Below are 72089 nucleotides of genomic sequence, written 5' to 3' on the forward strand. Positions count from 1 at the left end.
ATCGACAAAATTAGAACTGATATGCAACCCTTTGTTATAATTCAAACATCTATATTAGTGTATGCACCATATCTCTTTATAACGTAAAAATGTAACAGCTAATCTGTGGAACGATTTATTGTACGATAATTTCCATTAATCAGTGGCAAAACCCGCTACATAGTGCTGAACAATCTACCGACGAAATTTGGTTCTAACATTAATGTATTGCGACGCGATTCCTATTTCATTTTGCTTCATCAAATGAAATACAATATTTTGGACACACTAAATAGCGCCCATATATCCATTTCCTGTACCATATTCCGCTTTTCTTGAAAATTTACGCACATACTGCGTGTTGTCCATATATATTTTCCATCGAAAATTGTATATTGTATGGAAAACTACCATTTCAAAATAACACGGACTGCATGAGAGCTTGTACGTATATGCACACATTCATCGGTATGTTGAATATATACTTATACCGACGATATTGTGAAGCATGAAAGTGCATGTATGGTTGTATTGGTGCGTTCTCAGCGTACACGGTGTACAGAGTGTGAGATTGTTTGGTGTCGTTCAGTCGTTCAGTGAGTGTTGCCGTATACGCAGCTTAAAGTTGAATTTGGTTGCAAATTTCAAAGTTAAAAAAAAAAGTTAATAATAAAATTGATTACACAGATGTAATAATAAAATTATTATAAATTACAATTGTACCGATGTAACACGACAAGTATATAATTTAAACAGAGAGAAAAATACACAAAAAATTTTTTTTGGTATAAATAGTGATCGCGAATTATAATACCGAGAATTACTTAACAAGCAAATTAGTTGATTGTTGTATGATATATAAATACCATACGCAGAGAGACTAATTCAGAATTTGGTCTCAAATTTTTTTTTTATTATTTTTAAATCATAATTCGACAAATGGTAACGGTAGTTAAAAAGTAAAACAAAAAAAACCGAATCAGAGAAGAAATATTTTTGTTTTCTTTATCATTTTTTTATATTCTGCACGATCTCAGTTTAATCTAAAAAATATAGTGCGAACCATAGTTGTGATATTAATTTGAATTAATCAGAATCGAAGAATTATTATTTTTATTATTTCACAATTTTTTTATTTAGTTTTTTTTTTCTTACATAAAAAGAGAGACATTTGCAATTTGAATTAAAACATCGGGTAAATAACAGAATAATATCGATACATATTTACATACATCGAGTATATACATACGTACCAAGAAGAATATTTTATACAAGAGAGACAAGTGATTGTTGCACAGCAACTCGGTGTATTTCTACAAGTTTCTAGAAAACACCGACTGAAGAAGAAAAGTGAGTGGTGGAAAATTCGCATAAAATATTATTTTTTTTCGTGAAGAGCCGTTTCAACAAAATTTATTCATATGATATCTGCTTGGATAAATCCCTATAATGAAAAGGTAGGATTTTTTGTTACACCATTTTCATATTTTACTAAAAATAAATATTTTTTTTTCCCTTTCGTTCTCTTTACAAATAATAAAAAAAAAGTCTTGTTTCACAAGCAAATTCATATCCAACTGACCATAATATACGCTTCTAAAATGAATCTATTTAAAGTACTCGTGATTATATAAAATATAATTAAATTTATTCAAATGAACTTATAGCGTGATTTAACATAAAAAGGTATGCAGAAAATGATAAAAGAAAAAAAAGATTTTTTTTTACTCAGTATGGCATATTGCCAGTTAAAATTTAGCATAGAGACGCCAATAGTCTTTGAATTAATTGTCGTTTTTCTATACTTTGTTCGTTTAATTGAGTAAAATTCATCCAAGATTGTCATCTGAAATGGGAAAATGTTTCAATGCTGAACGAAATTTGTTTTTTTTTGTCCAAACTTTTCCGATTAAATTGTTTTTCCGTTCAAAATCCTCGGAAAATATTTACACTCGACTAGTATAATTCACCTTGTTTGCATAGGGCTTCTGTAGGACAGAAAAAAAAACTCCAAATGTTTGTATATTTTCCATATTATATATGACAACCTCTACGCCATCAACAGATTACTTACTTATTGAGTTAAGTATAGTTTCGTCAAAATGTTAGTCATTTACAATTTATAATGCATATCACGTTGGTTGTTAGTTTTTTTTTCCTCGTCGGTTTATTGGAAGCTTAATTTCAATATGGCTTAACACCGTGTTGATTTTCTGTGAATTTTTGCTTATCAAAAGTTCCAGTGTTTTCGTCAATTTTATTGGAATCTTGATTTTTATCTTTACACAAATTAGTAAATAATTCATAATTTGTTAAGAAAAAATTAAATTTAATTAATTGATTCACGAAGCCCCATCGACCTGAAAGTCTATGGTTTGATAACGCAAAAGAAGAAAGAAAGCTGAAAAAAAATGAGCCGAACATTTTGTATTTAATAGCATGTATAGCGTTTCATGTATGTATAGTACATAGTACGTACACCAAAGTGATGCCAAATTTCTGTGGTGTTTTATGCTACTGTTGAACAGTGTAACTAAATTAAATTTTAAACTTGTGTTGCGTCGGGTTTTTTTATATACAAAAATATCTCTTCTTCAGTCAATTTAATGTTTGGTGGCTACACTTTTTGCACGTATACACACAGTTTCTGTCTATATCATTTCGCTATCACACAATCACTTATGTACGGTTGTGTTACAATTTATTCTTTGTAATTTAATTTGTTAAAAGCAGAAGCTCTATAAATACATGCCAATGAAAGTGGTTACGTTCTTTTTCATTTTGTAACATCTGGAATTTTATTTAAAAATTGTTTTTTATAGTCTGTCTAGGCTACATCACTTTTTCCTAAATTCTACGTACGTTGAACCTACTTTTTTCTTGTAGAGATTTCTTATAAATAAATTGCAATACAATGATAAGTATGCCGCAACAACAGTTTAATGTAATGATGAACGTTGCAAACAAAAACATCGAATAAAAAAGACTCACTTCCATATTCGGTTTATAAAGTCCCTTTTTTTTGCTTCATCCATATAGCTCTGCCGATGTGGTTTTTGCAACGAAACCGATTCGAAAATTGCGCGTTCAAATATTTAAGTTTTCGTTTACGTCGTGACTCTGCATTAAATTCTAAAGCAACAACATTATGAAATGTAGAAATGAGACGTAGTACAGTGGATACAGAGCTTAAAATTAAAGTTTCAAATTTTAAATATTTGTCTGTGCTGTAATTTTTGTCTAACATTCGAAACGAAACATCCAACATTTTCCCTTTTTCTGTGCTCATAATTTCAGAGTTGAAGAGAATTTCGGTGAATTATTTATTATGGCACAGCACACAGATTATCAATCTTTTCGAGAAGCATAGGATGGATCGAACCGAGGCAGTTACATAATTTATGTCCGATAAATACGAATCCTGTGTGGGGATGGGTTTATATTCTGTTTCAGTTTGACATTCAGTTTCGAAACGTGCGGTCACTGATTACAGTGTGTAACCACATGAAAAATAAATTGGATGTTCGGGTTGTTCGGAAGGGTGTGGGTTCACACCCACTGGGTGTAAATAATTGAAGTTACATTCAACAAATGACGGGTCTTTCGTTATTTAGTGTCTTGAATGGACTTACAGTCCCTTTGACTCGTTGAAACCCCAGTGCCCCGACAAGTGTCCCACTTGTCTGAACGTCTGTAGATATCTCCCGATTGGGTGTATCAGTCGTTAGGTCACGATATTCAAACCTTCCAATTCTTAGTCAGGAACAAGTATCTCCTGTTAACGCAAACATTCTTTGAATCAAAGTACCAAGCACTAATGGTTCAATATTCTTCAAAAGATTATCAACCAAAAAAGGTGAAACCTTTCTCAAGAAACTCGAGTGCTGGAGGAAGGTGAAGGTTCACATTTAGCACCTATAGAAAATCAAATTTTCTTTTATACACTGAAAATGCCATGATTAATATTTGATATAAATTACATTCTCGGCGCCCTGTGTGACCGTCCACTCTTAACCCCTTGGGCTACGGGAGCACTGAGCGTATTAATAATCGATTTACTCTGTTTATTTTTTTTCTACACATAAAAGCTTTTACAATTTTATTAGGTATCGACTTTTCACCATTTCTCGGTAAAAGTGGACTTTTTTTTTTCTTCTTAGTATTATTGGTCGGTAGTATACGGTTGGTTCATTTCAACGATTTAATGTAACATATGTTGGATAATTTTAACGATTATTTCGTCTAGTTTGGTTTTACTATATAACAAAATAGTAAATAATAAAAAAAACCGACCCAACTCACCTACATATTATAGTGCAGAGAGTGTGTGATGTATGCATTGCATATGTAGATCGATAGAGTTTTTCTTTATAATGTTGGTATCTGCGTCGCGAGATGTATAATTAATTTTTATTTTTATTTTTATTCTCTCAATAATCCTTGCATTTTTGATATCAAAAACTAGTAATACCCAATAAATTAAAAATTTTATTCAAATATGTTATACCGACTGTTGTGTAATAATATGAAATGCCTGAGTTTTTTTTTCGTTATTTCTATTGCCTTTACAACATGTGGATTAATAATTGCATAGTATAAAGACTTTTCGATGAAGTAATTACAAGTTTAGCGATTGTAGATTTTGTAATATGAGATTTTTGTGTTATGCGGTTGTCAAGGTACATGAGTCGAACAAATTGAAATGTAAGAAAATAAAAAAAATTTATTCGCCTCGACACTGGGAATTATGTTTTCTATTTTTTTTGGTTTGTAGCGTAATCAATTCGATTTTGTATTTAAATTTCATTTGGTAGTATTGACCTATTGTAATGTTTATTTAAAAGAATATTTCGTAGAATTCCGAAACTCTCCAGATTGGAAAACTTTCTGGACTGTTTGATTATGAATTTCAATCGAATTATTAATAAATCAATAAGTAAATTCATGAACAAATAACTTTTGCAAATACTATCCACTTAATATATGTATTGGCCTATAATAGGACGGGGGACGCACTTCTTGGACTTAAATTGTATTAGATTTAATGAATTGAGCAGTGTCACCCCTCGCTAGAAGTACCGAAGTACTAGATTTAATTGAGTGTACGTACTGTTGTAAATAAATGACAAATCTAGTACTTCAAAATCTAAGAAATGTTATATGTGATAGTCGACCAACACTTAGTCCAAAATACCATTGATCTTCCAAATCAATTGGGTGACTTTAGTCCATAATATTTTAGCGCAAAATTTGAATTTGCTAATTCTAACGTGCTTCTGGTCAGTAAATGAAATTTTTTGAGTACATTTTTCGCATTTACCGAACAGAAGCACGTAAAGCACTGTACGCACGGGGTTTCAAATTTTTATTTTGACGTGTTGGAATACAGCCCAGCACTTTCCTTCGGGTCTGGCCATAACGTCACCACTCGTCAAAATAAAAATTGGGAACCTTGGACGTAATGTACTTTTACCGTTATTAATGTAATTTCGACTCGACCAATATCTACCAATACCGGTAATTCCGTTAATTATATTGCTAAATCCATCTAAAACAAAGCTCGAATTTTACCATCAATTAAAAATTAGCCCTCAAAGTTCATTTCGGTTTCGGAACCCAGTTTCGTAGGTAGACATTTTACAATATTTCGATAAATATCACTGTCCGGAGAAACATTAAAATAAATCAACAACAATAAATTGATGAGTGGAAAAATTTCAAAACTTAAATAACAATGAAGTAAAGTCAGTGCATATATATATGTACGGTCGAAGTGAATATACAACGATTTATTAAACTGCATCACTGTTAGTGACCGTTCAATGTTATGTGTTATTATACATATGCATTGTACACAATATTGAACAAAATCCACGTAATTGAAGCATCTGCATTTTATTTCAACATTGAACTGGACATCTTCATTTAATGAATACACACAACTTGTTCGCGTTATCGCTGTGTTAAACTGCAATCTTATCAAAACAAAAATTTTCCTTCCATTAATTAATTCATGACTTTTTTTTCTGGAGGGGCTTTATCAAAACTCGTGCCACCAGTGTTATAAATTTCGTGTTTGTTTCAAGTGCTCGTGATCAATCGAACAAATGCTATTTTATTTATAGAAGGTGGCTGACCGAAAGTATCCTTTTGCACGTTAGGTCAAGATGTTATCATCCCAAAAGAAAAGAAAAATGACTTTGCACAGCTGATAAATGGAGAAATAAAACGTTTCGAATATTATTATATGAAAAATGAATATGCCAATTGAACATAGGACAAAGCATAAAGCGAAACAGATCAGAATTTTAAATCAAATTGATATTGCAAACGAAATGATTTTTTTTTTCAAATTTTTTAAATTAAATTTTTCCATTAAATAAATTAGCTTCATAGAAGCTTGTTTGTTGTGGCGCACCATTGTAATCAAATACAATCAAGCACATTAAGCGGTTGGAGTGTCTAAGTTTTGCATGAATTTCATAACATCGCGTGTGCTCATCGTGTTTTGCCGCGTATTAAATTGCATAGTATGGCAATCTAATGACTTCCCCCTTGTAAATAATAAATTGACGCGATCATGATTTATGAGGTGTTTAATGGCTGAAGGGTTTTCGCCGATGTAATTAAAAAGAAGGAACTTCTTCAACTGGCGTGTCGATGATCGGATCAATTAAATTTGATTTCAAAAAGGTCAATGGAAATTTCGAACTAATCGACCGTTAAATTGCGTTCAATGTTGATCGATACTCTTTCGTTAAACATGTTCAACGTTCAAGAGTCGTTGTATACGCAACAGACGCAAATTCAATGACCTAAAACCGAAGGCACAAAACTCAAAAACCATGTCCACGTGCATAATCAATAATTCCATGCGCCTGAATTATTTATATTTTCCGACAAAACGAAAACGGAAAACACGTTGCAAACAAGTCTGAATATTTGAATTTTTTCGATTATTTCTTAACGAAACGGAAATTTTGCATAAAGTTTTCTTTTTATTGGGTTCCGATGGGGTGTGGCCTCGTGAAATACAATCTAAATTACAGATGAGCAAGTTTTTCTTAAACATCGTAAGCATTTCGAATGGTATATCATCTGAACAATGTGTATGCTAAAACGTTACTATACGACGTGAAACTCACGAAAGAAACGTTTGCAAACACCTTTGTTTTTCCAGTATTTTCGTCAATTTACCAATTTGAACAGCTGTTATGAAAATTGCAAAAGATGTCATTAAGCAATATGCTAGATACTTAACCATAACACATTCGTAATTGTATTCTTCCGCTTAACCAAATTATTTATCGTTAACAGAATCAATGGGCTGATGTGTCTACGTACAGCCAAAGCAAACATATGTAAAACCAAAAAAAAAAATTCGTATTTTTGTTCCGAAAGGAATATGTTCAATAACAAGTTGTTGAATCAACAATTGGCACATTCGGATGGTGCGTACAAAGTTTTCTTCTTCCAACACCCATTTGCCATATGGAAAATTATATTTTTCTTGAATGAAGGTCTCGCGCAAACGCGTTAAGTTGAAAACCTTATTTCGTTACATGTTAGCAACACCAGACTCTTCTGGTATAAATGTATGTTTTCTCTCCATTTTTGACCGAATAAAGAACCTTGTCTAGGATATTAACTGAATGATAGTTTAGCGTCGTCGTCGCTTAGTTCTTTTTTTTTGTTCCTCTTATACTTCGTCTTGTTTCTGTGCATCGATTTTCAGCATCGAGCTGAGGACAAAAGTTTAGTGCTCGCACGTAAATAACATTACAATTTCAACACGTCGACTGTGTATGTGTTAATGAGTAAATATTTTCTAGTTTTTTTCTTCTTCTTTTTATGTAATCGAAACGATTCCATATAAAGGTCATTTTTTACATTCCTCATGCATGAACAATTTTTATACTTTTTTATTGGTAAACAATCTATTTACAACGAACGAAACACAAACATTTTTCTATAGTGGCAAAATATCACACAATCGAAATATAAATATGCGACAAACCGAAGTTTGAAGTGAAAAAGAAACCTCACATACAGATCTACCATTAAAACGAATTTTTAATCCAAAATGACCGCATTGTTGATAACTTTTTCTTCTATTTAACAAAGAAAAATAAATTCAGAATTTTTGCCACTTAATATTGATAATATTTGACCATATGGGAGTCTTTTCACTTCATTTTTTTTATTATTTTTTTTATTTATACACTCAACTGGTATCGTACGTTAAAATTTATTTAAAATTTGTAATCTAAAATCTTATCTTTTTTTCGTTGTTCTACGCTACGCTTATATAAATATATTATTTACAAATTGACTTTAAGCGGTCGATGGCGAGAAGAAGAAAAAATGCTACTTCTCACATATAATGTATAATACTTAGCTGGTGATAACACTATTTTTCATTTCATATTATTATCAATGGAATGCTCCGTTGATAAGAACGATGATTTCTTTCTTCTTTTTTTGTGGTAGATTTACATGCTTACGTTTAGTATTTTGTTTGAAAATGCAGTTACATTCATATAGCAATTGGAAAAGAAAAATTACTTAATCCATTCTTCCTGTTATCAATATGAGAACGTTTCGTAAGAAGCTTTAGGGTTAATGATACAGTTCTGCTGCTACAACAATAAGATAATGAAATGTCAATATAGCCATCCTGTTGTGAAGTCACACTAATTAATTCATAAAAATTCAAGATTACATTTAATCTTAGCTGTTGGTTAGTGGTAAAACAAATACCGATGAGCGTCGACAATCAAGTAACACATGACAGGGCAATATATTTATCTAAACTCGCTGAAATTTGCAAAATTTCTGAAAATTTACTTAATTATCCGCGAATTTCAGCCAATTTTTAGTAAATTTAAAGTACTGACTATACAGGCATAGTACCATGGTCAGAGTTACGATTCGTCAATAAAAAGTTTCTCTTATCCGTTTAGTGGCCTATGTCACAAAAAAACGCTAGTTCGGCCCATAACCTGTTTATATAGCCATTGAGTTGTTTGATTATATAACCAATACGCTTTACAGCCAGTCGTATCGCCAACAAATCAGACATCGATAAGCAATTGATTTAACTGATTTGCTGGCTTATTTTCCAATTTATTTAAACAACGAGTTGATCATGACTTTTTGACCGAACAATTATTTTCAAATATACACGTCCACCTTCTTCGTGACACGCGTGTTCTTCTGGTAAAAAATTTTATCATGTATACACACACACCGAGCAATACTTTTAATTTCTTCATTTAAATTTAAAAAAAAAAACTTTATTAAAAAAGTGTTCGTTAGTTTATTATTAGAAAGAAAAATCTTTTTTTAATTCCTTTTGGCACAATCAACCATGGAAGTATAATTGTAAAATTTGTTTATTCGCCGAAAACATCACTGTTTATTCGAAATGAATGTGAAAATCATCTTTCTTCTAAATTTTTCTGTAGTCATGGTCATGGTTAAGTCATTAATTTAAGTTTAAAACAAAAATCTTGTGGGATATCGGATAAATTTTGTGGAAAATGTGCAATTTTATTAATTCGAATGAGAGTTTTCGGTGTTATTGAAATGAGTAAGTTTCGGCTTTGATTTATTGAGTGTTGATATCCGACACGATCATGTTGAGGGAAAATTGAAATAATTTCTCATGATTTATTGATTTACGGTCGTAACGAGCCATGCACTTGTTTAAATGGATAAGAAAATGAATGGAACATAAATTGCTCAATTTTACTGTGAGTGTATTACAAACAGTCATCAGTATTATTGAATATAAAAATCGTTTTGCTCTAAATAAAATGCGAAAAAGCTCTTGACCTATAACAAAAAAAACAAACAAATATTTTCACTATTGACCATTTTCATACTCGTACATTAAATTGTCACCGTTCAATGCAAAAATGTAAACCAACACAAAACAGATAAACCAAACACAAAAACTTTCATTGTGGTTTAATACGCGAATAAAATTTTTATTAAATTCTTTTTTCTTCGTTTTTTTTTTATTTTAAATTTCAAATTGAATATGATGAGCTGCTTGCGATCACAGCTCGATGCTGTGTGTACTCTCGGTATTCACATTAAATTGCAGACATCCTACAATTAATTGCGAAAAAAAAAACAATTTTGTGTTATTGTTCAAACGAGATCATGTGTAAGAGTTTGTTTGTTCATTGATGGCAATTTTATGAATCGAATGTGTTATAAATTTGAAAATAAACAAATCTCTCGAATGAATGGAAATGATTTTCATTTATAATATTTTTCAATTAAATGATGATGGAATTATTGAATGATGGTGTGAGCTGCGAGAGAAAAAAAATGAAGTTTTCTTTCATGCAAACAATTATATTATTCACAGTTCCTATGATGTTTGGTATTATCTAATCGATAATGAATGTGAATATACATGGGTTATGATCCCACCCATAGGGGAAATATTATCTTTAACCATATTCGGTTTAATGTTTGAAACATTATTGTTTCGACACAAAAGAACACTCATTAACGTTTAGTTTAGTTAAATTATGGAGCGCTTAATTAATAGTCTAATTATGTTGATGAAGGGACTCGATAAAACAAACAAACAAACACCGGTAAGCCGTATATACTACACTGTACAATTACATATCCCGTCAAGATCAGGTCATATTTTCAATAAATTGTTTGTAATGTAACAATAATTGACGTTCGTCAAATTAATTAACTAAATTGACTTCATCTTTGTTTGCAGAGCAAACATCAAAACGTGGTTTAAATTTCATATAGTATCTGGTAGCAGTGGAACTTTTGTCTTTTTAACGTCTTTTAGAATTCAAGCTCATCGTCAGTGTCTTACTATCGAATCTTATACTTCCTTTGATCTGTGTATTCTCAACAGACTGGAACGAAATCTTTTACTTCAATTTTTAAACAATTTTATTAACAACGATCAAAACTTACAATCGGCGGCTAAGTTTACTTCAATTGTTTAACCACACAGTACATTAATAACCGCCGCCTAACTCTTATTTCTAGCAACTCTATAGACAATATAGTATTAGATGACACTGTCTACTGTAAATGGTTTTGCTGACTGTCAGTAAAACGTTTATGGTTTCCCCATAAAATTCTAGTACATAGCTCTACTCTATTTTCTATGTTTTCAGTACCTCAAGTTTTGAGGTCACTAGAGATGGAAAGGTCATGAAAGCTAGCCTTTCAAATTTAATCGGCGCCCAAAAAATTCGAGTTGCAACAGAAATATTGGCGCGCGTTGCGTTTCAAATCAAACCGAGTTTAAAATATATATTTTCTGATAGTAAGAAAGGTCACCAAGAAACTAGAAACGGATCAGACGGGTTGAACCAAAGACAACAATCTCCAGACAAACATCTTTCTCTTTATAAATATCAAATTAAATAATTTTTATAATAAATCCACCTATCCAATCCAGTGGTATTATGCTAATATAACGATAAATTACCAATTAAAATGACGAAATTTAAGCAATGCTAAATCCGAATGGATGCAGTCATTCATCAGTTATGCATATAGCATACAAATAAGTCATTTAATATAATAAATAGAAAAAAAAAACGAATTTAGAAACTGAATTTGCAATTTACATTAAATTTAACCAGCGCACATTTAATTAGCACAATTATCATTTTTCGTTGTATAAAGATTTATTTATTTTTTCGTTTCATATGGCTATACTGGCCACATAACCATACCATATACCAAAATAATGTTTAGTACCATTAGGCGTTGGACTAGAAATGATTGAAAAGTGTGTGTGTGTTTCGAGGAGAAAAAGAATAAATTTTCTTTTTTTCTTGTTAACAACACTGCGCTGCACTTATTTGTTTATAAATATCATGCTCGATATCAATTAAATGTAAATAAATAAATTAAATGCATCAGATGCAGACAAGTGCGGTAAGATTTTCAATTTAATTGAAAAATGTAATACTTTTCTAAAAAAAAATGTCTGCGGCGATATGTGATACGGCTGATGTCTGACACGAATTATGGATGTTACATACCTATATATACAATATATCTTTTTTATGTATATTTTCTATGTACAATACACAGAAGTGAATTAAAAATTCAAGAAAAAGAAAGAAAGAAAGAAAGAAAAAAATAGAAAATATTTCAACCATGACTTTTACTTATATTTTGACTGATTTATTTATTTAAAGAAAATATAATTTTTCTTTTAACCAGTCGCTTCATATATTATACATAATCACTAAACGAAATCGAAAATGTACATAACGTCGAATGTGGGTCAGCGGTGGTATATCGTTAAGTTTTTAATTTTACTTAAAATTAAACCATTTTTTCGTTGTTAATAAAATGTCCTTACCGGAAACCTGAGTATCAGCTCGGCTATTTACAGTTTATACACTTCTGATATAACACAAATAAATACAAGCAATAAATTACCGAATTGATTACGAGTCACATATCAACATGTAGACATTAAATGACCTAGAATTTATTGGATATAAAAGAAGAAAAATATAATTACAACTCAGCGACAACGAAATGATTATTACCGAACCAAAAAAAATGTTTTTTTTTGTTCACTTATATGTTTGACGGATTAATTAGCACCAACATATAAAACAGAAAGTTTCAATGGACGCAACAAGAACGCGTCGAACATAATCAGAATGAAAGTAGCGCAATGTTCGTTCAATATCTACGCACACATCACTTGATAAATAATATCGAGCATCTAAGAAATTCAATCTGTTTGTTTAAGAAATTTTTATTTCATAAAAATTCTTTCGTTACATAAACCTAGATTTCATTCAGATCGCATGGCACATTATCATCTCTGCGGTTTTATGTTTCCTTTTGTCATTTAAGATGTAATAACAAAAGAATTGCTCTAAATTGCAAAATGTTTTTATAACAAATTGAGTACAAGGTTCTGTGAAGGACGTCCACATTTTTGAGATATTTTCGACGTCCTCATCATTCGCATTTTTTGAATGCTTGGAACTTCCGGAAGATTTACCGTACTTTGACAAGAAGTTGTTGACAGTGAATTCTTCAATTGGACCACCTTCCCTCGATGACGGGCTGTAGTTATTGTAGTTCCCTAAGCAGTCATCAATTCTAAAACATTAACAAAGAATCACAGGTATCGATCGACAAATTTGTTTTCGAAGAGATCAAAAGGCCTATCGACTACTGTCACAGTAGTACTGCGGGATTCCCTTGCCAACATAGTATATGTAGACAGTTAAGGCTCAGAATAGGTCAGTCTTGATTTATGACCTGAAACCTAATTGACATGATTCGTGACCTGAACTGACCTGAATCCTGATTTCTTAATTCAAGCCCAGCCTGTCAAGATCTAAAATTTTTGACAAATTTGTTTGAAAATTTTTGTTACAATTTCAGGTCAAGCTGAAACCTGATCCGACAGTTTTGAGAAATTCAGGTTTAGGTCCAGTCAAGTTGCTTCAAATCCAAAGCAAAAACCTGACCTGAAATTTCAGGTGATAAAGTTTTTGGACCGCGGTCGACCTTTTCCGAGCTTAATAGACAGCGGTGAAGAGAACGTATATTCCGTCTCATAAAAAGAAAATCGTTCGGATATCAGATTGACAAACCATTTGTGGGTCAACAGGTCATATGTAGACACAAAAATTACCTAACTTGGTAACAGAAAAATCGTTACACATTCACTGTTCGAATCCTCCCACTAATCAAGTGCGTGTGGTGCGCTGTTGTTCCAGTTGGTTCGTTTCGATCGAATAAAGTTTATTTTTTTTTATATAAAATGTCTCCAAGTTATAATTGAAAGGTTTTTTTATGTAGATCATTGACGACAATGTTACCAATTAAAACATTTTATTGTATTGTATAGCGAAGATGGCACATTTCATTTGGTGTTTTATTAAAAGTTATTAGAAGTCGATTTAGTTTCATTAAATTAATTACTAAGCGATATTACATCGAGTGTGGCACACTGTTGTTATTTATTGATCGTTTTTCTTCTACGGAGGAGGATGTTGACATCGAAAATGTATATCAATTACAGTTCTTTTTGTCTTTCTTTCGAAAAGTGCACACATTTCTTTCTTGTGAAATTATATTTCGCAAAGAAATTTGTTGTTTCGAGACGGGGAAATATTGTACAGACATTGCAAGAAAACCTCAAAATTCATACACCGAGTTAATATATTTCAACTGAGATGATTTGACTAAGCATAGAGACTCCATCATCTATATATTTGTATATTTCTGTGATCATTCTATTTTCTTTAAATAAACAAGAAAAAAAATCCAAACCACCGGTGAATGAAAGTAATAAACCGAATTTGCATATTTAATTAATGAAGATGAAACAAGCATTAATTAACTCTGACATTCAGTTCGCTAAGCATATGGATTTCGGTATACACAGTCGCGAATATGTTTTGTAAATATATCGCCAGCACCCATATCAATATCATACGAACAACAGAGTGCTATAATATCATTTTCGGATGAAAAGGTCAACTGGTTTCTATCATTTTAATGCTTCTGGGATATACCACTTACAACATTTTACTTCTATTTTGAAGACGACGAGAAAAAAAAATGGTTTCAAGAAAAAACTACATTCCAAACATTAAAACTATTGTGAGATATATTTTATATTGTTTTTGTGTGTTGTCATCGCTATGTGGTCGAACTTAAAAACCAAAAATATATATTTCAGGGTTCACATAAATTATGTGGCGATTAAACGAAAAAAAAAATTAAATTTTTTTCTTGGACTTTTTATCGCATTTTTGAATTTTTGATTTTTCTTATGCAAATCAGATTTTGTTTAGCAAAAATAAAATGCAAATTTAATTGAGAGAATAGGATGTGCAAATTTTACTACATTGAGAAAAATAGTTTAAAAACCAAAGCAAAAACGTTTTTAATTTCGATATATGGTTGCATTATATGCGGCAGTTTGGGCAGTCTGTCGAAATCGAAAGAAAAATGTAGGAAATAAAGTGTGGTATTACGGAAGTATACTTTTAGTAGTAGTGCATCTGCGAAAGGCAACCTGGTTTTGAAATTTCAACAGAGACTTGTTTTAAAAGAAATTGTTTAGTCATAACCTTCATCGCCAAATATTTGGTCGGAACCATGGAAAAGTTGTCCCATTATCAAATGAATGATAATGATGAATTTCGGTGATTGGTTAGAGTGTTCATTACTATAACTATAACCAGTCAATATTTATTGATCAGGCCCGGACTAGTCGAAGAAACGATCGGGATGTTATGCATCTTACCGCCGAGCGAAATTAATATTTCACATTTCGAAAAATCGGCCTGATTTTGGGCTATTTGATTACCCCTGTCGTTGAGTCAGCAATTAGCCGAATTTTATTTGTAAAATTTGATGTTCGCCCTAAACATTTTTATATTCCAACAATTAAACGAAAGCAAAGGTTATGGATCTGAATAGCAATATCCATTAAATCGACTAAAATGTGGAACCAGTTTCGTTACAAAATATTTCCAAAGTGAATTTTCATCTCGAGAAACGTTTCGTCTATTGTCATCTAATGTCTGATCCATTTTTATTATTGTAAATACTAAAATTGTTTAAGAACACTTATGAATGTTGCTTACATTTTCATAGCAGACATAAATCCTCAATATTTTGTCGTCGAATTCGAACATCAGCGAAAAGAAAAACGTCTTTTCGAAGAGTGAAAAAGCATTTTTTATTATTGCACGTAAGAATTATAGCCTCAATCATGGAAAAATATCATAAGTAGGTTACACCAACGCCATAAAAGTATAAGATAAATAGAAAAAGTCGTTTTCCGTCGAATTACAATGGTCTATCTCGTTTGGAATGTATTTAATGTTTCCAAGAAATTGGATGATTTGAATAAATAAATTCACGAAAAATTTTTATTTTCGTTTTCGCTGTGCAGATAACACATGTGACATGATGTCGCTATGTACAGAAAATAGCTTCAATTCATTGCAACCATTTCGGGTGTTTTGTGTTAAATTTATTGATATTAATAATGGTAATTTCATTAAAAATAAAAACCGAAACCCAATTTATTATGATTCTAAATACCTCCGGACCATCTGTGTTTGTTTTTCAATTATTTTGGTTAAAAATACATTTTTGTTAACTGCGTCAAACCTTTATTGTTGTCTAAAAATATCTACGTTCCAATAAAACTAGCGAACAATAGACCTTTTCGACTCATTAGAATTTTCTTTTTCTTTTTTTGCAAACGATTACCATATTAAAGTCAACCGCCAGCAATTTAGACAAATTTCATTTGCATCAATTAGTCGAAAATACTCACTCGGTTTTCGAAGTTTTCAAGTTTTATTTGGACAAAGAATTATGAATTTTTAAGCACAATAACGTGCTAGACCATATCAGGCCCGGACTGGCCTTGGAAAATACCAGGTGCGCCTATTAGTAGTTTAAAAAAATTTGCTATATTGTCGCTTTTCAATAGGACTTTTTGGCGCTTTTTCTTCACTTTAGGTGCCTTTTCCTACAATTCACTAGAGCGCCTTAAGGTAGCTAGTCCGGCAATGGACCAAATTAACATAACACTGCTCCTATCCTATGTTTGTGTTTGTGATAGAATAGCATGAGAGTTCATATTTCCATGAAAATTCTCGCAGAACGATAGTGTTTCCAATGGATCTCACTCTCAATTCAAAATTCTTGCTACACCTAAGTACTCTGCCGTTTTCCAAATTTTCAGTTTGCAATAATTTTCGTTGGATGACCTCTGGAACGACGCATTTCCGTATTTAGTGATAACTTTGATTTCTTAAATTAACTCGAGCGGGTTAGAATCTCAACTAGTTAGCCTACAAATATTTTTTTCACTGTTTTATTCACCTATACTTCTTTCGTTGTGTACCACAACGAACACAGTCACATTTTGGACTACTTTAGCATTTTAACTTATGCTGCAGACACAATTCCGTTTGACAATATAATTGCATTTTACATTAATTATTACCACAAACGCTTACTTAAGTCTATACCTAAATTAGATATGTAAGTCGTTGCAACGATTAAATTTAAAAATAAAAATGCTCCATGCTCGTGCACATACATTTAATTTCAAAACTGAAACATTTTCGAATGGAAAAATATTGTGGAAAAGTCGGCTAATTAAAATGAATATTATGTACAAATACACGCAGAGTTTAAATGTTTGAAAATGCGTGACGTGAGAAAAAAATAATAATAAATAAATTGCATGCATTTCTCATTCTATGTTCGAATTAACGTTGAACACAAATGCATCAGTCACACTAATTTTAAGAGAGAATAAGAAAAAACCACACCGACGACATTATGGTTTAGAATGGTTAGAAATAACTTATCCGAACCAAACAAAGGGCATGAGATGTCATTTTGCAAGCATATACCATCAGTATCGAATCTACTACTTCTTTTATACAAAATATTTTCGAAAGATTGAAAAACATTTTTTTTATTAGTTTGATAAAAGACTGCATAATCCGAGCTTATCTCTTATTTTTCATCGTAGCTGACGTCATGAGTTTGCATAATATTTCATTCTACTTGTCTTGTTGTAAATTCTGAACAAGCAAATCCAATCAATGATACTTACAGTTCGTAATAAACGGACAAGAGAGAACAATTTTAACTGCATGGCTACATGGACAAGCTTAACATTTTATTGAATAGCAAACTGTACTCAATGTAAAATGAAAACTTATGTCCCCTCTTGGGATCAGTGAAAGAACATCGTGGAAAATAAGCGATTGGGCAAACTCTTTAAAACCAATTATTTCACGATTTTACCATTCAGTTGTTGTAGACCCATGATGCCCATAGAAATGTAATAAAGTTATTATGCACACAGATCATATTGCGCGTTTCGCGCTAAACAATTTCTGCCATGTATCATTACAACTCTTCCATAATCACAAATGCGTAAGATTATTCAGTATGACTGGAGTAAAATTGAATGAATCGTAATTTTTATTTCATTCATAAAATTATTTAAATTATTGGTATATTGATGGGTGGGAGTGTTCGCAGACAATTTAATGAAATAATAAAAAAAAATTATCTGAGATGACGACGTTTGATTGTACTACATTTTTCATGAATGGGAAAAGTTGACCGACGGACGGAAGTAAATCAGTGAACCGTTGAAATGTGTATGACAAAATTCTTAAAATTAGAAAAAAGTTAAAATCGACAGAGTCATTCCCCTACGAAATTTGTGAACATTTTTTTTCTGTCTTTCCAATATTTTGTTTTGTAAATAAATTTTGCAAAATCATAAATGCATTCGGTGCTAACCATATTTATAAAACAAAAAAAACAAATTATTTTGCATAATACTTTTAAAATCGCGTTATACACAACAAACATACAAAAAATATCGTCCATTAATACAGTTTGTGAGGTAATACAAAATCAAAAATAATAAAAAGAAATAAAAACAGCCAGCACCATATACGTAATATCAATTTAAACCGAAAAAGGTTTTTTTTCGTTTTACATTTTGCTTAATATACTGTGGTTGGAACGAAATTAAAGTTATTCAATTTTAGGTAACCAAATTCAAAAACTGAACTTTTTTTTCGCAACACAATATCCAATGTGAAAAAGTTCGTTGAACGACAATCGCTTGTTTAAAAAAAAGAAAAATTCGTGACCTTAATTCAACTTCGGTGTGCATGTTATTAAATGCACTAGATTGAATTCGATTAAGTCGTTATGTGTATTTGATAAAAAAAACACTAAAATTACATTGTAATTATGTTGTTAAAAATGGTGTGTTGTTCAACGTCTATACCGATTTGTGTTACACTTAATTTTTGATAGATATTTACATTTAATTACCTGCTCATTATTACATTCACAACATACATTTAAAAATTATCAGCAGTGTCAACGTTAATTTGTTAAGTTACGAAGATAGTAGGAGCTAAGCTAATTACGCTAATTAACTGTCCACAAAAAGTAGATTATGGCAAAGAGTCGCGGTCGGAGTGATATTCTATATGACTCCCAGATCAAAATTATGGTTGATAGATACACTAGTCTCCAGACTTAACAAAAATGACTTCTTTTGGGACAATGCTCCACAATAAATAATATTTAATAATTAATATCTCTCATTCCCTGTTAAAATATCCACTTTTGTGAAAACCTACATTTTTCAAGATTTTTTGGTTTTGGCCACTGAGATGCCCCCGATTTTGTGCAATGAGTAGACACTTTTTATCTGGGAGCGACACAGAATTTTTCTATTGTTTCAAATTTGGGCCACCGCAATCAACCTTCTACCTACCTTCTCATGTGCTATGAAAATTTCGTTAATTTTTTAAATTAACATCGCTGTAAACCTAGACCTGTACGAGACGAAATTCTTTGAAATCTTATTTTTAACCGTATCATGATGACAATATGAAACCGCTACACTGACTTGTCATAAAAATTGTAATTTAAAATTTCTAGTCATGTGGGGTATTCATATTGCTAGAATGAGTGTAACCTCGCAATAGCTCGTAGTTTAGGCGTCCAACAAGGAGTACTTTTAAGTTGAAGGTACAATTTTCTGCTTCAAAAAACTGTACTCTTCGTAGGAGCTTTCTTCTAGAACCTTGATATCCGTAGTCAGTAATTCGTTTCACAGATTAAAAGCATAACAGTAGTCATTTGATCAACAAATTTTCAAGATGTTGATTTCAAATCTGTTACTTCACTTTTTTTTAACATTATGTTTTGCTATATAAGACTGCATTAATCAGTGATCGACATTAAATCTAGAATTCGTTATCGATAACAGATGATTAGCAGTCCATAACAGGTCGTTAGTGGTTATTTTATAGGCTCATTTTCAACTACATCAATTGAAGAGTCCATAAATTTCTCAAATTCTGTACCGGCTAGTACATAACTAGTTTCCGAATCGACTACTTAAAAATCGAACTATGCATCCAGTACATCATTTGGTGTACAACATTGTATTACCTTTCCAAGTTGAAGTAGCCAGTAGCTTCAGTGGCAAAAACTTTTCAAATTGTTAATCAATTAATATCTTTTCACACCGAAATGGTGTTAATCTAAAAAAAATAATGAAAGGACAACGACGCACACATTTTTATTTGCGCCTAATTATACGTAACTACGCTTGATAGGTAAAGCCTCTACTTAAATTTTAAATTAACTCATTGAAGGTTGTTTTTTGCCAAAAAATAAAAATGTTTAACACAATGAAACTGTCATAATTTGAGTTGCGCTTGTATATTACATTGAATAATAGTGTTATAGGTGCTTCATATCAAACATATATATATATATATATATATATATACATACGTACACAATAACAATAATGTAAACAAACATATCTCATTTACGGATTTGATCGTACGTAGGTACCACGCAATATAATGCAAAGAAACTTACAATAGAAATATATATATACTTTGGTGTTTATAGTCGTCGGTTTTGATGATCGCATTGAGATTCGCCGAAATTTGTTAAATTTTTGGCGCTCTCAAAATTGAAGGTGAAAGGCTTTTTGTTTTCTAAGCTCATTGTTGCTGGCTGTTATGATGTATGGATGTATATGTATGTTAATCTCATTATGGCATATTTCGCAGACAAAAATAATAAATTTTGTTTATTAATTTTATTATTCAATAAAATTAAATCATGATGATAGACAATTGAATAATGACTTTTTTTCTTTCGTCTTCTGCTTCTCGTCGGTTCTGTAATGCGATGTATAATTTTGGTAAAATGTAATTAAATTTAAGACGGAATTTCGCTGATGTAATTTAGAGGTTGTATTGTAATTGTAAATTGAAATGTTGTTCGGGCGATGCTAATAATGTTGAGTAACTGAAATGTAGTACGAATTGGAGCGAAGTTCTGTTGCGAATTTTCTGCGAATTTTGGGACACTTTGCTTCGCCTTAATTTATGATGAGATATGCAAATGATTCGAAGTAAGGATTTGAATTTGTTTATTCCATATAGCTCCAAGATTTCGTAATAAGCCTCGGAAAATGTTCATTTCTTTCTATTAAATCTACTACTTCATTGGTTTAATCGTCAAGTGATTAATATAAAATCTTTTACTTCTTTTGTTGAACTCTACTTTTTGCTATATGAGGCAGTCGTAGTCTTATCAGAGCTCATCGCTTACTTTTGTTATTGTTATCGATAGCAGATGGTTAACTGATACCATACTAAACTGATACCATAAAGTATAATCTTAAGTTGCATAAGATCTGATTCAAGTGGATTTTAGGCGTTTTTCCGAACAGCTGATCGATTAGGTGATGCATGGAATACATTTCTTTTAATGTGGAGACATTACTGTTAGATATTTGACCTTAAAAACGAAAATCTGCTGAGCATCTGTCTACATTTCGGACTATTTTTATAGCTTTCCAGCAAATTTCTTCTTTAATTCCAAATATATAAACCGAGTGATCCGGATAAAGGATCAACGTTGAGTCAACAAACACATAACATTTTAATGTCCAAATGCTCAACATCGCATGGTGATTAAAACCAATCCCCTTTTCGGTATAAATTTCGCACCAGCACATCAAATATTAACTTTACATTTCAATTTTATGTAAACTAAAAAGGACTAAACAAACACACTGCCCGACGACACAGTATATATTTGTTTCCAGTGGAGGTAAATGTGTGCTCGATTTAAATTACACATCCAACTCTATTTTTTTGTTGGATTGTTAGTTGGATTAGCATTTATCGGAACACTGTCTATACTGTGATAAATTCTAAAAATAAATTTGAAAATACAATTCGATGTGTGTGCGTATTTGAGCACACATAAAAGCGTCTGAAATGAACCGAGAATACCGAAACGCATAGTGATAATTCGTTTTGTTGGACTTTTTTTTCATTTTTGCGAACCTAAGCTGCGTGACAATGATAATTATGGAACAGATTTTTTGTGCTTTGCCATTAAGAACAAATTTATGGCATAGAATTATGTTCGAGAAGCATTTATTCTCCACTGAATTGAAATTGTAACACACTTTTTCCGACTGTGATGGTCAGTATATATATATATATATATATATATATATATATATATATATGTCCATTCGGTATAATACGGTGAAATACTTATCATGACAATTTCAAATATAGATTGATTTCGCTTTCACACGGAAAGTTGTATACTGTTTTGCTTCTAGTGAGCCATCAATAGTTAATAGTCAACACTATTTTATGGTATATGTATCGAGTTCGGTTCGTGTGTGTTCATAAATAATAATGAAAAACAAAAAAAAAATAATTAAACATCGATGTGAAGGAGGTTAGTAGCATAGTTTCAGTCTATCGGACGTGTAACTAAAGTAGACGAAAAAAAAGTGTTATTATGAAATAATAATTTATTGTGGTTGACCTATAAAACTATGAAGCGCATGCTGACCGAATTTCCGGAAGCGAAAAAATAATCTCGGTAAAATTTGATTTGATTTCATATATAATGCCATAAAATGAATTATTCGTATTAAACGAATTTTTTTTTTTGGTGATGGTATATACCCGGCAGTCAAGAGTTATTAATTTTATGTGAATGGTTATTACATAAAAATGGATTCAATTAATAATGAAACAATCTGAATTCGTTGGTAGACGAAAAAGACATTCCAATTTCAAATCTCATTTCATTTATTGATTTATGTATTTTAACCATAATGCACCTTGATATTATATTCCGAACGAAAACTGTTTCCGTAATAATAATCCTCACGTGGTGATGAATGTCTCTCTCTGTAGTGTACGTACACATCGACCATTTATATTATTTACCAGATCATTTTGAATTAAAATTTATTAGAATGAGAGATATATTTCAAATTTGACGCGGTCTATAGGTAAAGGTCACCGCTTCTAATGAAGATTATTGTTTTACGACTGGTTGTATAACGTGAAATTAATGTTCGTAAAATATTTTGCATCATTAATCATTGAATGCAAAAATGGTGTAAAATGGAAACCTCATTACGAGCTACATTATAACGTTCTCTTCAACAGTATTAATTAAACTGTATAGTGAAGTCAACTATCTGCCATTAGTGCTCTATATATTTGGGTTACAGATACTTGGAATATATAGAAGATATAACAAAATGCTCGTGAATATTGCAGTGACAATACGAAAAAAAACAACATGAATCGTTCGTTGACTGTATTCAGTATTTAATTTATACATGTACAGACTGAAGACCCATCCGAGAAAAGTTGAAGAAAAAACAGCAAAAAGAAAATTGTAATTGTTATTAACGAGGTCGTAAACAGGCTGTGATTATTTTTCGCGCAATCATACACACTGTATACGCAGTGTCACAGAGGCTATTTAAACAAAACAAAATAAAATTTATATTAAAAATAAAACTCCGTCGTTGTGTGTCGTATTTTTATAAATTTTAAATACAATGTAACTGGACGCACTGACGGCGAAGTCCTGCTGATAATTAATTGATTTTTTATGTATAATGTAAAAGCGTCTTAAGCAGCCAGCGTTAAACAAACAACGATATGACTGTTGACTGTAAGAAGCTAATAAAGTTAATTCTCTTTTTATTGAATTGAACCATTAACGCCATTAAATAAAATACGAAGGAATTTTGTTAGATTAGAAACATAAGCCAGTCACTGAGAGGAATTCAGTGAACAAAATTTTGTAACACTTTGTTTAGAGATATCCCCGGATGGAATAGTAACACAGTTAGAGTAAACGAAAGGAAACTAAAGAAAAACTAAGACCCAGTGGACGGGTAATAAATCGATAATGTTGCGAAGAACATTTGAAATGTTGAAAGATTTTGAAGAAATAATTCACTTGATACGTTCAACATACTTCTTAACCTTTGTCGGTTTTATCCAATCCATTTAAGACATAGATTCCTCGGGAGAGGTGTTGTTTAATCTTCTAAATGTAATGTAAAATGAGTGGATGACCAAATCATTATAATTTACGTCGTTGGGTCAGGTGAACATAAACAGTAGGTTATATTGGATGCTGCGAAAAGTAATTTATTGCATGAGGTATGAGGTAACAATTTTGTGATAAAAGCAAACTCACTGATGTGTTGTCGAGCTACAAGCTTTGGTAACTGTCTTTTCGATGAGTGTAGAATTTTTATGTCCGAGCCGAAGGCAAGGTATGCAACTACAGTTGCCGAAACAAGTGGCTCTAAAGCACACGAGTGATTTTCAGAGTATCACAAAGTTGTTTCTAAAGTATTGAAGTACGTAATGGATCATTTTCGCACTATGTTAATTGCTATGTAATGGTCAACTTTCGCATGGGGTAGTCAGTAAAAATAGTTCACTCACATATCGGCCGTTCAGATTTTGTTTTCAGTATCTGTGATACGTCTGACATTGGGATTTGGTTTGAAATTCCTGCTTACGATTAAATAAAACAATTTTTCAATGTAATCGACAATGTAATGGTTGGGAGCTTTACTTCCCTCCAAAGATATGGGGAAGATTTAGTTCTTTGATATCACAATATAGACGGGCTTATTGTCGAAGTATAGAATCAACAACACTCACTGAATGTCTTTTTTTGGTCACCCTCCTGTATTACTGCCGACCAAAGCAAGAAAAACTTATTCAGAAAGAGATCCAAATGAAGAACGAAAGAAAACAACAATGAAAGAGTTTTCTTACTTCTCCTCCTATTACTAAATATCTCTAGCTTTGGACGGCAGTTGCATCTTCACCGCCATTCATCAACTCTTTGTTAACGATTTCCAACAATTATAAATTTAAAATGTTGAAAATCATTTCCACCACCGTTCAAAAACATTATAAAAATTGAAATAAATCTCGCTGGACTGTAGTCATACCGTTTCATGAAAAAAAAACTCTTTGAACATTTTCTGTTTAGCAAAAAGCACGTGTTGATTTTCAATTTATTATTAAAGCATTTTATCATTGAGAGATACATTTTATATATTACGGTGCGGCTGGTGTATCGTAAGTAATACGGTGTTTAAATATCCAATATATGCATGCATGGTATCGAAACGCGATGCACAACTATTTAAATTCTCTTTCTTCGAGTAACCTAATAAACACCAGCCGGATCTTCTACAATTCAATCACGATTTGTTTTCATTTTTATGTTTTCGAGTTTGTTGGTTGGATTTTTTTTCTTTAAAATGAATATTACAAAACTTTCACTGATGTTTGAGAAAATCACACAAACACTGTCTGTGTGTGTGCGATATCAATATTTGCTTTGAGTACAAAATTACTTCTTAGATATTGCTTTTCTGTTTATTTATGGTATATTAATCAGATTCATTAAATATGGATTAAAAAAAACATATTTTTATGAACTCAGTTTCAACTAGTTTGTGATGGCTATCCGTACGTTTCACGCATAATATATCGTGACAATCTCTAGCTTGACAATCTTTTCCCGTTCACCTTACTAACAATATCGGTTCCAAAGATGATATTGAAAAAGTGTGACCGAAACAATTTGCATGGAAATGGATTTGTAAACTTTTGCTACACAACAACAAATTTGTTTCCATATCCCTTGGTATGCGTCGCCGTATTGCACGTAAAACTTTTAATTTGAACTCAAGCTATTTTCACGTTGTTGATTGCATACACTCAACAGTTTTAGAATTTTCAATGATGCTACTGTTACGCATGGTGATTTATTTTCGTATCCTACCACACTATTACGCCTTTACAGCGGCATATCTACTGTTAGAAGTGCAAGAACCAGGAAAAAAATAATATTTCGTCATGACTTTCATCATTTCATCATTCTGTTGGTAGAGTCGCGACACAGTAAAGTTAAAACTGAACATAATCAACGTTTACTTTAGTATGTCGTGGTAGATGGAAAGCGATGATACCAACAAGTGGTGTTGTTATACACATTGATGAATTTCAACCCGCAGATATTACGTACAATCTTCAATCAGTTGCTAACATTTCAATGCGATTATACCATCGTAAAGTTCATGCAAAGTTCAAAATGTGTCAAAATTACGTGTTTCAAAAGGAAAAGTTTTGATGAACGACTGAAGAACAATTCCACGACTTATCTATCCATGAAAATCTTTTTCGCAAAACTTTAAGCTAAGAAATGCATGAATTTCAATGTGGTACGTCTGCGGTTTATTTGTACGTATTTTACGAAGAATTCGAAAAATATTTTCCTTTAAATTTGAAATTTATTTTATTGAACGATGTTAGTCTGCGTAGAAAAGGATTCTCTGCATACATTTGATAATGTTTCCTGCTATTTAAATGAAATATTCGAAATGCTATGCGAAACGTTACAGATTTGACTTGATAAAAGTACTGTTGAAAAATTCAGAGAACCGGCAATTCAAATCCGATTCCCTATATCCATAGTTACCACTTGAGAATACCATTACGATAAGTGTGCGTTAATATGTGTTGTCTTCGCTCCATATAATATGAATAAAAAACATGAATTCGACTGAGATTGTTTTTATTTTCCAACTAAATCAGTCAGCCAGTCTTCTTCTATTAACTTGTTACCTATGATCTGTTATCGATGACAACTTTAGAAATCATCGACAAGGTCTGACTTATGCAATGTTCAAAAAATGAAGTAAAAGATTCGAAATCAAAACTATTGGAAAAAGTTGGATCAAATGAAGTAATAGATCCCACAGTAAAATTGCTGATATGCGTCTGTGAACTGTTAAACAGCTTTTCGTATATTCCACTCTACATCGACTCAGTATCTAAGTAATTTCTTTTGCATATCGAAGTCAAAGGTTACGCAAGGTTATAGAATATTAATTCACTACGTTTGTTGCATCGTAATAGTTGTCACTGTTTTACATGCAATTTTGTTGTTCACATTTTTTCCTCCATCCATCCAAACATATTTTATCACATTTCATCGTAAGTTCATTTTAATTTATACTTTATAATATGGTTGAAAAGTGCACAATAAAACGTGACAAAAATATAGAAAAAAATGTGGAAAAATAATTATTTACCAATTTACATGATGTACATCGACACTGGGAATTACCTCAATGTGTTAAGTAATTTTGTTTATCGTAAAAATGGTAAATAACAAAAACAAAAATTATTTCTACATCTCAGTATCACCTGTATAATTATTAAGTAGTTTATTTGCATTAATCGTTCGCGTTTAACTATATTTAATGCGAAATGAATAGCAATGTAAAGCTGGTGTCTGACTGTTTTTTGTTGTTTTTGTGTGCAATAAAACGACAATTCGTCGATTTATTACCACTATTTGGTAAACAAAATTAAACTAAAAAAAATAAAATTCTGAAACCAATTACCTAGAGCTTATGGGCATACTCAGGGCCTACTTTCGATAATTTAAATTATCGAAATTATCGAAAATTTATCAAAATTCTCTAAAATCAAATTTGAGAATTTCGATAATTTTTGAAGAATTTAGAGAATTCTTCGATAATTTCGATAATTTTCAATTATCGAAAATAGGCCCTGGGCATACTACTTTCCTCCTCTTTAAAATGTTTATTCGATTATTTAGCACGTAAAGTGTAAGTTTAAAATTTATGCAAATCCGTTCTTAGAATTACATTTTCACATTTACGGAGAAAAACATTTTTGTCATCGAAATAATATATTGAACGAAGCAGTAACCGTTTGATAGGAAGATGACTTGTCAACATAAATTACGTTTTTGTCTTCACAAAAAACAACAAGAATTAAATTCAATTTTAGTCACTAAATGACCATCAAAATATCACTTTACACACACATATGTTGTACAACGAGTCACTTGGGATATCCCAAAAATATCTATCGGTCTATGTATGGCTATGTTAGCCATCCAAAAAAGGACAGAAAAGTTTATCGAATCCTTTGTGGAATAGGTGGTACCTTCGATGAAAACCAAAAAGTTTGGTAAAACTAATGAGCAACTCTGAATAATGTGTGGATATTATTTCCGTTTATTTCTATAGTCTCAAGGAAATGTTGAAAATCTTTCCGACAAACTCATAAAAGTACCTAAATCTACATGGATCTACGAGACCACATTAAAAACATGTTAGACCTATATCCAATATATTCCCAGTGGAAATTATACTCAATTCTAAATAGTCTTTTCGTATAGACGAACCACATAAATATTGTTATTTTTTTCTTTTTCTTTTGTAATCACATCTAAACCGGGGTTATGAGCCAGCAAGCAGTAACATTATTACATGATATAACATAATTTCGTCTCAGTTTCATATTTATGCTGTGTGTGTATATACCACAAGTAAATATGAACTGAAAAATTGTAATGGAAATGTTGAAAATTTAATTTGGTTTCCCTTTTGTTCCAATCAATTCGCCTGATTTGTAACTTAAGCTCAGCCATACACTTTAATGCAAGCGACATATATTTTTCCGGTATCCGATTTCATATTGCCAACAGAAAAATTGAATTTTTATTTTGATTCGATTTTATTGAACTGAATTTATATTTTCCACACTGTGTGTCGAAGTATGTGCGACCGGTAAAAGTTATAATAGAAATTGAGAAATTGTGGTGTCACCGTGAGCTTTACGAGACTTAACTTTCTTTGATGTTAGAAAATTTCTGGGTAGAGGAAAAAATTCTTTACAACTTTTCCAATCAAATCAAATCTGTTATTCGAATTGTTAGCAGAGTATTACATTTATCCAAAGATCAAAGGTTACGACGTTTATGATTTCTTGATTTCCGTACCGTTCTCAACTTTTCTTTCTTACAATACGAACCAAAATTCAAGATTAATAAATCACATAACACTCCGAATCGATTGATTCTTTCTATAATTAAACTCCAAGCTGAATAGCTTGATTCAATTTCCATCATTTGTCTTTATAAATATTGGTATTTGTTTACAGAGAAAAGAAAATAGAAAATTGTAATTTACCATTTTCTTCCAGAAATTGAACACAACATTTTTCATCCGTTTTTCCCATGAAACAAAATCATAAAACAGCATTTTTCAGAAAAAAGTGACAGTTCAGGGCAGATTACGTCTATTTTCTTCCCTGTCAAACAAGAGGGGAGAAAATGTGCATTTTCTTCCCCGAACTGTCATCAGACAAAGCGTCAAGAAAATGACATTTTCTCATGGCCTTTTGAGTGGAGAAAATAGGGTTAACCACACCATATGATAAATAAATTGCCGTACGTCTCGGATGATTTTACTTTTGACCATTCCATTGCTGTTACAAAGTAATTGTGACTGAAAATAGAATTCAGGAAGCGGGGATAGTTTGTGAGAGACACTGGTAGACAGCATATATATAAAAAAATCAATATCAAATACGAAGCCCTGGGGGGCATACCTCGGCGCCGACAACCGACAACTAATTATCTGCGTCACAACAACAACAAGCCCAACAAAAATCTTGTTGTTTTTCTTATTATATGCTGAAACAAATCAAATTTGAATTTGTTCTCGTGCTCAATGACGCAAATATTTTTTTTTTATTCATTTCAAACGAAATATACTTAAATTAATACACCAGAACCTAAGGTACGGAGCTTGGTTAATAACATTTCAAATTCTGTAATAGAATTTTAATTTATATCAAATCACGTATAGAGCATACCTTCTGTGTAATTAATATAAATACGAATATAAAAAAAAACACCTAACATGAAAATGTACATTTGTGTAGATATGAAGGACGTCTGTTGGAAATATTTTGAAAGAAAAAAAATTATTTTGATTTCTCAGAATACGGGCGATACAATAGTAGCATTATACCGCTTGCGTATTACATTGGCCTAATAATAGATTTACCTCAATAAATACGGATTTCATTTTCATTTGTTGTTTACTATACTTTATCGTTTTCTTATATACCGAAACAATAATAACGAAAAAAAAACTATCGTCGATCCGTTGAACAATATTATAGTCAAAGGTTCAATGTGTTGTTTTCATACGATTTTTTTTTTCTTCTCTCTTCATTCGTACGTGTGTCTATTGAATGAATTCTGATATATACGTTGTTGCTTGCACGTAGTATACCATTTTATGTAGGTGATGTGTTTTTTTCTAAACATTTTTTAATAACTAATACGAAACCGGATATAATTAAAAAATCTCATAAACAAATTCCAAAATGTTAGTCTTCGCAACGAAAAGACATATTATGCATAAATATCTCAACATAAACACTCACAAAAAAAAAAATCGTTTATTTCGCAATGCCGCATTGACCTTATATATCGACATAGCCATTCCCTTGTAGGTTAATGGTGTGATGGATTAGCATTTTAACATAATCATAAAATTAGCGCCACCGTTTAGCTACTAACAAATGAACGCTAACATCGTTTAACATTTTGATTCCTTTATTGCTATAAATGAATGGTACACTTAGAGTCACGTTATATATTCTAACTAATTACGAGTTTTGCATCTGTATTTCTGAGTTCACGTTGCTTGCGTTTACCGGTTGACAATGCTAACGTGTGTTGTTATATTTTGAAAAACAATGTTGCTAAGTGCATGGTAAATAATGGATTTGCAAATGCAAACAATTTTTTAACTCTCTTTGCTTCACATTTTCTACAATTTGTTTTCACTCTTTTTATTTGTTTGCGTTTAATCATTTATTTAGAGAAGAAAAAAAAAATGAGTTTACCTTATGTAGACCAGATAATTTCCCATGTCTCATCAGTTTTATATCAATCGATTTGAAAGTTTTCGTTACATTGAGTCCACACAAAACTTTGGTCGAATTGTTGTAAAATTACTATCATTTCGAGAACACAAATCGATTCCAAAAGTAAAAATAACATCATACAATGCACTGCCACACGCGCCCGCATCGAAGAATTTCTTCGGTACCGATTCGTAGTTATTTGATAGAATCAGTGAAATTTCTTGTGAGCTCTACATCCACGAAATGTTCACTCGTATTGGATGGTAATATTCGAGGTTGTTTCATTTGGGTCGACCATTATATTTAATGGAGTTACCGTTATATTTTCCCGATATTGGTAGATATTGGTCAAAATTGAGAGAAATAACGGTGAAGTGTTCAAAAATATTTGTTAAGGTCAGGTTGAGGCTTTATACATCGAAATGTAAAGTGCCTTAACCTGGCCTTAAAGGAAAAATGCCATCGGAAAACCCAGAAATTTTGTTGTTCCAATATATTTTTCCTTAACATCCCTGTACACTACATCGATGTAAATGCAACTCTGGATAAAGCATTTTGTTTTTGTTGGTGAAAATCGATCCATATCTTGTCTTCGAGTTTTCTTTTCTACAGTTTCAAAGAGTCGTTTAACTATTCATGAATCCTCAGATCGTAGTCTGAATTAAACGAAGATAGTGAATTCGAGATTTACTTCAAACATGCCCTAACAATAAGTTTTCACGACATACCATCACACAACAACGTATTATACAACGTCGTTATAGTTAGACGCTCCCATTGTGAAACGATGTTGAAGTTAAGTTAAAAGGAAAATATAAGTTTTAGTATGACATGGATCTATAATGTAGTTGTTTATCCCGAGATACGTCTATTGAAAGGAATTTAACAATTTAAACGAAAGTGTAGAAGTTTTCTTGAAGAGAATTATAGTTCAAGCTGTTATAAGTTGAGAAACTATGCTACCGAAAGGAACAGCAAAAGTGCATATCTTTTTTACCACGAACAAAAAAAAACCGACACCAACAACGCCCATTATAATAATTTTTTTTTTGTAAATAAGAACATTTTAACGATGTAAAGAAGAAAAAAAAATTCAACAACAACAACAGCCAACAATCCACTCACAAAACGCATATTAAAACTTTGTTTATTCGTTTATAAAATTCAATGAATTAGACTTGTTCTGAATAATGTCAAGGACGATTATTAAACTACTTTCTATTTGGAAGTTATTCAATAAATTGTTTATAATGTTATGCGGACTCGTATGTGTGAGATAATCGATGATAAAACATTTTTTTAAATTCTTTTTTTGTTTTAAATTTTTATTTCTTTTTATTTCTTAAAAGGAAAAAGAGATTAAATTTATATGTATTTGGAGTCTCAGGTGTGCTGGCTGGCTGCACTGCAGCACGTCATCCACCCGTTCAATTTACATTTTTCATGGTTTCGTTCTATATATAACATATTTCTATATGTGTACAGCATATGTAACCGATAAATATAAGTATATTGTCTTATCACATGTGGTGTCAAGGTACCTCTCCACTACCTATATAGACATTAAAACAATATTTAACATAAAGAACAATAAATGTGATGCTGAGACATTCACGAGATTTATTTTCCTTTACCAATGCGTAGCTATAAATGGAATATAGAAGAGAGATTAAATTTTCGTTCAAATAATCGAAGAAGTGAAGACTTAAAAAAAAAAGCCAACCGAATAACCAGTTACCAGATTGTACGTATATACATACGAATTATAATTGTCTTTTTTTGTGTAAAAGAATATATCGAGAATAACATAAAAATACGAGACCATTAAATTCATCATGGTCTCAAGGTTTATAATTTTTACCTTTTTTCTTTGATATTTTATTTTTACCACAGTCTCAATTTATATTTTGTTTCTTTACTAAGCATAAACTTAATTTTTTTTTTCTTCTTCTTCTCCTTCTTGTGCTTGGATTATATAAAATAATAAGAAAAGAAAAAAAAACCGACCAAAGGTATCAAACAGGTTCGTTTTAGAGATGTTGGCTTTTTAAACTAGAATTAATGCGATATTGATAAATGAATGTAATGTGTGTGCTGGTCGAATAGAAATGGTTGATGGGTCGTTTTCATATTTCTTTTTAATGTTAAATCCATTTTGTATTCCTTCCTACAAATTAAAATGAACTCTCTCGAATATTATCGAACGTAAATTGATGTTCTATTGCTTGTAAATCTGGGATGAAATTAACGTTCATCATAACACCGAATATTCAACAATAAATGTCACACCCTTATCTGGATCATCCCTGACATCAAAAGCATGATGGGTGGAAGGTATATAGAAAATATATTTGGTTAACTACACACAAAAAAGCACCTTCATTTTGAAGGGCAATCCCTGGATAATACTGATTTCTTCTTGATTTTGTTTATCTTCGGTATCGTCAGCTATATTGACAACGATGACAATAATACAAGATTTGAGCGATATACATCGTCTTGTATATTTAAATGAACGGTTTAAACAAACGAAGTAATAGATTTTGCATCAAACACTAGGCGATACTTAAAACAAAATAAGTAACAGATCTAACTGTTAAGAAACACGTCACTAGATGATCAGATCACTTTCCTAATAAAATGGGAATAGAATTTTATGTGGTTGGGATTAAAGAAATTGCGATTTTGTCTAATAGGTCGACATAAAACTTGGACATTATAGGCACCTTTCCACAAATTTTTCGTGAAAAAATAAGATTTATAGCCTTACGTCGTATAGCTCTTAGAGGGTTGCAGCCTCGGTTGTAGCCTACAACTTGTAGGTACTTCAAAGTGACTCCGGAGAGAAAAAAGACTTACTTTAAGAAACTAACAAATTGTTCAGAGGTCATGAGCAATTGAATTAGTGAAGACTTTGCAACGGTTAAATCAAAATCACAATCGTTGGCATACTAAGTGCATCTCACAATGCCTAATAGACACAGAATACCTCTAACATGTACTCAAGCATCGGTGGAATCTCCCTTCTTTTTTTTTACAAATATCTCAAGTTGCACTTACGTACTCATGAAAGTAGTGTGACGTTTGTAAGCAAGTCGTTACAAATTGCCAGAATTGCCAAACGTTACTCAAACTAATCAGCGTTAAATGGTACAAATGAAAAGCGGTTTGCGTGCTGGCAATAAATGATATTTCAACTTTTAAATGTAAATAAATAGAAATTTGAATAAAAAATGGGGTTCTGTATTGACTAGCAAAATCCAATGCATTTATATCGTGTATTAATAACTTACATGTTTTGATTGATGCCATTTTTCTCTCTCTCTCTCTGTTAATAATTTAATTATTATTTCGTTTAATGTTAATTAAAATCCATTTCAACATAAAAATAGCCATCCATCATGGACTTATTAATATATTCAAAATTGGTGTTGCAATAAAGTTTGCGATTTTATTTTTCATTTTATTAAATTTTGTTTTCAATGTAACCGATTTTTTTTTTGTTCATTAGGCGGTTTTGTCTATCAACCATTGAAATGTTTAACCGAGTTTCAAGACGTAGCACTTTTCTATAAAATTTAGAAATTTATTGTTATAATTTTAACCGCAATGTTTATTACAATCGATTCTTTTCCATTATTTTTTTCTCTGGTTTTTTACTTCAACTCGTTTCATGCAAAACAAAATTTAAATCACAATGGCATGTGTGGGGTACTCGTGACTTTATTTCTATCGTTTTAACTATATTTCTATTTACGTCAGATATACGCCAATAATCGATTATTATTTTTAGTGTATCGATTACGGTTATATCGTATTTATATGCATTTATGCTTAGGTTCTCAATCTCCATTTCAACATTTTTTTTTTTTTGCAACAAAATACATCGGCGAATCACCTTTTGCAAATTATTTCACATGTCAGCACACCAACGTTAAAAATAAATCGTCGTCTTCGAGGAGGGAACACGTGAAACGTTCTACATGTGAGAAGCTTTATACGTATACCATTTGGCCCATTGTAAACGCAAATAACTTTGTTTTTGTGAAAATACATGTAAAAAAATTTCTATTTTTGAATGCATCACAATATTTTCCATTTTAATTGTAATCTCTATTCAAATCAAATTATAGAATTTTCTATTTCGAAAATAGAATTCCAGCTATGGCAAAAATATCCACATAGTGAATCCATCGAGATGTAATTTAATTGAATCAAATTTCATCTGTTATCGATAACGACGACAAAAACAATGATAAGCCATGGGTTAATATGGTCCTTTATATAGTAAAATGCATGTCAAGGAAATTGAAGTACAAGATTTGAAATTAACAGATTAAAAATACTTTAATCGATGGAAGTAATAGACCCGATAATAATACTGTTCATAAGCTTGCCGTCTGTAACAGGTTACTCTGCATATTTGAATCAGTCTTGCAGCGGGGTCGGATTTATTGTAATAGGATTTTCGGTGCTGTGGGAAAAGCCAAGTGATCCTAGAACACCATTTAACCTCTATTTACCCATACGCTAGTCCCGGCACTGTGGTCTCCAAATCTCCCTTGGTCGTCTTTATACATTTTGCATAATAATTCTTTTTGCATTAGAAACCTCTGTGGTTGGATGGTCAAAGGGATCTTTCGTCAATTGAATTCTTAGAGATAATTTTTTTCACCATTCATGACTAATTTGAATAGGAAAATTTCTATGGCTTGAGAACTGTCGTCAGAGTGGAGTGTACAATATACAATGTAGGTAAAATGTAAGGAGTTTTCTCTGCTTTTTCTTGGAAAGACATTCCGTTCTTCTTCTTTATTTTTAAACAAAACAAAATGGGTTGACGAATATAATGTATCTACTGTTGTCTGTGGTATTTATAGTATAACAATGAAATTCCACGTCGTCATTTTTTTGTTGTATAAATGAGTTCAATTTTTCGTGATAGTTCGTTGACCATGACGCATGATCGTACTCATCTATTCTGAATATTGACATAGTAAATTATTGGCAAATATTAACTTTTTGTTTGATTTTCATATCTCGGCTTTTATATTTTGGACATCGCTGATGTTTTTACTCTTTTTTTTGATTTTATTGCAAAATCAACAAATCATAATGATCAATTAGAGAACAGTAAATTAGAAAGGTTGGTGGTTTCTTTTCTTTTAAATGGAGATAAGGCAAATATGTACCAGTCAAATAGAACTCAATTTTTTGTCGTCGTTTTTGTATTTTAACGGAAATGATTGGGTAAATTTTCGCTCTTGCTATTTATTGATTTCTCTTCTATTTATCTTGCTATCAAATGAATTAAGAAAAAATCCCGAAACATCGGGAAATTTAATTGATAAGACGGTCTTCTTGCCGTGTACGGTTTTTCAAGTTGGGTTTTTCAAAATGATTCAGACATATTTTCCAAGAACAATTTTACGGTGGAAAATGATACCCAAAAAAGTTTCAAGGGGACGATAATGATGTAAAACGAAAAAGTGTCTGAAGTCATTTTTTTCCGAGAAATTTTCCTTTAGTAATTTTAACTCAATTTTAGTTTGAATATTTGAACAGATTGGAGATTAATGTGGAAAGTTTGAAAGCCCCAGATTTCTTTCTATCAAAAATTGATTAGGATTTGCCATTAACTATGACTTTATACAACTTTAAGTTCAACAATTTTAATGAATTGAACAGGAGGTCGTATTATCTCGTTAAGACTTTAGTCTATGCTAGTCGCTTGAAAACAGACAGATTTTAATCCGGATTTAAATGGATCATTGGGTAGATCCTTCCATAACTCTACTAAACTGATTTCCGTTGAACAATATCCATCAATCTCATCAATAAAAGACGCACACACTAATCTCTAATCGATCGATCGATAACAATTACACTCTCTGACGAAAGACTGGCGCGATTATTTTAAATTAGTGAATGAAACTCGCCAAACAGGAAATCACTTTCCTAATTTCACAATTTGATAACACCGTTCGGATGACGCATAATATTTTTAGTAAATCAGAAATGAACTCGAATTGTTACCGAACTCGATTTAAACTCAATCGATTTGTTCTTATCTGTCGATTGTTATGTACCCGGTTACACATTATATATATCCATCGCGTAGTAACGTGTCTGCGTTTACACAGAGCTCGTGTACAGTGTATATACATGTTTGAGCTTCTAAAATAGCGAACAGGAAATAACCTGAACTTTTATCGTATATAAACCATGCAGCCATCGTCATATAATAGGAATATCAGATAATACAAATTAACATTTTCCGTCTAAACGTTGATAACGCAATTAAAATTAAAATAAAAGAAAAATGGCACACACAGAAGACGAAAAAAAAAACTATGTAAAACCGCTTCCACTGAAACAATTGTGCTACAGCCGAATTCTTTTCGCTTTTCAAATTTTATAAAATTATCTTTACAATTAAAATTGTGTTGCGTTGGTGTTTGCAAACGTTTCTTTTGTATAAAATGGTAACTTTTTTTCACTTTCCACTATATGTACGTTAAACGTTCTTTCCAACTGTTGCATTAATCATAAATGTATCGAATTAAACATTCATAGAATATATAGACGCAAATGGGTACTCTATATACGTTTGTTTGCACCATTTACCTGTTTTTAATTGATTTTTATTCAATTTAATACGAACGAGTAAACTTATCTGCAATTTTGATGTTTCAAATGAATTACTAAATGAATGCGGGTGTGCACACTGTACGTACACGTACGTACACCAATCAAATCAGATTACCCATTTAGAGACCGTTCATTAAGTTCGCGCAATAAGGCAAAATCATCACCTGTCATGCAGAAGTAATGTGTCACCCGAGTGCCGGCCTCTTACACCCCCTGAATTTTAAATTCGATATAAAAGGTTAATTAGTGAGCGAAAAAAACATTCTGTTCGCGAGTTGTGAATCAATCAAACGCTTTTCACGTAACCGTTAATATCGTAAAAGTGTTCTATCAAGCTTGATACTGTCAAGAACACCGCTCTTTCTGCATAAATGAATCGATGTGTTGCTAGGTGAAGCAAAGTTGAAGAATTTTTTTTTGTACAAATTCTAAATGGTTGATGCATGATTACGATTACGCCGAAACTCCGAACTGTAATTTTACGAAAATGAAAAGGAATGACAAGCCTGGTGGGGTAAACCGACATTTTTCAGACCATTTTTTAATTAGAATATTTTCGCGTTTGTTTACTCTGAGTAGGAATTACACAGTTTACAGTCACATGGTTTCCTTCATTCTTCTTCCAAAAAAAATAAATTAATTAGATGCCATCAGCATCGCTTATAGCAGCGGCAATATATAAATACGATAAGAATTTGTCATTTGCATCACATGCAATTTACGCTGCATTGTGCAATCTATGCAGTCATCTGTACCTATAACTATTCTAACGAAATTATATCATTTGATGATGCTCATAGTTAAGTGACTGGTGATTCATACCATTTTTTTTTCTTTTTCTAATTACTGTAATAGAGCAACGAAAAAAAAACGAAAAGGCATCAAATCACATAACACAAACAACAACGTCGCAAATTATAATGATGTTGTTATAATGTTGTGTGTTATATTTTTCAAATAAACCGATTTTCCGAACCGCCATCTATATACACTTGCATCTATATAGTAGATATAGATGTGTGTAAAAATGTAATGTAATGACGTGTGTGCACGACTGTGTTTTTCATTTCAGTACCCATATCACTCTTCTAACACCTCTTTACATTTTCTATTTGATTATTAAATAATTGAGTTTGTTTATCTGTTCGGTTGGATGTCAGTCAGTGCTAATCAAACAGATCAACCAGTAGGTTGTCGTGTATAGTGGAATACAGTCGGTTCGATGCTGAGCGTTGCCGCTTTGGAATAATATTAATTTTTGAAAGAAGACAATTTTCTCTGTTTATATTTGATTTGATGTGCAAAAAAGTGCACAACTAGCGGAAGTTGTAAAAGTTTAGTGTTGTTTTTTGTTCTGTTTGAGAGAAAAATGTTCGTTGTAAACGTTGACAATAACGAGGTATGTGTCACATTCCGTGTAAATATAAAATGGATTAGTTATAATGTGATGGATCTTTATCACTGTGGTGCGATAATGAATTTATATAATCCCCGAGCTAATATGGTAAATTTAGTAGGAATAATATTGTTCTGCATCTTCAGTTTCTTATCAGGACTTCGGCACTGCAAGCCGCATTGAGGTTGTTTCTTTGTTAATGACAATTATCTGCAATTATCTCCGACATAAACTCTAATTTACGTGAATTACACCAACAAAAAAAAAAATATTTTTTACGAGAAATGTGAACCGTTTTGCTAGCCTAACACCTCTAATGTTCACAAACTTTGACCTTTTCCATGATAAATTTGATAAATATCTATCGATTGGCAAAACAACGAAACAATTCATATAAATTGAATGTCAATAAAGTAACATTCAGTCAACCATAAAGCTGTATGCCGATATTCCCCATAAACTATTGATGCTACGGAATAATTGTATGTGCAACCGTAACCTGTCACATATGGCTATACATCTATTATCGATAATGACGACAAAAGTAATGACATGCTCTGGCTAATATGGTCCTTCATATAGTAAAATCGATGTTAAAAAAATTGAAGTACAAGATTTGAAACCAACAGATTAAAAGTACTTTGATTGATGGAAGTAATAGACCCGATAATAATATTGGTCATTTGCTTATCGTCTGTAACAGGTTAATAAATTGTCGTTTATACGAATGATTTAGTGATTTTTATTAATGGTACAAACGTGTCTGACTCACCGCGTTGAAACTAATAAAAATAATTTCAAGTGAGAGCTACTGATGATCCAGAGAACATTTGTTTAAACTAGTGAAGTGAAAGATTGTGTAACAAACACTAGTTGATGATCTAAACAATTGAAGTAGTAGATTTAATAACTTTTATGATACACTTGCCTTGTGTTATTTGCTAGATGATCTTTGTAAATATTCGTTGACCCGTTTAGTCAACCATTTTTAGCCGTTCATTACAAAGGAATTTTTCACTTTGAAGAAAATTTAGGAAATTTAGTTCCATATAGTCACGTGAACAATAATTTGTTATTGATACTGGATGTGTACGATCTCAGTCAGACTAATCGACGCCTTTCTTATATTATTATTGTTTACTTGTAGCGACAATAAAAAACCAATAAAACCTTATTTACCACCGTCTACAAATACTGGAAATTGTTATTCTGTTTTTGATTATGTTTTTTTTAAACGCAAGAGATAAAGACAATTTTTAATTGGTTAATCCACTTCTTCTTTTAAATTACATTTCAAAATTATAGCTTTTCCATGAATTGATTTCACCATCTAACTCTTTTTACGAACGAACAAAAAAAACAATATTTACTTAACCCCAATACGCAAAGTCAATGCCAAGACCAAGACCGTATCAATCCAAGAAAATGAGCGAATTAAATAGAAATGTGAAATAAATAAAAGTGTAGCAGATAACACAATGTGCTCTTAACCGCCAACCGATAACTTCGCTTACGGAGAACATCTGCAATCGGCACATTATATTCGACGATAAATAAACAAAAAACAAACGAATAAAAAAACAGCTCGAACTGATAGCGAAAAAAAGCGTTATAACCAGTAATTACATATATGTGTTGTGTAGTCTGTGTACCACCTATAAGCAAATTATTTGAATTGCCATCAGTCTCTATATATAATGTTAAGCTACTAGTAACATTACAACATTTTACGAAATCATTTGCATTTTGTTAATTTTCTTTTTATCCTTTTCCGTTACAGAGTGGGACCCTAGATTCATCCCATTCGAGGCAATCCTCAGACATGGAAAATTTTCAAGTTGACGATGGTTTTCATTCCGATGGTGGATCGGTCACACCACCACCTAGTCCCGGTTCCAGCAGTTCCAGTAGTACGACTTGCAGTAGCTCCAGCAGCTCAATATCATCAACATCCGATCATGGTTCACTGGAAAGTGTCGACACCGGCACCCAAAGACTGGCCGTTTTGTCGTTCGAACAGTGTCGTAAGCTAAGTGAAGTTATGAGTGAAACAGTATCAATACACGGACGTGGTAATTTTCCCACTCTGGAAGTGAAGCTCAAAGATTTGGTGACGTTAGTTAGAAAGAAATTAGAATTAGATGTTGCATCGGGCGGCGCTGGAATGACTGTGAAAGATATTCGATTGAATGGCGGCTTAGCTAGTCACGTATTAGGCAGTGAGCCACAATCGTACAACGACTTAGATTTAATATTTGGTGTTGAGTTCAGCACAAGCCGACATTACGATCGAGTCAAATCAGCCGTGTTGAGCACATTATTTGATCTATTGCCAGAAGGCGTGTCTCGGCGACGTATCACTCAATGTTCCTTAAAAGAGGCTTACGTAGGCAAAATGGTTAAAGTAAACAATAACAATGATGGAGATCGATGGAGTCTGATTTCACTTGGTAACTCGCCCGGCCACAAAAATGTTGAACTCAAATTTGTTGACACAATGCGACGTCAATTCGAATTCAGTGTTGACTCATTTCAAATCGTCTTGGACACCCTGTTTTTATTCTACGACTGCGCCGCTCTACCGATCACCGAAAACTTTTATCCAACCGTCGTTGGAGAATCGGTCTATGGCGATTTCCAGGAAGCATTATATCACTTAGAAAAGAAATTGATCTCAACCAGGCAACCCGAAGAGATTCGTGGCGGTGGACTGTTAAAATATTGTAATTTATTGGTACGAAACTATCGACCGGTAGACCATGACCGAATCAAGTCATTGGAACGATATATGTGCTCAAGATTTTTCATCGATTTCCCGGATATATCAACGCAAACAGTCAAATTGGAAGCCTATTTAAGGAATCACTTTTGGGGCGCCGACGAAGAACACTTACAATATCAGTACCTGATGCATTTACATGATGTCGTTGAGACTTCAACAGTCTGTTTGATGGGACACGAACGTCGTTCATCATTATTGCTCATTCAAACGCTAGCCATGCAAGTTTACTATCGCGAACAACAAAAGCAACAACAGTTCCAGCAACATCAGCAACACCAACACCACCTTCAACAACAACATCAGTTACAACAGCAACAACAACAACAACAGCAGCAGCAACAACACCAACAGCAGCCACAGCAGTTACAACAAACTCAGCCAATCTCAATACAACAACAGCCTGGTCTACTTTATGCCAATGGTAAGCTTTTTCAAGAATTTTTTTAATCTTTTCTTAAGTTTGAGGTTCGTTTACAAATGATAAACCATTTAAGTGAGAAACTACCCGGAGAAACGTGTGGGAGAAGAGTTTTTAGTCGAAATTAATGTTTGGAAGATCTCAGCTTAGACTCGTTTTAGTTTAGATTTACGTTTCGCAAACGTTATTTTAATCTGACTTGTGTTCAAGTTCAACTTACCTAGCCAGGATTTTTAATCAGTTTTTCAGGTTCAGGTTGAAAAGAAACCTGAAACGGAGCTGAACAATTTTAGTTTTTCAGATTCAGTTCTGACCTGTTCTAAGCCTTACGCTTTATTCTTTGAAGCAAATTTTTATGACAAAACGACAAACATTAAGAAATTTCGTGTTACGAGGGATACGTGGAAGAGTGAAACGTATTTAATTTTTGACGTCATGTTTGAACGACCCAAACGAACAAGTACAATGGTTTCGACTCAATTTATTAAAAACTTTTTTTCCATCCATTTCTTCCAGGTATTTACTATGCACCTGTGATTCCAGCCACATACTGTACGTGTAATTCAACGTGGCTATCGACATGATCATCATTATCACCGTTACCAACCCTCCCTTCCTCTGACGAATCGTCGGAAATTTTATTTAATTTTTCTAGTTGATAGTTCAACCAACCAATAGAAAATGATTTTGTTTTTGAATCGAAACGAAAGGAAAAAAAATCTTAAAAAGTTATTTGTTGTTGTAAAAGTTTAAAAAAATCTTTTTTTTTTAAGACAAAAAAACATAATGTGAATTTATAATGTAGTACTTATGTTAGGGATGAAATATTCGAAAGTTAATTTAAATGAAAAGTTTAAATAAAAAAAATAAAAAATTATTAAAATATGAAAAATATAATGGAAGTGATACAAATTAAAAAAAAATGTCTAAGTAATTTTTGAGGAACAAAAATTGTTATAGAATTACAAAAATACAAAAAAAAAACATCAAAATGGAAAATTAATTTAAAAGAGCAAAAAAAAATGTGAAAAATAATTTATTCGTTATCGGATGCCTAACCAAATGTCGTTTCTAAACAAAAAACAAAAAAAAAAATATTTGGCAATAAAAAGAGTAAAATGAATGTTAAACTCTCCGTTTTTTCTTTTTCCTTTTTTTTAAATGTTTACAACCTTAACTTATATTTAAATGATTCTTGAAATTTCCGCAATTTGTATGTGTTTAAATAAAGTTTAAATATTCTAAGTTAATTAAATGAAAAGAAATTATTTTTAATAATTAAAGAAAAATATGAAGTGATTTAGTTTAACGAGATAAAAAAACAACAAGAAATTAAGTGAAAAAAAACATAATTTTAGATAATACGTAACTACTATTACTAAAAAAAACAAAACAACAAAAAAAAACATAAAAAAACAAAAGCATAGCACTCTCAAGCAGTGACACAAAATTTGTTTGTATCAAATAGAGGACGGGGAATTGTTAAAGTTGACGTGTTTGGCATGAAAAATAAAATCAGACAGTCAAAATTCTCTTGTGTATTTTCACTATGAAAAAGAAATGTCAACTTTAGTCATTCTACTCCACCAATTTATGTAAATTTTTTGTGCCACTGCTTGACACTGCTATGAAACAACTTGTGAAGCCATTTTGTTAAGAGAGAAAAAAGAAGAAGAGAGGCAATCTAATGATTTTCTGTTTTTTTTTTATAATTTTAAACATTAAAAAAAATTCTCCAACTTTGAGATTTAAATGAATGTATTTTTGGTGCAAAATAAAAATGAATTGAAAAACCGTGTATAATGAGAAATGATTAAATTGCATTTTTTCCGACCCCCTTTTCCCCCCTGTAAAAATTTAGATTTTCATACAATTTTAATGATGTCAACTCTCTTGTTGGAGTGTGCACACACCGTACAATATGATAATTAATTGTCTTAAAGTATTTTAAAGCTTAAGTCTAATTACGGAAAAAAATATTAAAACAAACAAAAAAAATCAACAAAAAAAACAACAACAACAAAATGTATAAGAAACTGAAACATTTTTTTTAAGTAAACAAAACATCAAAATTAAAAGAGAAATCAATTCATCTAATTGTGTAATATTTCAATGTTTTTCGATCCAATAAAATTATTATCTATAAAAAAACAAAACAAAAAAAATAATTATCGTATGAATATATACAAAAATGGTAAAAATTCAATCGAATCCAGCTTTATAATTTTGCTTTCTTTCTTTTCTAAGGACTTATTGTACAAAATACAAAAAATAAAAAAAACTATGTACTACAAAAATACAAAAAATAAAATTTCGTCTTTTATTTCGTATAAACACGCGGCAACCACAGACAACTTACGGCGGGGGGATACTGAAGAGTGCAGACTGGAATCCTGAAATTACATTTACATCGAAATGGCAAAAGAATTGTCATTCATAATGATACAATCTACTCCTTCATTCGCCTGGCATCCAAAACTAAATATTTTACTTCACTTGATTCAACACACACCGTCAACGAACATTTCCCCTAACTGGCTGAATGTCAACACAAACGATATACTTAGTACACCCATGGAAAGTCCCTACGTTGGGACGCGATATGCACAGACACTCTTTGCCCGTATAATGTAATGTCAATGATTCAAGGCGGGGTATTTTTGGATTTTTTGTTGGACATTTTTTCCAAAAATTGCCAAAAATTTCCGAAAACTACGAACGTCCAAAAACCGAATTTTTCACCATTTCGACCGGTTTTGCCAACTACTGAACTCAGCCTTTCGTTTTAGCTGACTCTCAATTACTTTGTTTGATTCTTGACACTATCAACTTTCAAATGAAGTCGAGCATGATTAATTTGAAAGATGAGAGCGTCAGTTATCAAACAAAATCATTGAGAGTTGGATAAAACACAATACTGAGCTCAGGAGTTGCCAAAACCGTTCGAAATGATGGAAAAATTCAGTTTTTGGACGTTCGCAGTTTTTAAAAAATTTTGGCAATTTTTTGGAAATTATGGAAAAAAATTCCAAAAATAGGCCCTGATTCAAGGAGCAGTATTTGCAGCAGAAAAGGCCGTCAAACGAAAAAGATATTTGTACAGACACATGATCTGAAATTATGATTTTATTGCTTCGGCCTTGGTGTAAAGAAGGTAAATATTTAATAGAAACACTTGGCTCGAGATGTTAAACAAAAAGACGGTAGATTCAAAAAGGAAGAAATACTTAAAAGAAAGAATTTCAATCGCTGAATGTTGAATGGCAATACGACTAGTATTTTAATGACATCTCCAAAAAATGAAGGTATGAAAGAGTTTTGGAGTTTTTGAGCTCTATGAAACTTATAATGTAAAATGACAGAATCCAATACTCTCTCTAGCAAACAAGCTTCGTTTTGACGCTGTCAAAGTATCGCCTTATTTCTTTTTTAAATAACGTGCTTTTATTGGAACTAAAATTTCACATAAATTTATAGATACGAAATTTCGTCCAGCGATATTTCTTTGTTGAATCATGGTAGAATCATGTACTGATGACTAATTTATAATTTTAGTGTTGCGGTAGAAATGCGAAATTACGAACTGGAAACTCAATAATTCAATCATTGATCTGTTAATTTTTCTATTAGGACCACGCTAATCGTTGATCAACGCTTATTTTTTCGCTGCTGTCGATAACAGATGATACCCGAAGGTAAGAAGTCGTCGCGATTATTCATATAAGCTATCATTCAAGCCTCCATCGGACTTGATAAAAACTGATTTGATATTGGTCCCAGCACATTTTCTTCAGGCAACCATTTATGACTTTTGGGATACCCTTGCTATGAAGACTCTTTAAAAACGGGTGATCACATCATATCATCAGCATAATTTAATTCTAGATTTTAGTACTACTTTTGATCATCTACGTAGTTTCAACTGATAGCTAGAGAAATTCATTACTAACATTGGCCAGAGCTTCCGTGATGGAGGAGAGGGTGCTTGTCGAAAACGATCTAGCATAGATTAATTGACAAATGAATCGAATCGAATAAATGTAAGACTCGTGGAAGTTAGTGGCTTACATTTAATTTTAAATTCTGTAAAAGGACATAAATAAATGTTCCTATGTACCTACTGGTAGATGCGGCCCTGAGTGGAACTGTTGGAGTTTATGAAAAACAAATGAGAGTTTCCTGCTAACTATTTTGAGGTGAATGTAATTAGCCGTATATGAAAGGATATTATTTTATGGATGAAATGACTTTACAGCTAGTATCACTTTTCGTGAAATCTATCAGATTTCATTATCGAATGCATTTACCGTCGATTTTGAAAAACCGGGAAACGGGAACGGGAAAAACGGTAAATGAGAAAAAAAAAAAACCGGGAAGTTTCCCGGGAAATAATTAGTACATTCTGTACTCGTTTAGACATTTGTTTTTTGATGAGTCGGAATTTTGTAACTCGCATCGATTGCAAATGCTTGCATCGTCACCGTCGAGATATCAATGTCTAAACTAAACAACTAAGTGGCTTATTGTGCTCATGAAGCCCTGCCGAAATGATTTTACCGTTTCGTTATTTGCATTTTTTAGGATATAAAAAGAATTCCATATTTACACAGCTTGATATCGATAGCTTGAGCTAGTTTCAAAATTTAATTTTTTTATCATCCTGAAAAAAGGAAAGAAATGGAAGGTAAACTTCCTACTGTACTGTTTCCTTGACTAACAAACTAGCAATTTTGCGTTGTTCAGATGACAATAATTATGCTTCATTTTCTTCTTGGGATGCCCCAACTGAATAGTTTTATTGTAGTTGGTAGAAAAATAGAGTTCCCGACAAATGCAACTAGAAGAACAATTCCATTCAAGGTGTTACTGCAAAGGAAAAATGAAAAAATCATTAAATTTTTCAAGGTCGGTTAACCGGTAAATGATAACGAAATCGGCCAATTTGCAGGTAATGTCTGAAATTTTTATAAAGCAAGGCAAAATTTAGTGGGAGCCCTGCTAAAAATTTACCTATTCATCTGTTATCGATAACGACGACAAAAATAATGAGAAGCTCTGGGTAATTTATGGTTCTTTATATAGTAAAATGCATGTTAAAAAAATTGAAGTACAAGATTTTGAAATGAACAGATTAAAAATACTTTGATCGATGGATGTAATAGATCTGATCATATGTCATATGTTTGCCATCTGTAACAGGTTAAGAGAAAAATTACGGCTCCAATTAAATAGTAATTATCACCTGCTAATTGTGACCACACGAGTTATTTAGTAGACGAAACAGTGAGCGAAAAAAGTGAAATTTTGTAGAAATCAAATGAAATTGCCAAGTAACTTTTGCAAGTTCAGTCATTGCGATTTTTACATTCATTAATTCAGACATTCAGATTCGAAATGATCAAAATGCAATCAGAAAATCATGCTTGAGATGCTTTTGTCTGTTTTAATTATGAGAAATAAAACTTACCCCCACTGACTATGCATGGCATTATTATATCCGACATTATAGACTGAGACTGAAAACTAATTAATATTTTTTGTTGCAAATCATTCAAAAATGTTTGTAATTCAAAAGGCATCTGAAAACTTTTGTGTACATTGAAAGAGCATGTTATGTTATACCCATTATATGTAATTAATTAGGTAACCTTCAGCCACAAAAATTGAGGTCAAAATTTCGGATGTATAAGGTTTTTTTTTCGTCGCAAAAATAATGTTTTTAAATGTTTTTAAGAAATATGATTTGTGATTAATACAACACACCGTTCTTATTAGACAAATGCGAACTGTATGTATATCTATACAAATTTAACATTTCTATCTGCAATGCATTCATTCAATCAGTCATTCATACAAATTACATTAAATGAGTTTCGATTTCATGAGGTGTGTGATTTGTGGTAAAATAAATTCCATCAAGGATTTTCTCTTGACAGACCGACTAAATCGTTCTAAGAATGATTGTTGTGTGTGCATGACTTTACAGAAATACGGAGAGATCGCGCAAACGGCATTTTGTAAACCCAATATATTTATCCTTTCCTTACACACGAAATTTTTAACCTTCGGCTTAGCTCGACTAACAAATCATTTCTTTCATTGGTTGACTCGATAAAACAAAAGAAATAGATAAAAACGAATTACAGCTCGGTTAATACTAACTCTGGTAAAGATTTAAATTGATTCATTTAACATTACTAAAGAGCCGAAGTGCTAGCATCTGGAACTACTCAACCTATTTTCAGAGTTTTTTTTTTCCTGAAAGCAATTTTGAGATCATCCAACCAATAGTTCGAAAGATAACCTTATCTTGAGTCAAACCAATTTTTTTCCTGTACCGAACTAAACCTTAATATTTGTTGATTCGTGAAGTGGGTCAATGTACATTCAGAATTGGGTTTATAAATAAACATTCTTACAGTGATTCCAAACGTCCTGTATAAGGACGCACCGATTTGATCTACATAGGATTTTAATCAAGTAATGTGGTTGGCCATTCAGTTGAAAGTCAATTTAACGTCAATTAAAAACAAAATTTGGTGCTTGGGGACGAAAAGAATTAAAAAGTTTGTGCCAATGGTTGAAAATTGGATGAAATGTGACTTGGCCTCAATGCATGGAAAGAACGATCCGAAGTGTGGTGTGAGTCTAGTTTAATTGGGTTCATTTGTTTTGTATAATTTGTTTGTTGATTCTGTTTGTTTGAATGAATTTTTTCTGTATTTTGCTGCGCTTGGGTGTTTTCACAGCAGTTTTCCACATTATTTCCCGATTTTCCATCAGAAGATGAACTTTCTTTTGTAAACTTTCGAAACTTGTTCAACTGAAAGTGTACTGCTGTCTCGTGTAACGGACCAGCGGAAACGACTGAAGATGGTTAGACCACGCTAACCTCTGACCGCCACTGGTTCCGGAGGTCGAAACAGAGATATTCGTCTAAGATATGCTTTACGCACACCCTGGGAAAGGGAAGAGCCAAGCTCTGTTCGTAAAAACTTTTTTTTTTTTTTTTTTTTTTTTTTTTTTCGCTTTTAGAATTTTTGATAGGCATTGCAGTTAGTAGTTGTCCTCGTCCCGAGCTTTATGTATGTGTTTACAGCCCGTTGCAATAACCGTAACGTAAAAAAAGCTTGGATTCTACTTGGATTCAATTTACTTTGTTTCGGTTTGTCAATGGCATGCCACGAAGAGAATTTTTCTAAATTATCAAAATGTATGTATGTTTGAACCACACTTCAAAAACTCATAGAATGTTTAAAAACATTTCAGAGAAACTTACTTTTAATCTGTCACAGACGGCAAGCATAATAACACTTTTACTACTCAAACTATTACTTCATTAGATGGAAGACTTTCGAAGATTGATTTCAGAAATCTTTTACTTCATTTGTTGTGAACATGTATAAGACCTCATATATTGTTTTCTGGACGATATTACCGTTCTAGAAAATCTAATGGATATTTTTGTTTTCTGTACGATAATATCGTCCAAAACGATAATATCGTCCAGGACGATACTATCGTTTAAAAAACGATAATATCGCCCAGGACGATATTATCGTTTAGTTTTGGGTCCCTAAATAATTCATCTTTTTACGTCCTGGACGATATTATCGTCTCAAATTTAAAAAAATAAATAAATTAAAAACGATATTATCGTCCCAAAAATTATCGACCAGGACGATAATATCGTCCAAAATAACGATAAATTTGTTCAGAAAAAGAAAATAACGATAATATCGTCCAGCGGATATTTTCATCCAGGACGATATTATCGTCAAAAAAACGATATTATCGTCAAAAAAACGATATTATCGTTTTTTGAACGATAATATCGTTTTTTAGACGATGGTATCATCAAAAAAACGATAGTATCGTCAAAAAAAAACGATAATATAGTCAAGAAAACGATAATATCGTCATGAAAATATTTTAAAATTTATAATTTTAGACGATATTATCGTCCTGGATGAAATTTTTTTGGACGATAATATCGTCTAAAAAACGATAATATCGTTCCTGACGATATTGACCGTGTAGTTATGTCGCCTCATCTTTTTTAGGTCACTGCACCCTCCAATGAAGTTGGAGTCCAATCTATCAGTCGGTAAGATCTCCCGAACCTATTTAATTTTACAGAGCTTTCAGGACATCGGGTTTTAAAAGTTCAATTTTGTGTGAATTCGGATCGTTTCGGAAACTCCCACCGGCTCATGTCTAATGTGTTGTATGCTCTATTCGTCTTAATATAGCAAAATTCATGGTTAAAGAAATGAAGTAGAAGTTATCGCACCAATCTATTGAAACTTGCTAGAACAAAAAAAGTAGTAGAACGAATGACAACACTAATGTCTTTAAAAGCGAATAACATCAAAGTACCCTTGTTAGCAAAGGAGCTTTCGGCAAGCTCGTCAACTCATTTGTTATAGATAGCAACGACAACAATAAACAATGAGTTCAGGCCAGCGTTCTCTTATTATGATCGTGACAGATCTACACTGATACAAATATCATACGGGTTAGACGTACACTTTTCGTGCGGCATTTATCGAATTAGTCTGACCATAGTATTTTTTGTGGACTGTACTTCAGATACTATACGTTAGGGTAGGTCGATTTTACAAACTTTAAAATTCACATCCAGTGGCTTGTGTAGAAGAAGCTAAGCTTGTGGCATTATTACTTTTTCGTTTCCGCACACTTTTGAGTATTTTGAGTATGTACGTCCCATACATGTGAAATATTTGTCATAAATATTATTCTACTTTCGGTAGTTGACTTTGTATTTCCTAGTTTTACAGATTAAAGGTTTCTTGTACTCTGTGATTTGAATACGAAATCTCCGACCTATGTGCCTACCAATATTGTTTTGAAGTGCTAAAACGGTTGTTACAGTAGTTTGAATTACTTGCTACTATATTCCCCAATATGTATAGGTATGCAATTTGTGTGCTCAAAATAATGTTGACCGTCATACAAAGCAAAATTGCATATTGGTATGTATGTATGTATTTATATGCGTCAGCTGCGTATGTTGTACTTATTGGATGTACATCAAATGAGTATCTGAGGCAAAGACAACAATTTTTTTTTCAGTGTAAATCAGATGTAAAAGTTTCTATAGAAAAACTGTCCAACCAAAATTGTAGATGACATCTCGAATTAGCTTCCTATCGGCGGGTTTATGCCCCTGAATACTATTGTGTATACATTGTAAAAACTGCGCCCACACATAACCAATGTCACGGGCACATCATTTTGATTTTAAACCTAACGAACCATTGATAATATTATTCGTCTGTCGTATTGTTTTTTTCAGTTAAATATTAAATTTATTTGTTTTTGTCTTTTTCATTTACAAAATATTGAAATGTAAATGCTCCTATTGCTAGGTAGGTATTATACGATGAATAAATTTTAAAAAAATTCATTAAATTCGAAGATAACCATCCGCGATGTGTATATAGCGATATGTTGTGTGTACATAGTTATGAAGCATAAAGTTCCTCAATTCGTTGAACTTAAAATGGTTTGAAAAGGTTACGAGGAAATGACGTACGTATTATTTGAACGTCAACCTGTGTGATACAACAATTACATCCGAGTGTCGAATTTAATTAGTTTTCAATAATCGAAGTCAATTCAATAATTTCACCGTGAAATGTTATTTTGTTATCAGCAGAGAGCTTTTGCGCTTACATCACTATAGGTAACACAATTCTTTTTATAAAAACAAAAATTCGATACAATAGTAGCTTTACCTTAACCAAGGTCTTATAATGATTAGGTGATTCCGCAATGTGCACTAGGGTATTGAACGAATATTTACACTGAAAGTGCACCTATCTAAAAACGGTAGAAATTATTGGCATATTTTGAGTTACAGCCACATTTGAGCGAGTTCATGAAAAATTGCATTTTGTTTTAAAGATTTGATTTTCGGGAAACTGCGAACTGTGAGCTTACACTCTATGAACAGATTCACTATTATGAACATCTCAGAAACGACAAGCTTGTCACCTCAGTAGAATTAAATCTGGTACTTCATTTGTGTAAGATAAGAAAACTTTTACTTCACTTGCTTTAACATCGTTTCGCGATGTCACAATACTAGTCACAATTCATCGTTTATTCTTGTCATCGTTGTCTGTTAGGAATCTGACAATGATCAAGAAGGCTTTTAGAATGAATTGAATCTAAGGAGACTGTTGTAAGACGATAGAAGAAGAAGAAAGGATTAATAAAAAGATGGTTGAACAAGAAGTTCAGGGGACAACATCCCCAAGTGAATTGTTTCCATTTTGTGTAGTGAATAGTTGTGACAAGTGGCGCAGTTGGTAAAAACAATCTCAATAGAGATTGTAGCTCCAGTTCTTGGTCTCATATAGTGGTTTAGTGATCAAAATAAACGAAACATTTGGTTGGCTCGACATACGTGTGGTCGGCTAGATGGACATTTGGTTGGCTTGACAATGGTTTGCAATACGAATAGTACGAAATGCGGGTTACAATCGCTGAGAAAGTCAAAATCGTTGTATGCTACGTTGAACGTTCAGACAAGCAAAAGCATAGTCGGTCCGAGTCAAGACGAATTGGGTTGTGAGTAATGGTGTCGTTGATGGGAAGGTCTGGGTAAGAAAGTTAGGGACTGGTATTTAGGTTAACTAGTTTTTTGTTCGAAATGGCGATTAGTGATAAATGCAGTGATGATTGTCACAAATACAATTTTTCATTACGATTTTTCACAAGTTTATATTAGCTTATGTAAACTTGTGCTTTATTGGCGTGAATAATTTTATTTTAAACATGATTCGGGAGTGGTGTAGCTATGGGCTATATTGGGGGTCGTTTGATTCTAGACGAAGTTGAGGAAGTTAGCGGAAGGCAAAATGTAAGAGCTGAAGCTTTTTGAGGACGAAGTTAGTTAAAGGAGCTGAAGTTAGTTAAATATAGGAAAAAAGGAAGGGTGAAAGTTGTTTTAGGCGTAATAAGAAGCTGAAGTTAGTTGAAGGCTAAATTGAACTGCTGAAGTTAGTATTCGTGGAAAACAAAACGTAGTACAGTTTGTCTTAGACAAGGTTATGGTCCAGTCGGTTGTGGACTTCAGTTGGAGGTGAACCAAGGTATACTTAAGTTGGTTGTGGAAACGGTATGATGCAATCGGTTGGCTAGAAAGACACATTCGAATGCAAGGTTCAACAACACGAGGAGACGCTACAACTACTTCATAAAGAAAAGGTTTGTCTGTTGACAAAGTAAAGTTAGTTTGTTGTGTAAAAAATCCAAAGCGTTCAGTTCCTGTGAATGAAGTATAATTATTGGTTGGTTAAGACATCAGTTAGTTGACAAATGTGGCCGTTGGATATAGAACCATCAGTATCCATTTTCGATGGAGATAAAGAGTAGAGGTAAGAAGATATTTACTGGGGATGTGTCCGGAGTCAGCTCACCCGAGTGTGGATTGGGCACAGGCAGTATTTATCTTTCAAGAAACCTTGAAATTTGTCAAATTGATTCGGTCTAAGAAAACTTTCAAATCGTTGTCCCGTTGGTTGTGCAGTAGTCACAAATCGTTGTTCCGTTGGTTGTACAGCAGTCGTAAATCGTTAATCAAGAAAACTTTCAAATCGTTGTCCCGTTGGTTGTGCAGTAGTCACAAATCGTTGTTCCGTTGGTTGTGCAGCAGTCATAAATCGTTAATCCGTTGGTTGTGCAGCAGTCACACATCGTTGGTCCGTTGGTTGTGCAGTAGTCACACATCGTTGGCCGTTGGTTGTGCAGTAGTCACACATTGTTGGCCCGTTGGTTGTGCAGTAGTCTCAAATCGTTGTTCCGTTGGTTGTGCAGCAGTCACACATCGTTGGCCGTTGGTTGTGCAGTAGTTACACATCGTTGACCCGTTGGTTGTGCAGTAGTCACACATCGTTGGCCGTTGGTTGTGCAGTAGTCACACATCGTTGGCCGTTGGTTGTGCAGTAGTTACACATCGTTGACCCGTTGGTTGTGCAGTAGTCACACATCGTTGGCCGTTGGTTGTGCAGTAGTCACACATCGTTGGCCGTTGGTTGTGCAGTAGTCACACATCGTTGGTCCGTTGGTTGTGCAGTAGACACAAATTAGATTCACCCACAATTCAGTGTTTCGCTGAAGCCAGACAGTTCATCAAAAGGTCTAACATTCGAAGAAGAAGAAAGTGCAGAAATGTCTGTGAAAATGGTTCATCAAGATTGGTTTGGTCAGTGGTAATCTGGCAGCATCCAATGATGACAAGAAAATAGTTCATCAAGATTGGTTTGGTCAGTGGCAATCTGACAGCATCCAATGATGATAAGAAAATGGTTCATCAAGATTGGTTTAGTCAGTGGCAATCTGGCAGCATCCAATGATGACAGGAAAATCTGGCGAAGACATCCAGTTAAAGAACGTACAACGTGACGTGTAGACTGTTAAAACAAAAGCAAATCATACTGGCTCAGTCGCACACGCTGGTGGCATTATTGGTTGACCTTAATAATGATGACATTATTTAAGGTCAAGGTGGGAGTATGTTAGGAATCTGACAATGATCAAGAAGGCTTTTGGAATGAATTGAATCTAAGGAGACTGTTGTAAGACGATAGAAGAAGAAGAAAGGATTAATAAAAAGATGGTTGAACAAGAAGTTCAGGGGACAACATCCCCAAGTGAATTGTTTCCATTTTGTGTAGTGAATAGTTGTGACATTTTCGATAACAGATGACCAAGACCATGACCAACCATCTCGTTAAGGATATGGCGTTGTAGATGTGTTTCTGTATAAATTTCACAGATTCGATCAGATTCGAAAAATACCAAGGAAGAAGCTACAATTGTCAATTGTCATCACGAAAAGTAAAACGAAATCCAAATGAAAAGTAATTCGTCAATGTCATGTCATTCCCGAGAGTATTCAAAGACACCGTAGTAATGTGTGCTCTACTAAACATACAACCTTGTAATGTAAAGTCCTGCCATCAATGATGGAAATATAGTTAATGTATACCAAGCGTACTATGAAAATATTTGCATTTTATCACCAGCCGACATGTCTGACGTCTGACACGTCCAAAGTAACAAGTGTGTCAAAGTGTGTACCAAACTAAAAAAAAATGAGAACGGGATTTACGGACGGTTTGTAAAGAAAAGTGAGTTGTTCATGATCCGCCGAACAAAGTGAGCAACAGCAAGTAAACAGTGAATGAGTATAAAGGAAAGGCAGGTACAACAGGTACTATTCGTACCACGGACTAAAAGTCTTTTTTAGCGTATTCGATTTTAGACCTCGCCTTCGGCTCTTCTCACACTCTAAAAAAAAGACTTTTAGTCCTAGGTACGAAATGTACTATTTAGTGCTGGGAGCCCCTAAACCCATTCTCTTGTTTTCCCTACATCCCTAGCCACACTCGACACAAAAGAACTCGAAAGCATGTAACAGTAGGCATTACTTACCAATGGGGCAAGTGATGGTAATGATACTTTTTGTGTGAAATTTACCAATCGAGGCGAAGCCGAGTTCGGCAAACACTCAAAAAGTACCATTTCCATCACTTGCCCCATTGGTAAGTAAGGCATTTGACTCAAAAACGTGAGGTAAAGTTTTGGCGCCGTGAAGTAAAGTTTACTCTACCTTATGATTGAGTAGGCCTAAAGAGTTACGTATTAAGTTTTTCATGGGTCGGGGCCGAAAACGGGGTTTTGCAGAAATTTTCTCGGGTTTTTTCACTTCGTTCGGGCTACAACTCACAAAATTGCCTAAAATATACCGTCCACAACACATAAAGAAAAGTACTATTTCAGCTGTGTTTCAATTGCTTGGTAGTCGTACAGTCGAGGAAATTTAGATTTCGGGTTTTTCAAAGGTATTAATCTTATTTAACCCACACTTTATCCCACAACAATGGAATCCACAAATTTAAATTTAGTTAACTCAGCGGTCGCAATGACGGCGCTGCAGTCACGATTTCAAAATGTGATATAGGGTGGATAAACTAAATTTTGGTTTTAGCTACATTTTCTCTTGGTTTTTAATTATTATATTAGGCTTCTAAATTAAGAGTACCTTTATGCAATATAAACCGTTTGAGTTTGAAAAAAGATGTTTTGTATCAGTGAACGATATAGGAAAGCGTTCAGTACGTCTCAACATACAAAAGAACGTAATAGTATGTTGTGTTACAAGTATTGTAATGTTGATTTTTTCAGCACTAGACCCAAGTTTTCCTTACGAGCGGAGCGAGTAAGGAAAATTGGGTCGTGTGCTGAAAAAATCTCATTACAATACGTGTAACACATCATGCTTTGTGCCAACCGAGAATTGAAATAGACAAATGCACAAAAATTCAGAATTTTCATTGTAAACAATCACTCTTCGAATTTGATCGATCACGTTGCTTTGAATTTTTTTTAAAACGAATGCTGTAATAACTCATACGAATTTCATTTCAACACTGGTTTGCGTGTTGTAATAAGCCATGAAAACGGGTGTTGTAATTTTGGACATTTCAATCTAGTTATCGATATTGAAATCCGTCGTATTTCAATTCTCGGTGGCACAAAATATAATTGTGCCACCGAGAATTGAAATACGACTCTTTTCAGCACTCATTTCAGTATTGTAAAGTGACTTATTTCAGCACCCGTTTGATGTGATATTACAACACTCAAAGCAGTGTTGAAATGAAATTCGTATGAGTTATTACAGCATTCGTTTTAAAAAAATGCAAAGCAACGTGATCGATCAAATTCGAAGAGTGATTGTTTACAATGAAAATTCTGAATTTTTGTGCATTTGTCTATTTCAATTCTCGGTTGGCACAAAACATGATGTGTTACACGTATTGTAATGAGATTTTTTCAGCACACGACCCAATTTTCCTTACTCGCTCCGCTCGTAAGGAAAACTTGGGTCTAGTGCTGAAAAAATCAACATTACAATACTTGTAACACAACATACTATTGTACATTTAGCCACCCTACGTCCGTCATCGCTTCTATTGTCTTCAAAAACATATTGTGTGCTTGTCATGATATGTATCAGACGTTTGTTTATTTATGTGTCTCATCTAAAATGCTGGCCAGCAAAATTCTGATCATTCAATTCAACGGCCAAATTGATCTAAATGTTAAAATAATTGTGAATAATAGTGAAGCTAATGTGGTTTTGTTTTCTCTTCATAAAGGAATTTGCATCAGTTCGATGCAAAGTGCGGAGCACCATTAGAAAAAAAACTTGTCGCTGAAGAATGATCAAAAAGTTGCTGGACGCAATAGCTTCAACTAATGCTTTGCAGGATATAGAATCAAAATTAGAGAAACACCAAGAGCCGTCCATTTGAAATCTTCATCATCATCATTTCAACTAAAGGTTTTTTTTAACGAAACGGAAGTTCGCTCGCAGATTCGGATCGGAACATCTCATTCGTTTTCGCTAACGCTCGTAGCCGTCATTAATCATGATTCCCATGAAGAATCGCCAAAAATAAAAAATTGGCAAGGGATGAAGAAACGCCGGCAAAAACAAAGAATGATAAATTTGTCTTTGTTGCGTTTCTTCACACTTTGGCGATTCGTGGTGATTAAACAAATCCTTTGAAATGTATCCTTTTACGAAATTTATCTAAAAGGCGTTATTTGTTCGAAGCTAGTGAATCTATCCTTTTATAAAAGTTACGAAATGCTGCCTGGTTCGATCCTAAGGAAACTCTTATTTTACGTCAGGTAACGGCATCTTGTTCGATCCTAGGGAATTCATACTTTAACGAAAGATCCCGAGGACACTATCATTTTACGAAAGATAATGTAGAGACATTTCAAAAACGTATTTTTACACTTTGGCGTTTCCTCACACTCTGGCGTTTTTCTCTTCTTCTCTTCACACTCTATCGATTTTTCTTGGCAATTCATCATTATGGTTGATTTGTTAAATCAACAAGAAAAATCGCCATAATGTGAAGAAAAACCAAGAAATATCGCCAAAGAGTAAAGAAACTCCAAGGATCATAGAGAATTGAAAATTTGTCTTTATGGCGTTTCTTCACACTTCTGAGACTTTTCTTGATGATTTAACAAATCAACTAAATATGATGAATTGTCAAGAAAAATCGCCAAAGTGTGAAGAAACTCCAAAATATGACAAATCGCCAAATAATACAATATTGTCGATTTGACTATAACTTTTATTTAGAAAAAGATTGTACGGGACAGTATGTACTGCATATCATATAATTCCTCTCTCTTGTGTTTATCTGTGTTCTACGAAGCCAAAATATAATTTCGGACTACAAGTAAACCGTCTCGACTGCCCAGTAGCTATTTTCCTAAGTTCATAATGAGTGCAAAAAGGCTATTTCAACATTAGTTAGGAAAGCATAATTTTTATGTGAATGTTTCTGAGGTTTTCCATCTTAATATTTTCATGAAGTTACAAATAATCCACAGAAAATTTTATTACCCTAGAACGAGGTCGGAAATACATCAAATAAATCAAATAGAAAACAGACTTGGAAATTGTTATTTTGTCTAAAAGTTGATATTAAAATTCTTTGGAAATCGTAAATCGCATAATTGCATGAGCAGGCATCTCAGGATTATAAATCAGGAACTTTGAAGTTCGTCATATATTCATATTCTTATCTTATTCCTGACCAGATTCTGTTTTCATGATTGAGCTCAATCATGAGCTTCACTTATACAAAGAGTTGAATTTATTTCCTATGCCGAATTGTAATTTGGCGAAAAAGAATGTTCCGAATCTGCGTTTCGTTTAAAAAAAAGCCTTTAGTTGAAATGATGATTGTGAAGATTTCAAATGGACGGCTCTTGGTGTTTCTCTAATTTTTATTCTATATCCTGCAAAGCATTAATTGTAGCTACTGCGTCCAGCAACTTTTTGATCATTCTTCAGCGACAAGTTTTTTTTTTCTAATGGTGCTCCGCACTTTACATCGAACTGATGCAAATTCCTTTATGAAGAGAAAACAAAACCACATCAGCTTCACTATTATTCACAATTACTTTAACATTTAGATCAATTTTGCCGTTGAATTTAATGATCAAAATTTTGCTGGCCAGCATTTTAGATGAGACACATAAATAAACAAACGTCTGATACATTTCATGACAAGCACACAATATGTTTTTGAAGACAATAGAAGCGATGACGGACGTAGGGTGGCTAAATGTACAATTATATTTTACGTTCTTTTGTATGTTGAGACGTACTGAACGCTTTCCTATATCGTTCACTGATACAAAACATCTTTTTTCAAACTCAAACGGTTTATATTGCATAAAGGTACTCTTAATTTAGAAGCCTGATGTAATAATTAAAAACCAAGAGAAAATGTAACCAAAACCAAAATTTAGTTTATCCACCCTATATCACATTTTGAAATCGTGACTGCAGCGCCGTCATTGCGACCGCTGAGTTAACTAAATTTAAATTTGTGGATTCCATTGTTGTGGGATAAAGTGTGGGTTAAATAAGATTAATACCTTTGGAAAACCCGAAAACTAAATTTCTTCGACTGTAATGACAAAACCATTTTATGAATTAAATTCATTGACAAAATACCTACCATTACGAAATCATTCACATTTTTTCCAACAAATTTTCAAGGTCGAAATGCATCACACTTTCACATTTTTCGACGAAAATCATTTTTTTCGACAAATTTTTTTTGCAGATCTTATCACAAAACGCAATTTTTTTTTCTATTGTTATGCTATTTCCTGTTTAATTTGGTAGACGTACGATCTCGATTCATGAAACCAATTATAGTCTCTAATTTGACAATTATTTTACCCATGACAAAAAATAAAATTAATTTCGCCAATCTTTGTTTATCACGAATGTAAAATGTCAATTATCGGAGTTTCAAAAAGAAATAATTTACTTTTCAGCGTTGATAATCAGTGGTGTGATTGATTTTCCTAATTGTTTATTAATAACATAATGCAGATTGAGGCACTCGATAAGGCTTCTAGGAATCGGTTTGTTTTACAACAAGATTATCTTGGTATTTCGCATGCCAAGATAACACGGAGAGAATGTGTGTTATTGGGTTTTATTTTCGAACTTATACTACACACACACGGGTGTGTTTCAAGGAGAAATTTTAAATGATGTCGAATCGGTAGCAATATAAAGTGTCTTCGAGAATATTGTGTCGCTTTTCACGAGAAGGTCGAGAAGGGCGTATGTGCGTTTATTCCACCATCTGGCAAACAAGCTGCAATTGCATAAGAAAAATATTTTTCCTTATATTTATAAGCCGTACCTTGGTTCATTTTTGTTATGTAAATTTCAAAATGAAAATCATCATTTTTCATAGCTCAAGTAGAATCTTATTTATGGTAATTGGGAAGAAAATTTAAGGAAAAAAATAGTAATAAATGTTGAGTGATGGTAGTAGGTACTTACGATTTTATTTCCAATTTAATCGATCTTAAGTGGACTGCGATTTTTTGTGAAAAGTTTTATTTATTATTTCCATAGTTTACACAATCGTTGATGGTGTTTGATGGCATTATGTCCAGGTGCTGGTACATTATACGATACGTAAATTCGAAAAAGCAAAAATAAACAAAAGTTTTCTCTTACCTTTTATTTAGCACGTTAGTTGGTGAAATGTATTACTTCTCTTGTTAAAAATGTTGATTAATGCTAGATGTCAAATCTTGTACTTCGTTCACTTTACTATTTCGTTTCGCTATAAAGAAAGCACTTCGATGGGCTCATAACTTATTTTTCATGCTTCGGGCCGAAAATGAGGGCAATTTTTCGAATTTTCTCGGGTTTCCGGCCCTCTGCATGAAAACTCACATGTGCACCTGTTTGGGACGGTTGATTTAAGGCACTTTCGCTTGTAAGCCTCACTTCGTTCGGCCTACAATCCGCGAAATTGCCTTAAATCAATCGTCCAAAACAGGTACATAATAGTTATTTACGTATCGATTGAGTAGGCCGAAAGAGTTACGTATTAAGTTTTGTATGCTTGCTAAGAGGACCGAAAGTAAAGAAATGTCAATTCAAGGGGCGAAAGCGAAAGCTTTCGCCCCGCGAATTGACAGCTTTACTTTCGGTCCTCTTAGCAAGCATACAAATGACTATTTCATGCTAGCGATTCCAATGAACGTCAACACAAGGTATGGTCGAATGTCAAACTTTGTATGTAGCGAAGGGCACAGCGATTTCATATAAACAAACTCACCTCTCATGAGAGGTGAGTTCGTTTATATGAAATCGCTATGTCCTCCGGTTTGTATGAACAGACCATACCTGGTTTGTACATTCATTGAGCGATGCGACAATCCTTATTTGAAGATCCAAGAAAGATACGTAGTTCGGACATTAGAGTGGTCTCTTCTCTATTTGCTAAACTTGTTTTAAATTTATTCTGAGTTAACTGGTCATGCAACACTATTTCACGAGGCGAAGTTCTGCATTTTATCAACGAACTCCAAGAACAGGCACAGCAACACGGTCAAAAAAAACCTCTCACTTTGGTCCCCGCAGTGCCTGTTTTGGAGTGCGTTGATATTCTACGACGATTTCTGTTATCAACATTTTTTAACACAGTGCCGACAATTGCGGCTAGTGAGATTTCAGCTCCCTGGATTTTTGTTAAAGAGTCAGGGAACACCTCAAAAAAAATTTATAAAAATAAAAGATAAAATTCTACATTTTGGAGATATGTCCTGACTCCTTAACAGCAATCGAGGGAGCCGAAATTCAGCGAGCCTCAATTACCTTCAGTGTGTTTGGGCCGAAACGGATTTGTTCCACAGTTCTCTCTGCTCTATCGTCTCCGGCAAGTTTTGGTTGTCCACCACTAAAACTCAGGCGTCCGCTGATGAATGACTTTTTAAAGTTTTGGAAATTTACCATGAGCGAACCACCGGGATATAATGGCAAAGAACTAAAACTTTTGGGGATGGATAGAGCGTGAAAACCTGTAGAATAGATCCATATCCGCCCGTCAAAAAATGTTCATAGCTGAGGCAGACGGAAAATCTAAAGCTCAAAGTTTTCGGTACATCGTCTTTAAAAATATTTCGAAAACTACCTCTCTTTGCGAAGTTGGCAGTATTTAGTATGCACCAATACACTCCTATGTTTGCAAACGAAATTTTAGAACCAACACTATTCTCTGCGCATTTCTTTTTTTTGTAATGTCATCAAATTGCGAGTATAAGCGTTGAGTATAACAGATCATTCTTAGCGGATTAAAATAAAATTTTCGACAAAATCTCTGAAAAAAACCTCATCCAAATATGGATTTCCTAAGCGATAGTGACGATGAAGACGTCGATATTGAAAGTGACAGCGAAGTTGAAGACAGTGATTTTGAGATGAAATTGCTTAAAACCAAATTGCGAATACGGGTCAAGAAGAATGAGCATCTGAAAAAAGTTTACATTCCACGCGAAAGTGTGCAGAACATCGAAATCGACTTCTACAATTTCGATGAACATCTGGCCGCGTTTATCACCAGTTTTCCGAATTTGAAATCCATGATGTTGCTGGCTGTCGACGATTATTTTTTCGACGATACATTTATTACAATGGCAGCCGGGCTGCCTCTATTGACTAAGATGGACATTCGAATATGGGAAAAGTTGGATCCATTTGACTATAACGAATACGATATGGAAGATTCCAGTTTGGATACCGTTTATCAGTTAATGGGCCGATGCAACAAGCTTAAACTGGTTAAAGTTTTGTCGAAATTCGATTTTCGTTTCTCTGATTTGGATGACTACAATTCCGTTGGAAGTGACAAGGCGAAGAAAACTCTGGAAGATTTTGGGAGTAAATTGAAAACTGAGAAGCCTCGATGGAAATTTGAATATGACATTCCTGTAATTGACAATAACGGGACGGGATATTCTTACACAATGAAAAAGTAAGAAAATTTCCGATTGCTATTTTTGTATAACGTAGAAACGTTTGTAAAGCGAATTGAAAGCCTTTAAAATTAGTACCACGCTAGTACATAACCATTTTACTCATCTCATTCAATAAATTTGATTTTTTTTAAACTGGTGGCTCATTGGTAGGTCTGAATTTTACGATTTTAAGTTGAAATATAACACAAAATATAATGGCTCACCAGAAGCTTGTGGCGCATGTTGCAAGCTTCACTATTTTTAAATTTCGAAAGTACAAGGTTGCCTTTCTATTTCTTCTCTTGCAATACAAGGAACAAACAACAAACTATCGATTGATGAAAAGTGTGGAAGAGTGTTCGTAATTTCCACTCTCCTTAAAATTCTTTGTGGCTAAAGTAAAATAGTATTTGTTCATAGAGTTTGGAAATTGCATTTCGAGGGAATCGATACGCTGCTCTGGCCACAAGTAACCCGAGAATATGTCTTGGACATAAATTACGGAATTTTTCTCTCAATTTAGGCCCTCAGCATGAAAAGTTATATATCTGTTGTGGACGGCTTATTTTAGGCGCTTTGCTTGTCGCCCTCACTTCGTTCGCGTCACAACTCGCGAAATTGCCTAAAAAATACCGTCCACAACAGATACGTAAATAACTATTTCACGACAAAGGCTTCCGAAGTTTCAGCGGAGGAGAGAAAATGACTATTTTATCGCCTGTGTTGAGAAAAATCAATAAGCTGAAAAATGGGTAGATAAGAAAAGTGTGCTGACATTTCCTACACACTTTTCAGTTTTTAGCCATCTTCCTCTCACGTTTTTGTTACTTTTAGCCAGGGACTATTTTTAAGAACGCGTTTTTCCATATTTTCTTGAATTTTCCTTCATTTTCCATAGAGTCCTTAAGAGTGATATCGCCAAAACTTGAACCAATTTTGGTGAAAATGAATACCATGGTTCGGCGATCCGGGCAAGCTTTAGCTCGTTTGAATCGTCTTTCAATTCTGAGAAATAGGGATCTTTTACTTTTTCTGTTAGTTTCCCATTTTCGGAGTGAACTCGTGAAAGTTATAGCATGTCAATGGGTCGTGAAAACAGTTTTTCGGTGATAGCTCGAGATAGAAATCTTTCTAAAATGTGAAATGTTGTAGGAATATAGGCCTCTGGCAGACCTTCAAAACGAGTATAATCATCGGTAAGGATAGCCACCCGTTCTGGACTTATGACTCAAAAAATGGTGAATGTTTGGACAGTGCTGCTGGCTTGCAACAGAACTTTTCCGCTGAACTGACTATAGGGTGTTGTAGCTGGACTTACCCTCTTTCGTTCCACGTATAGTACACCCCAGAAAAATTGTGTTGCAAGCCACAAAGTTAGTCGAAGTAAAATGTCGCTCCAGTAGACCCATATTTTTCAGTGTTTTCAACTTGTTTTTGGTCTTCAAACAGACTGGAGCGATGGGAATGAAATAAACTAAATCAAAATTACATGTTCAGCTCGAAATTGTCCTGAACCGAGTGATCATTGGCCTTGAAAATGTTGTTTTCCTCCTACTTCGTAGTAGGTGGAAAACATCATTTATTTGACTTCATAAAAATATCAGGAACTCAATTGCTTTCACCGAATATGGGCTTATTGTAAAGCAGAGATGCGCATCGTTCATTTACAGTCAATAAATGGTCACCCAAGATGTAATTTGTACTTCACAAGAGGTCACGACCGTTCCCAGCTATGGAAAATGTGTCAAAAATCCAGTTTTTTTACAAAAATATTTTTTCTGTGGAGATTTTAACTGCTTTTAGTTAAGGTCTTAAGCTATGTATTCTTAAAACAACTTTTTTTGTAAAAAAAAACTGGATTTTTGACACATTTTCCATAGCTGGGAACGGTCGTGACTAGAGGTGTGCGCCGATCTTAAAATAGTCGGCGGCGGTGCGCCGACTGGTAAGGGATCGGCGGCGGCGCGCCGGAAGAAATTTATAGTCGGCGGCGGTGCGCCGATCGGCGCGCCGATAAATTTACAAAAAATCTAAACTTTCGAAAATAATGCAAAAACATTTGAAAAAGCGTGCGCAATCATTTTTCCGAACACTGAAATCTTACTATCTTGCAATCTGAAGTATCAACCACTTATACAAGGGGAATCAACTGAGGCGTATCTCACCTTTTATATTGTGTACAATGTACAACAGGGCCTATTTTTTAGAATATTTTGAAGAATTTCTAGAATTTTTAGAAAATTGTAGAAAATTCTAGAAAATTTTAGAATTTTTAGAAAATTCTAGAAATTTTTAGAAAATTCTAGAAATTTCTAGAAAATTTTAGAAAATTTTAGAATTTTTAGAAAAATGTAGAAAATTCTAGAAATTTTAGAAAAATTGTAGAAAATTAAAGAAAATTTCGAGAAAACGTCTGAAAACAAATGGTTGATAACGTGGGTTATATTTTGCATTTTATTTTTATTGTAATTTGGCCGACTTGTTCTTAAATATTGATAGGAAATATTCTTAAAAATCACTTTTATATTCTTGAACAAAATAGATAAAAAGGATGCTACACAATGGTACGACGGCCACACGGTCTTTAATTTTACTTTCATGTCGCTTCTAGCTAGTGAAATGCCTACAAACTAAAATAACTAAAATTGGAGCAGGCAAAAACTTCGAATCTAACAGAGCTTGTATGCTTTTCCCTTACCCAACAAGGCTCACGTTAAGTGATTTGACTTGAAGCGGAGCTGCTATTTCGAATTACGAGTGTGATGGTGGTCACAGGACAGTATAGGTCTGCCTATTTTCAGTTGCTTCACCCGACAGCACTAAACTTAAATTGAAATTGAGTGACGGAAATCATTGAAAAACATTTTACTAAACGAAATAAATTTTACTGAAAATGTTTCTTTTACATACTTCTGTGCAAAAACAACATGAAATATAAATAATGGAGAATTTACCTAACCAAAAATGAATATTGAGTTGACATTGTGTATGAAGAAAAAATCAACAGTCAACTCACGATACAATAAACCGTGATAGTCCTGTGATATTTTTAATCATGGGATATCTCTCCATTCATTGAATTTACATGAAATTTGGACCACTTACGATTCACATGGGACACCTCTGTATTTTTAATAATTAATTAACTTTGTCAGACGAAATCGCCAATAATTAAAAAAGTTCGTTAATTAAGTAAACAAAAGATAAATCTTTAAAATAAAAGTGGTTTCTTATAGGAGAATGATGTTTAGAAACTAAGAAGAAATGTAGTAGAGTTTTTCCATATTTTAGTACATTCCGTCATAAAATTACTGCTGTCACTGCGCTTATTTTCATGTGAACCAACTTCATTGCTGTGACATTTCATGGGAATGAATCAATGTGAAGTTGTTTCACAAAAAAATAGTCCAGTAAGAATGAAGTACTATAAAAAAATGTGGCGCCTCTACAGGCCAACCGACTAGGCGAATAATAAGATCCAAAATCGCAGAGAAATTTAAGTTCAAAGTGGAGATTTGTTAAATTAGGTCAAATCTCCAATATTTACCTTAATAAAATCAGTGGAAGAAAATCGTAGTGAGTGAATAACGGTCATTAATCGATGTTGAGAATTTTGCCAAACAGCAAAAAAGAAAATTATTAATAATACAGTCAAAGACACACGCGTGATAGTGGTAAAGCCGTATGCAGACTGTTTTTGACTGTATAATTAAATTTTTAACGTGAAAACAAAAAATAGTTATTTACAAAACAAGAGATAACTTTTATCCCGAGTTATGTAATGGATTTTACATGCTTTTGAAGGCCCTTACCAAATTTCTTGTTTTAATAAGCCACTTTCGACCCTAGAGAAAACAAAAGCATAGTATTTATGTACAGTAGTGCGATCAAAGTAGTGCGTAAATGGATTTTCATATATACTTTTGCGCACTAGTGCGTAAAAGTGATGTTTGGAAAAATGAAGATCCTACTCCTGTACATAAAATCTTGTTGCTAACTTCTGCCTAAACTGGAATTTTGCGCATACGATGTGTTGTCAACCTCTGCTTCGCCTCGGATGGACAATTTTCACATCTATTGCGCAAAATTTCCATTTAGGCACATGTTAGCAAAATAGCTATTTATCGTGTACGCGCTTTGTTTTCCCTCAAAATTATTCAACTAGGATGTGTAAACGAAAATTATTCTTCTGTGATGTGTCAAACAAGTCATTCTCCTATTTTTTGTCTCGTTTTCGCTTACACGATAAAACATCTTACTGACATTTAAGGAGAAATCTCAGTAAGCCTCGATGTTCCCCTCAAATGGCAGTAATATATATTACATAACTAGGGATAAAAAGATGAAAAGTAGAGTTTTCGTGTGAATTTTTTTCATCCGAGGCGAAGCCGAGGTCAATAAACACACGAAAACGAGACTTTTCATTTTTATACCGTGTTATGTTATGGATTTTACATGCTGAGGGCTTCGAAAGAAGTGTTTGCAACATGAAAAGTACGGTTTTCGACGCATGTAGCATGTAAAATAGATTTTCAAAAAGAGCAGGTCTCTAAGTTAGTACTAATTTGCAGTCAATGAAAATTTTAGAAAAATTTAGAAATTTATAGAATTTTTAGAAAATTGTAGAAAATTTTAGAAATTCCTAGAATTTTTAGAAAATTTTAGAAAATTTTAGAAAATTTTAGAAAATTCTAGAATTTTTAGAAAATTTTAGAAATTGTTTTCTAAAAAATAGGCCCTGATGTACAATCACCTATTATTTTGAAAACATCTAATTTAATGAATCCAAGAATGATTAATGAGTTTGCGTAAATGACATGTAAGCTATAAGTCAAATTATAATTTGGAAATTTTAAGTCACATCTTCATACCAGATGTTCTGCAGGCTTCTTATTTCCAACTTATAATTTATGTCATTTACGCAAACTCACTACTATTATCTTTCGATTTATGCAATAACCGTTCCCGTTGCCTTTAGTCCATCTTCGATGAAGGAGTGAGATCGTAGTAGAAGGTTTTCGCAAATAAGAGATTTAGATAAACTTAAATTTATAAGTAATAAGTGCATAGACTACGCCAAAATGACTTTTTTCCCAAATTTTTTAAATAAAGCAGCTAAAAATTGAAAATAAAGATACCCGTGTCTCGTCTTTTTGACGAAAAAACTTGAAACCGGAAAGATTTTCCACTTTATAAATTCCTAAAACACGTGATTTGCGCCATTTTCCACCCAAATTCCACATAAGGTCTCAAGTTTGCCACTTTACAATTACAGTAGTTTTGACTGATTCACTGAATTTTGTTCTCCTTCTTCTTCCTCTTATATGCACAGAAAATAGAGTAACGTACCCAAGAGTTCACGTTAAGTGAGGATACAGAAAAGACAAATGCTGTTTCGACCTCGGGTATCGATGGCGGTCTCGGGCCAGCGTGATCTGACCATCCTCAGTAGTATCCATCGATACCCTTCCCAAGACAGCAGCCAACTTTTTCTTTGGACTAGTATTTATATGGCGACCATATAAAAGACGAGCTATAGGTAGACCACCAGAGAGATGGACAAACGGAATTAAGAATATTGCAGGTACAAACTGGCAGCAAATGGCAATGGATAGCAGTGGATAGAAACAGGCTGAAAAAGAAGAAGAAGAAGTATTTAAAAATATGCATAAAACACTTGCCATCTACTGATAGAAATAGGATACGTTATAGAAAGCTACTTCGAAGATAACCCTATCGTAGCATCAGAAACAAAATCACCGTCGTACAGTGCAAGTAAGAAGAAAAACCCAAAGTTTCAACAAAAAATTTTTAACAAAAAACTCCTTTCTACGCATATAGAAACATAGCAGCATATAGAAACCTGACTTATAAATTAAGAGCGATATATGTATAGATTTTTCAATTTAAGTTTATATTTATTGTCGCCCATTAAAATTTCTGAAAGCACTAAACGTATAAAATTTCGGCGCGACGAAAATACAATCGGCGGCGGCGGCGGCGTGAGCTATTATTTTTCGGCGGCGGCGCGCCGAAAATTTAGCAAAAAATCGGCGGCGCGCCGGCGTAAAATCGGCGGTGCACACCTCTAGTCGTGACCTCTTGTGAAGTACAAATTACATCTTGGGTGACCATTTATTGACTGTAAATGAACGATGCGCATCTCTGCTTTACAATAAGCCCATATTCGGTGAAAGCAATTGAGTTCCTGATATTTTTATGAAGTCAAATAAATGAAGTTTTCCACCTACTACGAAGTAGGAGGAAAACAACATTTTCAAGGCCAATGATCACTCGGTTCAGGACAATTTCGAGCTGAACATGTAATTTTGATTTAGTTTATTTCATTCCCATCGCTCCAGTCTGTTTGAAGACCAAAAACAAGTTGAAAACACTGAAAAATATGGGTCTACTGGAGCGACATTTTACTTCGACTAACTTTGTGGCTTGCAACACAATTTTTCTGGGGTGTACTATACGTGGAACGAAAGAGGGTAAGTCCAGCTACAACACCCTATAGTCAGTTCAGCGGAAAAGTTCTGTTGCAAGCCAGCAGCACTGTCCAAACATTCACCCTTTTTTGAGTCATAAGTCCAGAACGGGTGGCTATCCTTACCGATGATTATACTCGTTTTGAAGGTCTGCCAGAGGCCTATATTCCTACAACATTTCACATTTTAGAAAGATTTCTATCTCGAGCTATCACCGAAAAACTGTTTTCACGACCCATTGACATGCTATTACTTTCACGAGTTCACTCCGAAAATGGGAAACTAACAGAAAAAGTAAAAGATCCCTATTTCTCAGAATTGAAAGACGATTCAAACGAGCTATAGCTTGCCCGGATCGCTGAGCCGTTGTTTTGAAATTGGTTCAAGTTTTGGCGATATCACTCTTAAGTAAAACTTTTTAGAAAAATATGGGAAAATTTTCCTGCTTTTTGCTCACTTCACACTTTTTTGGGCTCTTTTCAACTGATTGTAACAGGCAGTCCGTAACAATCTGCAGGTTCAATCTCTCCAATTATGTCTTCAATCTTTAATATTTTAATAAAACAATTCGGCAGTCGCAGTTTCATTTCGGTATAATCAAGACGAAGGCCTTACAGATAAAATTCCTTCCGTATTAAAGGAGTAAAGGCGAACTAACTGAACGTTCTCAATTGGTCCTTCGAGTTTCTACCTAAGTTTTTCAGAAAGGTTTTAAAAAATGGTTCAGTTTACAATTCGTGCGATCTGTACCCTCGGAACCAATTAATGTCGATTGTTTTCTCTTAAGTCACTGATTACTATACAAACAACCGGTTTCATTTTTTGAAAGCTTCACCATACCACGACTTTGCGATAATACGATCAAAATAAAAGTCGGTGCTTCTGACAGAGATAAGCTGAATAAGGAGGCACCACCTGAAAAATGAGGACAAAAAGCTGCAGTGCAGCTATGCTAATTTCCAATCTAAATATTTTCGTCTAAATTTTCCAACATGCTGCTAAGTATCTAACGAAACATCGGAAAATTGTTTGAACATAAGAATGGAACATTTAATAATTTCATCGAACATGTTCTACTCCGTGTAAGGAAAGCATTATTGTGCTGTCTCCAGTTGAAAATGATGTTCCGTAATGTTTCTATCAAATCATTTGTTTAAAAATTTTATCATCTCTATCATGTATAAACATTCATACTCATTACGATTTCAGAACCTCCGGTATCAATGTATCACTGGCGGCATACAACTTTGAACATAAATCGTAACTGAATTATATGAAATGTATAATAAATGCATAACACACTGTCCATGTTCACTTATGAGTCGACAGAAGACACAGTACACTAAACCGATGGTGAATAATTTATTGAATGGCTACATATCGAAAGGCCGGATAGCATCGTCGCACTATAAAGTTTTATGATCTTGCAAATTGTAATGTTGCTAGCATACCATTAGATGTGAGTTGTGAGAGTCGTTAGACTGATGGCGTTTGGCCGAAATTTATTTGTCGTCGGCAGCTAAAATGTCGGTTTAACCATAGCACTGTCAAGCACCGCAGCTGACTTTGACATCACTCAATTAGAAGGCCATAAACACACCTGTTGGCCATTTTTTTAATTTTATGGTGCGTTGATTTAACCGTTGACAGACGACAAGTATATCAGCAGTTTTGCCATCAGATCTATTACTTCATCAGATCAAAGTTTTTTTAAGAAATTGATTTCAAATCTTTTACTTCATTTTTTTTTAACAAATGATATTTACTATAAGACTACATTAGTCACAACTTATTTCTAAAAACTTGGTCGGTAACATAAGATAATCGTCCGCAAATGTCTGAACGTAACGTTTGAGCCGAGTCGGTCGAGCGTTCAAATAGCAAAATGTATTATTCTTACATTGGTAAAACATTGTCTTCGAAAAGAACGAATAACAGTCAACAAAACAGCGACCGATAGGTAATGTATCAATACAATATGCGAAGTCATCTATGTCGATTGTCTCGCTCGCGAATCTGAATGGCTTTGGCGATATGCCTATGTTCTTTAAATACAAAAATTAATTTCCTTTAAATCTTTATCGGCTATTCACACCGTACCCGCAGCAATAACTCACAAAAACTATAGACGAAAAATTTAAATAAAATAACAAAATAAGAAAAAAAAAATATTGTTAGCGACGACGACGGCTTATAATAGCTGTACAATGCGAAAACGTTTTCTTTCACTGCATGCCTCCGATTCAAGTCTATTATTGAACATAATTGTGGTAACTTCAAATACTGTATTGTAATGATTATGATCATTGATTAAGATAAAATGCTCGAAAAGAATGTCTTCTGCTTGCAGTCAGTGGGTCTACAAAATGTACGTATATGCTTCCTCCTTTCAAAAATCAATGAATTTTTCATTTTTCCGCACGTAAATATACGAACTTTATAGTGCCGGGAATGTCATTATATCAGATATTTTGTTCACTCTATTGATACTTATTTTGCTGTTTAGCTTTAAGCGATAAATGTGTGTTGTATCATTACTATAGTGTGCGCATCAATTATATACAATCAGTGTGTCACTCAGTATATATTATATGAAACGCGTGTTTCGTTTTCAACGTTCAAGGAAAAAAAGCAAAACTAAACTCATTTCGATATATAAGTAATAAAACGTCGAATTGCTTTTGTCACCGAATTATCCAAAACTTGTTGAAAGTGTGAAACATACGGACAAGCACAGGGT

At 33.1% G+C, this 72089-nt stretch overlaps 1 protein-coding gene across 4 annotated transcripts; it reads left to right on the forward strand.

Annotated features, from left to right (window-relative positions):
- The first annotated feature begins 562 nt into the window (after nt 1–562).
- On the forward strand, nt 563–44222 carry LOC119079400 (terminal nucleotidyltransferase 5C). 4 transcript variants are annotated; one of them, XM_037187283.1, is made up of 4 exons: nt 563–874; nt 1143–1436; nt 40532–41954; nt 42468–44222. In XM_037187283.1, exons 2-4 carry the CDS (start codon nt 1401–1403, stop codon nt 42533–42535), a joined length of 1527 nt encoding a protein of 508 aa, XP_037043178.1. In that variant the 5' UTR covers nt 563–874; nt 1143–1400; the 3' UTR covers nt 42536–44222. The 4 variants fall into 4 exon arrangements, with proteins under 4 accessions (XP_037043178.1, XP_037043180.1, XP_037043181.1 ...); XM_037187285.1 differs by having other exon boundaries at nt 565–718; XM_037187286.1 differs by having other exon boundaries at nt 565–668.
- Nucleotides 44223–72089: the final 27867 nt, after the last annotated feature.

This window comes from Bradysia coprophila, unplaced genomic scaffold (genome assembly GCF_014529535.1).
Source record: "Bradysia coprophila strain Holo2 unplaced genomic scaffold, BU_Bcop_v1 contig_324, whole genome shotgun sequence".
Lineage (NCBI taxonomy): Eukaryota > Metazoa > Arthropoda > Insecta > Diptera > Sciaridae > Bradysia > Bradysia coprophila.

Excerpts from the sequence above, each read along its gene's own strand:
- LOC119079400 (XM_037187283.1), top strand. The coding sequence starts at position 1,401 with ATGATATCTGCTTGGATAAATCCCTATAATGAAAAG. Across the intron at positions 1,437-40,531 it reads TAAATCCCTATAATGAAAAG|AGTGGGACCCTAGATTCATC; the intron begins GTAGGATTTTTT and ends TTTCCGTTACAG. Across the intron at positions 41,955-42,467 it reads TGGTCTACTTTATGCCAATG|GTATTTACTATGCACCTGTG; the intron begins GTAAGCTTTTTC and ends CATTTCTTCCAG.